At 36.0% G+C, this 58,579-nt stretch overlaps 7 protein-coding genes across 8 annotated transcripts in view; 2 read left to right on the top strand and 5 right to left on the bottom strand.

The window, feature by feature from the left end:
- Positions 1-11,684: 11,684 nt before the first annotated feature.
- LOC140183407 (serine/threonine-protein phosphatase 7 long form homolog) lies at positions 11,685-12,929 on the top strand. The gene is made up of 3 exons (XM_072231822.1): positions 11,685-12,055; positions 12,140-12,227; positions 12,312-12,929. The coding sequence occupies exons 1-3, from the start codon at positions 11,685-11,687 to the stop codon at positions 12,927-12,929; spliced, it is 1,077 nt and encodes a 358-aa protein (XP_072087923.1).
- Positions 12,930-14,019: 1,090 nt separating this feature from the next.
- On the bottom strand, positions 14,020-15,180 carry LOC112776106 (uncharacterized). Its single transcript, XM_025820098.1, has one exon. The coding sequence runs from the start codon at positions 15,178-15,180 to the stop codon at positions 14,020-14,022; it is 1,161 nt and encodes a 386-aa protein (XP_025675883.1).
- Positions 15,181-18,112: 2,932 nt separating this feature from the next.
- Positions 18,113-22,238, bottom strand: LOC112790238 (uncharacterized). Of its 2 annotated transcripts, none has more exons than XM_025832541.3 (3): positions 21,911-22,238; positions 19,236-19,530; positions 18,113-19,060 (listed from the first exon to the last, which is right to left on the bottom strand). In XM_025832541.3, the coding sequence occupies exons 1-3, from the start codon at positions 22,128-22,130 to the stop codon at positions 18,460-18,462; spliced, it is 1,116 nt and encodes a 371-aa protein (XP_025688326.1). In that variant the 5' UTR covers positions 22,131-22,238; the 3' UTR covers positions 18,113-18,459. The 2 variants fall into 2 exon arrangements, with proteins under 2 accessions (XP_025688326.1, XP_072088889.1); XM_072232788.1 differs by lacking the exon at positions 21,911-22,238 and adding an exon at positions 20,708-21,067.
- A 1,856-nt stretch (positions 22,239-24,094) lies between these two features.
- LOC112776096 (protein FAR1-RELATED SEQUENCE 5-like) lies at positions 24,095-26,084 on the top strand. The gene is made up of 7 exons (XM_025820085.1): positions 24,095-24,124; positions 24,287-24,351; positions 24,651-24,702; positions 24,780-24,905; positions 24,975-25,220; positions 25,305-25,477; positions 25,535-26,084. Exons 1-7 carry the CDS (start codon positions 24,095-24,097, stop codon positions 26,082-26,084), a joined length of 1,242 nt encoding a protein of 413 aa, XP_025675870.1.
- A 10,140-nt stretch (positions 26,085-36,224) lies between these two features.
- LOC140183406 (uncharacterized) lies at positions 36,225-36,734 on the bottom strand. Its single transcript, XM_072231821.1, has one exon. The coding sequence runs from the start codon at positions 36,732-36,734 to the stop codon at positions 36,225-36,227; it is 510 nt and encodes a 169-aa protein (XP_072087922.1).
- Positions 36,735-36,755: 21 nt separating this feature from the next.
- On the bottom strand, positions 36,756-38,073 carry LOC140183405 (uncharacterized). Its single transcript, XM_072231820.1, has 2 exons — positions 37,740-38,073; positions 36,756-37,513 (listed from the first exon to the last, which is right to left on the bottom strand). The coding sequence occupies exons 1-2, from the start codon at positions 38,071-38,073 to the stop codon at positions 36,756-36,758; spliced, it is 1,092 nt and encodes a 363-aa protein (XP_072087921.1).
- Positions 38,074-58,494: 20,421 nt separating this feature from the next.
- Positions 58,495-58,579, bottom strand: part of LOC112790237 (protein NRT1/ PTR FAMILY 1.2-like) — a 2,130-nt gene continuing 2,045 nt past the window's right edge. The window contains exon 4 of the mRNA XM_029297008.2: positions 58,495-58,579. This exon is cut by the window's right edge and continues 907 nt beyond it. The gene's annotated coding sequence lies outside the window, so the exon portion shown is untranslated.

Genomic DNA, 58,579 nt, shown 5'->3' with positions numbered 1-58,579 from the left:
TGATAGGTTTAGGTTGAATTCTTGTGGTGTATGTAATACTTAAAAAGATAGTAACAATTTTACCATTGTTGTGGTGGAGACTGGATGTAGGTTGCATTGCACAAGGCAACTGAACTAGGATACATGGTTGAGTCATCTTTTTCTTCTTTCTTGCTTTGATTTATTTTTCATGATTTATGAGACAAAATAAAATTGTCTTCTGCATAATCCATCTCGCAATCTAAACAGAAGCACATTTTTAAATTCTGGTTTGAGGTATTATTATTCAAGATTAAAAGAAGGGCATAGATTCAACCCTCCTTCTCTAGACCATCAAGAACCTTCAATTGGTATCAAGAGCTAGGTCTCAAGAATCAAGCTTCATAGCTTGGAGAAAATGTCCAATGGCTAACAACTTGGGTGCAAACGTTATGGCTTACACTATAACAGAGGGTTAGTCAAATAACAGACCATCTTTCTTTAACAGGAAGAACTATACCTACTGAAAAAAGGATGCAAATCTTTGTTCAATCCATTGACTACAATATATGGAAGATCATTGTGAATGGTCCTCAAGGTCCTACCAAGACTAGTGCTGAAGGGGTGGTGACTCCAAAGAAAGAAGTTGAATGGAATGATGAAGACAAGAAGAAGGTGGAGTTAAATGCAAAAGCCATTAACTTGATACACTATGCTATCAGTTTGAGAAATATCAAAAGGTATCTAGATGCAAGACGACAAAAGAGATTTGGGATAAACTCTAAGTCATACACAAAAGTACCAAACAAGTAAACAAAACAATGATCGATATGCTGCGAAAAGAGTATGAAATATTTTCCATGAAGGATGGAGAAACCATTGGTGAGATGTTTGAGAGGTTCTCAATCATTATAAACAGCTTGGATGCTATGGGTATGACCCACACTGAACAAACACTTATGAAAAAAGTTCTTAGAAGCCTATCAAAAGAGTAAGAAACAAAAGTCACTGTTGTGGCTGAAAGCAACAACCTGAGTCCTTTAACCTATGATGAGTTAATAGGAAAACTTCTAGCATATGAAACCACATACACCAGTCAAGACACAAAGAGAAAAAGAGTGACCCTAAAATCAAAATTTGAGTCATTGGATGATGATTCCAATGATAGTTTTTCGGATGATGAAATTGTCTTTTTTTTTTTTTTGCTAGAAGATTAAGAAGGCTAATGAGAAGTAAAGGTAAGTATAAGGGATCAAGTTCAAAGGAGCAAAAGAGGGATCTAAGTAAAGTTATCTGTCATCACTGTAAGGAGGCAGGACACTTCAAGTTCAACTGTCCTAAGCTCAAGAAAGAAAAAAGTGCTTATGACTTCATGGGAGGATCTAGAAAACGATTCTGATAAGGATGAAGACTCCGAATATGAAGCACAAGTCTGTCTAATAGCTGTTCATGATCAATTAGATGAGGTAAATTACTTTAATTTGTCCATTGAAAATTTACATGTTATTATTGATAATCTCACTCATTATTCTGAAAAGTTGCTTAAGTTTGTCTAATGGCTGTCACCCGTACAGGCTGCTTTTGAACGAAGTTGAAAACTTGGTAACAAGCCTGCAGAAAGTTGAGTGGTGTCATGCCTTGAGAGAAGCTAATAGTGCTACGGACCTAATGGCTAAAAAAAAGGACAATATTTACCTCCTGGAGTTTATCTGTTTGATCACCTCCAACGGACATAGTACATTCTTTGGAAATGGATTTTTTTGGCACTTTTAGATTAAGAGAAGATTAGCTGATTTTTTTGTGTTTGTTTCCTTGTTTCGGGTCCCTACTTTCACCAATTTTTTTTGTTTTACCCTTTTATTTTATTTTTTTATAATTTTTATTCTGTTATCATGCTTATTAAACAAAAAATAATGTTTATGAGCTTGCAATTAATAAGCATTCATTAATTAATCTATCTATTTTTATTATATAAAAGTTCATACTAACTTTTTTTATGTTGAATTTAAATCATGTTTTCTCTTTTAATAATGTCATGTAGCAATTTTGGTTATTTGGCAAAGAAAAAGTATTGGGGACCAAGAGATAGTTTGCCAACTTTTGACAACAATAATAAATAATTATTTTTTATATTTTTTAAAAAATAAAATTTGAATAATCATCATTTAATCAAAACTTACCCTTTCATTTTCATTTTTACTCTTAGAAACCTAATCTCTCTCGCAAGCCCCCTACGATGCCCTCTCTCCAAAGACAGCAGTCGCTTCATTCGTCGTGCCTCCACCCTAGTCTCCTTGCATCCATTACCACCGCCTCATCCGTGGTTCTGGTTCGTCCAGGAAAGACAGCCAGCATCGCACGTCTGCTTCACCGCCATTGTGCCCTTCAGCCACCCTTCTTCACGTGCAGCCAATCTCCTAGTCGCCGCCTATCCGCCGCGCGTCCTCCATCGCAGCTATAACGCGTCCTGCCTTGCTGTTGCACCATCCAGAGTTCAAATTTGAATCAGGTACAGTCACTCAATGATTCAATCTCCCATTTCAAATTTTTTATTTGTCAAAGTAAGTGTTTGGAGTTTGAATTTTGGAGGATCAAGTATGTTATTCACTAATTTTGGAATTTTTGTTGGTTTTATATGTGAATCCACATGTGTATGGTATTTGAATTTTAGAATTATTTTTACTAGTTGCAGACCCAACTCTTTCACACACTAAGGGGGCTCGTTGCAGTAAATGCAACCATGGAGAAGTTGTGTTTTTTCAGGTTAATTCTAACTCAATGGCATTGAAGAATTGATTTTTTTATTATTTTATTTGATATTAAATGTTTGAGGAAAAGGGAAAAGAGGGTGTTCCAATCCAATGTAAGGGCAACTCCAAATTTCTAATAATTGTCTACCCCATAAGTAGGATTCTGATTTTGCAATTTAGGAATTTTAGTCCGTTGTGTGTGTTCATCGGAGAATAATAAGTAAAGTCATTTTGACTCGTTGAAAGTCATGACTTATTTTGTGGATAAATTAAAATCTTGACTAGTTAGGAAAGATTTCAACTTCTATCATCTACTGAAGAACAAAATTTGTCTAAGGAAAGCTTATGCGTGTTGTTGCTTAAACAGGAACATTTCTAGCTTAAACTTCATTTATGTTTGTAATCTAACTCCCTTAAGTTGTAGATTTTTCGTCTTTTGAGGTTTCAGATGTGTCTTCTTCTATTATTTTGCATGTTTCTTTTTTTTATATATATATTTTGAATGTTTCTATTTTTTTGTTAAAGGTTTTGGATTTTTCTTGTTATTGTACATTTACAGAGTAAAAAACATACAAGAAGAAGAAGACGACATCCGAAAATAGCCTTTGGATGAGTTTCTTATGAGTTGTTGTTTGTGTTTATGTACAATGGAGGGGTTGATGTACTGGGTTTTATGATGTAAAATTAGGTTGATAGAATTTTTTTTATTAGATTGATATTTTTTGCATTGTAGATGGATTTTATGTATTGTACAATTGAGAGTTGATGTTCTATTTAGAGGCCACCAACAACAAATAAACGAAAGAAACAAAGAGTCATAATATAATTTTTGTATATCATTAATTTGTTTTTGGTGCAGGTAGAGATTTCAAATGTGGCATCTTAAAAGTACAATATTTATGTATGTAGTAGATTGCCAAAATTTTAATTATTTATTGAAAAAGTATTTCCTATTCTCGTGTAGAATTATCTAATCAAAAGACACCTCCATGTAGGAATAGCTAGACGACTCTCTACCTGTGTTGTACACATTTTTTATGTGATGGTTTACTTAGTCGGTTTTAGTTATTTATGAAGAATAATTATTTTTTATTATCTACGTTTTTGAAATTCCACAAGTATTAAAATAAAGTGGAAACTAATGGACTGTACTGTTGTTTTTGTGTGTGATACATTGATAATTGTAAAGCATTGAGAATGGGCGAGTCCTTTGCATTTAAAATTGTAACTTGAAATCTAGACAAGTACATGTTATTATATTATGTTATTATAATATTATAAGTTTTTCAGGTTCAAACTTTAAGGTGGATCAACTCTAGTTATACGACTTATAGTTTTGTACACACATTCACAAAAAATACATCCATGTAAAAGACACATGAATAAGAAGATAAATCTACAAAGACACCTCTATTAAAAGACACGTGTATAAAAAAACACTTCCTGAAGACACGTCCACAAAAAGATACTTCCATAAGAAGACACATGCATAAAAAGACACTTCTTAAAGACATATTCACAAAATACACTTTTTGTAGGAGACACATTTATAAAAAGGACACTACACCTAAAGACACATCCACAAAAGACACCTCCTGTAGAAGACACATGCATAAAAAATACTTCCTGAAAACACATCCACAAAAGACACCTCTTATAGATGACACATACATAAAAAGACACACCTCCTGAAAGAAACATTCAACAGAAGACACCTCCATTTTAAAGATACATGCATAAAAAGACATATCATCTGAAGACACATTCAACAAAAGTCACCTTTTAGTCTGTGTGGCCACATGCATGAATAAAAATACCCATTAATAAAATCAATGTCCCAACATAGGATTTAAAACCACCATAGACGGATCTTACATGTAGTGAAAACAAAATTCCACAAGAGTATAAACAAAAACACCAACTAATAATAATATATAAATCCAAAATAAACAATCAATATGTGTAACACAAGGAAACTATTAACATGAAACAAATGTTGTTCAGCAGGAGGGGTATCATAATACTAGTTAAACAATAATGTTCTATGCAACTTTTTTCTTTTCATGTTTCTCTCATTTGTAGTTTTTTTTTGGGTATTCCGTTAGTACGCTGAATCATACTTTTCGTGCTCGGTGCCGTGAACGGAGTCTTTACCTTTTTATGTTTGTTGCTGGAATGATTGTATTGCACAATAGGTTGAGGACGTTTGTCGAGAGCCTTCAGTGCTTGATTAATGGCCGAATTATAAGGATCCATGATAATATCGAGCATTATTTTCTTCCTATATTCCTTCAAGGTGTCCTGCATGTAAATTCATCTGCATTAATGGAGTGAAAAACATTGAGCATTGAATAAAAACAACTAAATTCAGTCGAGAGAAGACACATTCACTCAAGTCACATTCAAGTAAGTTCACCCAAAGACACCTCCATCAAAGACACATTTAATAAAAAGGTCAGACAAGAGAAAAATGCATAAAATCTTTCATCGGGCAACATGAACTGATCCAACAAAAAAAACATGTAACACTTTCAATAAACACAACTTGAACAAAGTCAGATAAATGAATTTACTGACAAATAATCTGAATCATGGAGCAGAGCAGAAAAATTAAATTTAAACTAAAACACTAAAACCCTTCTACTCAGAAAAGTTAATTTCATAAATTATCACCCACATGATCTTATACTTAGAATAAATTCAAACAATACACATAAATAAGTACTAAAAAACATATTCACTAAAGACACAGTCAATCAATTTTACCCGAACTCACCTCCATCATTGACACATCTAACAAAAACTCAGGCAAGAGACACATGCATAAAATCTTTCACTGGCAACATGCACTGATCCAACTGAAAAATCATGTAACACTTTGAATCAACATAAATTCCAACAATCAATTAACACTTTTATCAACTACCATCCACATGATCCTACACTCACACTAAATTCAACCAAAACACAGACATAAGTACTAACCAACGAGTTCAACGGACAATAGCTACACGACGACACCGTAAACGTCCAACGCGGCGAGCGTGGAGGCAGAGCACGTGGAGGGGTCGTCTGGTGGCCAACTAGGGAATGCAACGCGTCTTCACGAAAATGGCGATGTGCAACCTGCGTCAGGACCCACAGTGGTGGCGCCAAACTACACTTTCGAGTACCAGGGGTTGCTCGCCGATAAAATCGCTAGCGACGCAGGCGTCGAGACTAGTGTTGATCACTGACAAAAGCGCAGCCAGCGCTGACCAATGTTGACGCCAGCGACGGAAAACGCAACTGAGGATGGAAGGGACAAGTCGGGAGTCGCAGCCGTCGGGATTGGGGTTGACGCAGTACTGAAACGGTGAAAGATTGTGTTAATTACGATTACTAATGGTAATTGGTGGTAAATTAGGTTTACTTTGGATGATTGAGAATGTGCTTTTTTCTACTACAATGGGCTTTGGAGTCCAGCCCAATAAGATTTGGCAGGAGTTGACTGGACCCCTCTTGGTTACCTAGCAAAATTGTTTAGCAAAACTTGAAAATCAACTAATCAACTTTTTTAATGAATTTGCCCTACAACAGTAAACAATCACAACTAAATAAAATTATAACCGCATAATTAATTAATTTATTACATATTATTATTCAATAGAAATATAAAGTATTAATTAAATGCAATAAACATTCACATTAAAAATGTCATAATAATAATATTGATCATAACAAATTTTAAGTTATAAATATTCAAATTTTATACGATTTGATCTACTTATATGTCATGTATATGACTCTTACCACTATTACTTCATTCTCAATCAATTTTCTCTAACTCTAATTTCTTTGAATTATTTTTGAACTATGAAGCATCTCAAAATTATACAATAGAATACCATCTTTTAGACAATATTGTCAAACACACAGAAAATTGGTTTTTCAAAGTTCCCATGATTTATCTGTGAAAAATATTTACACTAAATAAAAAAGAGCCCATCTGTTTAAAAATTATTATATTAGATGATAAGGTACAAAATAAAAATACTTATTGCATTTTTAAAACGAATTTACAAAAATAAGACACTCTTATTAAATTTAATTTTTATACTTTTTTTATTATTAATACTTTACATATAATTATATTTTAAGATTCTTATAATTCTACTTATTTTAATATGCTATTGGTTGTTGCTTTGGTAATAACTAAAAAAATTAAACGTTAATAATTTTGTTTATTAATTTTTAATTATAATTTATTAATACCGTACAGAACATCTCTTCATATAATTGTGAGAGAAAATATGTTAACAAATTTAAATATTTGTTATAAACACTACATAAAAAACTAAATCCGTCAACTAAAACAATTACAAAAATAAAACAACACATAAAAATATAACTTTGTAAAACTCTAATATAAAAAATTTTTGCATTACAGAATATTTTAATAAAAAATATATTAAATTTAATATTAGTTTACGTATATTTTAGTTAATTTTTAAAGAGTATAAGATTTATTAGAATATACTATATATTATCATTAATTTATTGTGTCACTCTAATTATGTATTAAGTCTAGAACTGCAAGTTATTGTTGGCAAAAGATCTAGTGGCTTCCTTTAAAGAAGGATTGCCTATCTATAATTCTCTATTAAATATTTAAAAAAGTATTTCTATTTTTATTGATAAAAAATTATGAATATTATTTATATTTGTGTATTTTATTCTTTTACCAAATGATGTTGATTGTTGACTCTTCTGTAGGATAATTCATTCAATTTGTTAAAAGTAGGTACATTTTTAATTAATGGTTATGTTTTGTTTTCTATAATTTGTTGTGAGTAGCCTTCATTTATTTATTTCTTTTTTTTTGTGAAACAATTATGTTTTAGATTTCTCCATTTTTATATATTTAATTTCTTATATCTTTATTTATTTATTTATTTAAAAAATAATTATTGAAGGTAGTTTGAACAAGAAAACCTTTCAAATATGGAAGTTTAAAAAAATGATTATTTGCTTTTTAATTAGAAAAATATACTTTACTATTTCAATCATCATAAACTTCAATAATGTTACTAAATATGAACGAAAATATGCATGCAAATTATTATTTAAAGTAAATATGATTAAGTCTGTAATTATTCAAATATATTTTAAAAATAAAAAAAGAGACAATATTTTTCTTTCATTTTTTTTAATTTTTCTTTTCTATTTTACACGAGCTAAAACAAACAATAACTACTTCTCCCTCCCCAAAAATTGCGAAGAGATGACAAACTATCGGAAAGTGACGAAAAACATATGGTTTCTCCATGACAATAAGTAAGTAGTAGATGAACTAATCGGTGAAGTCAAAAAAGTATCACAGCATTGACAAAAGAAAAGGAAAAAAATGACACATAAAAAAATATGAAAAGTACAATGATTTCACCCAAAAAAATCAACTTATCCTCCTCAAGGAGAATACCATATCTCTGATACCATGTTAGAAAGGGGAGAGAAAGCAATAGGAAAAGGTTTGTGAGTATTCAAGTTGTGTAGAATGATAGAATATAGAAGGGTATTTATAGGTGATAAGAGAATCGAAATAATAAAGATGTAATATCATATAATAAACATTTAGATATATTGAATAATGCTAATTGATCTAATTGATTTTAATTATACTCTAATAATTATATTCAATTAATTGATATACATAATATTAAATTATGTGATACTTAAATACATAGTTGTCAGAACCGAACCGGTAATTGAACCGGTCAGGTCACTGGGTCACTGGGTCACTGGTTCAACCGTTGGATTACTGGTTGAACCGGTTGACTCGTTCTTATGTAAATAAAAAATAAAAAATAGTCAAAAGTTTAAAATTAAAATTTAAAATACATATTTTTACTAATATTTTAAAATATCAAGTTATTTTAAAATAATATGGAACATGAACAATAAATATTTTATTATTTTTACTCTATCATAAATATTTGTATTTTGTTTTTATATTAAAATAACTATTATTTTTAATATTTAATAATTTATTAATTAGTTTATATCTTTTATACTATTATATACTACAAGTATTTATTAAAAAATAATATTAATAGATATTATATAATTATAAAAAAATAAGTGAGTTTATAATTATTGTTAAATAAAAATATAATTAATTTAAGAATGAGTGAGTTTATAATTAAAATTAAAATAAATTAAATAAAAGTAAACTATTTGAATATCTATATGTATTATAATTTGCATTAATTTTAATAGAAAACATAGTGGTCTAGTGGTTGTGGAGCCTTTTGGTTTCTTTGAGGGCAGGAGTTTGAACCCTACCTCAAGCATTTTAGAAATATTTTCTTCCAAGCGGTTCGGTCAGACCACCTCACCGGTTTTGACCGGTTCAATTCCTTGTGCGGTTCAAACATTGGACCGGACCGGTATAGGATTCGGTTCACCGGTTTTTCGGTCGAACCGACCGGTCCGGTCCGGTTTTTACAACTATGCTTAAATATCTCTATTTTTATTGATAAAATATTATGAATATTCCTTATATTTGTGTATTTTGTTCTTTTACCAAATGATATTGATTGTTGACTCTTCTGTAGAGTAATTCATTCGATTTGTTAAAAGTAGGTACACTTTTAATTAATGGTTATGTTTTGTTTTTTGTAATTTGCTGTGAGTAGCCTTCATTTATTTATTTATTTATTTAATTTTTGTGAAACAATTGTTTTAGAGTTTTCGATTTTTATATATTTAATTTTTTGTATATTTATTTATTTATTTAAAAAAACGATTATTAAAGGTAGTTTGAACAAGAAAGCCTTCCAAATATGAATGTTTAAAAAATTATTATTTGTTTTTTTAATTAGAAAAATATACTTTACTATTTCAGTCATCATAAACTTCAATAATGTTACTGAATATGAATGAAAGTATGCATGCAAATTATTATTTAAATAAATATGATTAAGTTTGTAATTGTTTAAATATATTTTAAAAATAAAAAAGGAGACAAAATATATTTCTTTCATTTTTTCAATTTTTTTTCTATTTTATACGAGCTAAAACAAACAATAACTACTTTTTCCTCCCTAAAAATTGCGAATTGATGGCAAACTATCAAAAAATGACAAAAAACTTATGGTTTCTTCATGAGAATAAATAAGTAGTGGATGAATTAATTGGTGAAGTCAGAAAAGCATCAAAACATTGACAAAAAAAAAAGAAAAAAATGACAAAAAAAATATGAAAAGTACTGTGATTTCACCGGAAGAAATCAACTTATCCTCCTCAAGGAGAATACCATGGCTCTAATACCATGTTAGAAAGGAAAGAAAATCAATAGGAAAAAAGTTTGTGAGTATTTAAGTTATCTAGAATGATACAATATAGAAGGGTATTTATAGGTGATAAGAAAATCAAAATAATAAAGACATAATATCATATAATAAATATTTTGATATATTGAATTATGCTAATTGATCTAATTGATTCTAATTATACTCTAACAATTATATTCAATTAATTGATATACATAATATTAAGGGCAATGTACTCAAATAAATAAACTGCTTGAAATGTTTACCCAAATACATAAAATGGAATCCTGTTACGTGAATGTGCAAAACAAATTCTATGTAATCCGTGGCAAGTTAACACGGTTTTGGATTTATACGTAAACCGTGGGAGGTTCCCACGGTTTAGGAACAAGGCAAGGCATGCATAAACCGTGGTAGGTTACCACGGTTTATGAAGAAAACGCTATGAATATAAAACCCGGTAACCTACCGCGGTTTATGAACAAGTTTCAATAAGCATAAACCCCTGTAACCTCCCACGGTTTATGCGTTGTAGCCTATAAAAACGTAATCCGCTGAAGGCTTTCACAGATCATTTGTCTCACCTAAAAAATTTTGAAGCTTGTTGTGTTGAGAGGAATTTGGAAAAGCTTTGAAGGTTTGAAGGAGGAATCCGATGGAGCCAATGGAGTCTGAGGATCGCTTGTACCGACTAAATGGCGTTGCTCACGTGGCAGGATACCTCGTTGAAGAGGTAAGTTATTATTATTAACATTATTATTAATATTGTTAGTAATGTTATTTATATAAATGTTGACATTATGAGCGTTATTGTTAGTAAAAATATTTTTTTATGTTTATTTGAATTGTTATTCTGATTAATATTACTTATATAAATATTGATATTGTTATGGTTATTGTTAATAAAAATATAATTGTTTATATAGAAATTGATATTATTATGGTTATGGTTAGTAAGAATATTTTATTTTTTTTATTCTTATTGTTATTTCTACTAATATTATTTATATAAATATTGATATTATTAGGATTATTGTTGGTAAAAATATATTTTATTATGTTTATCCTTATTGTTATTCTGATTAGAGTTATTTATATAAATATTAATATCATTATTGTTATTGTTAGTAAAAATATTATTTGTTGGTTAGAAATTGCTATTACCATGGTTATTGTTAGTAGAATTTAATTTTTTTATTTTTATTGTTATTTTAGTAATTTTTTATAAGTTATGTTTGATGGTATTAGTGATGGATGTATGTTGAAGGTTTTTGTTACCCATATTTTGCAGCCTGCTAGGGTTATTAGCGGTGTCAGAAGACAACAAAATATGCCGTTACACGACCGGATTATACCCTATCTGGAGACAGCGGGCTTGTATCATTTGGCTAGGCTTAACAGTCAGTGGTTCTGGGTTGATGAGCCTCTCCTTAGCGCATTTATTGAGCGGTGGCGTCCTGAGACGCACACCTTCCACATGCCTTTTGGTGAGTGCAGTATTACTTTGCAAGATGTGGCATATCAGCTTGGTTTGTCGATCGATGGTGAGCCCGTTAGTGGGTGCCTGACCGAGTTTGAGAATCTGATGGAACACGATAGACCAGCATGGGTGTGGTTCCGGGAGTTGTTTGGGGAGTTACCTCCACAGAGTAAAGTTAAGTAGATGACAGTGTGCTACACATGGTTCCATGAGAGGTTCCGGGTTCTCCCAGCAGATGCTAGTGATGAGACCGTGCGTGTATACGCTCGTGCTTATATTCTGATGTTGTTGTCCTCTCAGCTGTTTGCGGACAAGAATGCAAACAGGGTCCACCTTCGCTGGTTGCCTTATTTGGCATCGTTGGACGACTTGGGTAGATATAGCTGGGGCTCGGCTGCACTGGCCTGGTTGTATAGATGTCTTTGTCGTGGAACAAACAGAAACGTTGTTAACTTGGCTGGGCCGCTACAGCTTCTACAGTCTTGGATTTTCTGGAGGTTTCCCACTCTTAGGCCGAGTGGCTTTGATAGAATTGGATTTCCTCTTGCTTCTAGGTTTGGTTTTATATTTTCAGTTCTTGAATTGTTCAACATCATGTGTTATTCTTCGTTTTGACATCATTTGAATTAAAATCGTAGGTGGGCCACGTTTATGCCGAGAAACGATGGAGGGGCCCAAAGATTAGCTTCTACACGCCTTTCGTTGGATCGATTGCATGTCCATGATGTGAGTCATTTAGTTATTGCTCTTACTTGCATTGGTTTATGCTAAATGTCATGTTCTAACGACATTCTAACTGTTTCGATACAGTTTGTGTGGGAGCCTTATTCTTCTGTCGAGGTTGCTGCTGTTATTCATCCGGAGATACTAGTTGAGGAGCACCGTAGGCTTTGGACTGCCATCACTAGCCTGATATATTTTGCGGCGATTAAGTGGCATCAGGTCGATAGGGTGCTACCCCAGTTCGGCGATGTTCAGCATCTCCCTCAGCCGGCTCTGAACATAGATTGGCTACATGCAAAGGATGGCAGGGGTGGTGACCGCTGGTTCCCCACGTATTACCGGGAGTGGCATCAGTTTTGGGAGAATCGGCTTCAGTCAGTCATATGGGTTGATCGAGTCCTTGACCCCGGTCCATCATCAGAGTACCTGGATTGGTGGTGCCGTGTGGCACACAGATTCCTATCCCCGGATGTTGCATTCCAGGATCCGAGGCCGATTTTGTTGTCTGAGGAGGCACGTCACAGAGGGTCGTCCCAGGCTCCTCCAAGGGTGCACGTTTACGACAGATCAAATAACAGACGAGTCGATCGGCGTCGCCGAATAGGCACCCGGACCACGGATCGAGAGTGGCGGGAGTTCGCCCACCGTTTGGAGGAGGACCTCCCTGGACCTGAGCATAGTGGATTATCGTGTTCCTCGACGTAGAGGCAGACGTCAGGCTGGGCGGGATGGTCGTGCAGGGGCTCAAGGTCAAGGACCATCCGTTGAGGATGATGGCACTCAGCACGTTGTTGGTGAGGATGTAGTTGGTTCAGCCTCAGCTATGGATCAGCCGACCTTCGATGTGGGTAGTAGCTCTCAGCTCTTTGCGAACGTGGCCCCACATGCATTTGCTGAGTTTACTATGGCGGCTGTCGGGATGGAGATCGATGATCCCGTTACTGAGTCAGAGTTCTACAGGGATATAGCAGACATGCTCAGTGATGACGATGGTACTCATTATAGGCCACAGATGCCTGATGACCCTGCCCAGTTCGCTGATCAGCAGCCACGGATTGACGAGGTTCAGCCTCAGCTGCCTGTTGACCTCAACCAGCCTGCACCATCTCCGTCTGACCCCTGGTTCACGTTAGGAGGGACACCTGCATCTGCGTTTAGCGCTGTTCCCGCACAGCCATCAGCACCAGCGGCAGATCAGAGACCGAGGCAGGTTAGGCGTCCTCCATTGTGTGGCACCGGAGGTCACCTGCTTGGTTAGTTTGACGATGATGATAGTGACACCATTGAGGATTCTGATTAGTTATGTCATATTTTCATGTCCAGTATGAACTATGTCAGTTTATGTACTTAGCATCTTAGTGAGACGTCTATCTTTATGGTTTTGTATAATGTTATTTTTATTTGTACTTGGTAGATAAACCGGTTTAGACTTCTATCATAACCAACTTTTCAGTCAGAATTATCATGCGCATTCTTAATGATACCAAAGTAAATCAATCAAACATCTTAAATAAACGCAATTTATTAATACAAAATTAGCGCATTAAGTTAACATGTTGGCAGTCATAAACTTAACCAACCATACATGGCTAAAAAAAACTAAAACCACATAGACGACATCATAAACGGCATGATCTCTAGGCCGACCCTCCACCAGTCTGTCTTCGCTGGTCACAGTTCCTCCGCGTATGCCCAGGCTGACGGCATAGCCCACAGCGCTTAGGTAGGTTCTCCTGAAACTGATCCATACTACCACGGATCCTGGTTTCCCTTGGACGACCTTCCTTTGCACGCCTCAAATCAGGGTCAGGAATGATAGTTGGCCCAGCATATGGAGGCCACAGTCCTTCAGGGATAGGTGGAAAAAACCCTGCTTGTAAACGTTGAACACCTCACTCATACGATATACCTCGTGAACATATGACGCCCAATTAAGGCGGGAGTATGCGCAACACGCAATGGCATGGCAACAAGGATAATGCAGCGCCTGAAAGTGGCCACAGTCGCATGTGTTATCTTTAAGGGAAACTCTATAGCTACCCAGCGAGAAGCTCCTGGTTGGTGTTGTCTCGGCGACCGTGTACTCGGATTGATGCCTGTCATATAACGTCACCGTGAAGCACCTAGAGTCTCTTATATTCCAATCAATAGCCTTGACCAAGGCCTGACAAAACTCATGCCCAGATCCAACTTGTGCCTCTGCTGTCTGTCCGCGGACCACAAATAGCTGAGCAAGCCTCCCGTAAGTTGACTTAGCCAAAGATGTGACCGGGAAGTTGCGAGTTCCCTTTAACACGGAGTTCACACATTCACTAATGTTGGTTGTCATGTGCCCGAACCGTCGACCACTATCCTCATGTTGGGTCCATTTGTCGTACTCCATCCGGTTGGCCCAGTCACACATTGCTGGATTCTCAGTCCGCATGATGCCAAACCAGTAATAGAACTCTGCTTCAGTCTTTGCGTAGGCAGCATTTACCAGAATCCTCCTTAAGTCCTTACCTTTGAACGTAAGGGCAAAATTGGCCGCCACATGCCGAATACAGTACGCTCGGAAAGCACGGGGAGGGAGCCACCCATTCTCCGGTGCCTCAAGCGCTGCCTTGATCCCATTATGCCTGTCGGAGATAACAAGGATACCCTCCTGAGAAGTTACATGCTCTCGTAGGTTGGACAAGAAGAATGACCACGACTCTGCATTCTCTCCCTCCACAAGGGCAAATGCTATCGGTAGGATGTTCGAGTTCCCATCCTGCGCTATCGCCAACAGCAGCGTCCCTCCATACTTGCCATACAGGTGGGTACCATCAATACTGACAACGGGCTTGCAATGCCAGAATGCCTCAATGCACGGTGAAAATGTCCAGAAAAGTCGGTAAAAGTACACCGTCGACTCGTCAACCTCACCACGAAGCCGAACGGGAGAGGTCTTCAACACCGTGATTGTTCCGGGCATTGTTGACTGGACCCCTAACATCCAACGTGGCAGGCCCGCGTACGACTCTTCCCAATCGCCATATATTTGTGCCACTGCCTTCTGCTTGGCCATCCAAACCTTCCTGTAGCTAGGCCAGAACCCGTAATCAGCTTCTGTAGCTTGTTACAATACCTTTACCGTAACCGCAGCGTCTGCCCTAACCAACGGAAGAATCCTCGCACAGATGACGTGGTAATCCAGCTGACGGTGATCACTCGAAATAGAGGTTGCCAAGCATGTGTGTGACCCGTTGTACCTCCTAACCTCCCAAGTGCCCTTGCGTGCACGCAGGGCTACTCAAATCAACCAACTACAACCCTTCCCGAATTCCTTGCATTTTCCATGATACTTCAGATGATCTGATTCGATGACTCTGTACTCAACACCTCGCCGGATGCTATAGTCCTTCACACTCAGCACAGCTTCATCTTTGTTCTGGAATGATTGCCCGATCTGAAATTCTGTAGAAGAGCCCCGACTGTGTTACCGCCGTCGTCCTGTTGAGCCAGAGCATCCAAGTTTAGTGTGGAGAAGTGTGGAGGGTACTGCTGAGAAGCAGAACTTGAAGGCATATGCTGCGTATGTGGATTTGCACCTGTGTCGTCGTCGCTGTCCCCTACGATATCAACAGGCTCCTGGTCAGAGTCATCGTCACACATTGCATTCTCTACTCGATCGGGTCCACCAAAGCCTTCCATATAAGTTAACAGGCCACCCCCAGTGCCGACATCATGAGGAGGCTCAACGACTGCTGCATTCTCCAAAGTTACAGAACCAACAACCTCTGTTCGGTCTAAATCAGCCGCGAATGAAGGGGATGCTACTGGTGGATGATACGGTCTGACCGTAGGCATCGAACTAGATGCACCTCCGGCGACAGTCGAGCCAGGAACTGGAGCAGATGCCCCAGAACTTTCAACACCGACCTCCAACTTCGCGAACAACTCGTGGATTCTGATCTCCGGAAAACTCCTTACGCAATGGAACAAAACCCTAAGATCTTCATCAGCCTTAACCACAAAGGTATCATACTTAACACCGGTCGAGACAACTGCGATGGGGATCTTGTAGTATAGTTTCTTCACCCACTTGCTACCAAACACGCCAAGCTTTTGCAAGATGTTGTTCTTCAAATCTGATAAGGAGCTTGACGAACTGATGAAAACACTCAGTGGTTCTCTGTCAGTGAACTTCACACCCTCGCTTTTGCTTTTTTTAATTTTGCCATAGCAATGCACTAAGGCTAGAAAACTCTCTCCCTCACTTGCCATTGTGAAAATGATCTCTTATGGAGCTTGAATCACTCACATATATATAGAGTTTCTGTGATTGTAAACCGTGGGAACCTTCAGGGTTTTATGCACATCACTCCTCCTTCATAAACCGTGGTAGGCCACAGAGGTTTATATTCATGTCGTTTTCTTCATAAACCGTGGTAACCTACCACGGTTTATGCATGCCTTGCCTTGTTCCTAAACCGTGGGAACCTCCCACGGTTTACGTATAAATCCAAAACCGTGTTAACTTGCCACGGATTACATAGAATTCGTTTTGCACATTCACGTAGGAGGATTCCATTTTATGTATTTGGGTAAACATTTCAAGCAGTTTATTTATTTGGGTAAATTGCCCTAATATTAAATTGTGATACTTAAATATATAATTAAATCAATTAGTTAATATAATTAATCCATCATAATAAATTGTATTTAATGTGTATTTAATGAGTTAAAAGAAATAAATTAGGAAACACTCTCAAAAGCATGTCACGTCAGCTTTATCATTAGGTGTAAAAAAATCGATTTTTGTATAATAGAATAGATTTTTAGCTGCAAACAGAAAAACGGAGAAAATAATATACATGGTACATGACATGTTTTATTTTGTATTGATACATATTCAACACTAAATTGCTGATATAATAGCTCCAGACCGAATTAGATAACAAACTCTATAGTCCATACCACCTGGCCGAAAGTAGCCGAGGCTCCTGTTTGGGTGGCACCTAGTGCCTACTATGGAATATGGATAAGAGTAGGGGTGACAACATATACCCTATCCACGGGTATCCAATCCGACCCCACCCGATCGGGTAGGGTTGTCAACCCTATCCGACAAGCTCGCGCCCTATATATGTATGTTATATATTTATATAAAAATATGTTTCAAGTGAATGTTAAACCAAAGACTTCTCACTAAATGTAAAAGATCCTTAGCCACTAAAAGATCATTAATTGATAATTTAATTTTTTTCTTTTACATAAAAGTCTGTTCTATTTTAAATTATCATGAAGTTATATAATAATTTTCTATCTTTTTTGTAACCCGCGGGTAGGGTCGGATACCCGCGAATTGAGAACGGATAGGGTTAAGATTAGGATATTCTCAACCCGCGAATAAAGTAGGGTTGAATTTATATAAAAATCTCAACCCACGGGTAGGGTTAGAGTTGGCTTTAAACCCTACCCTACCCTACCCATTGCCACTCCTAGATAAGAGCGAATAGAGTAGGGTTGAATTTATATAAAAATCTCAACCCACGGGTAAGGTTAGAGTTGGCTTTAAACCCTACCCTACCCTACCCATTGCCACACATAGATAAGAGCGCATCTTGCTTCCATCGAATCAAGATCCTCTAAAGTGAAGACGTTAATAAAGTGGTAAAATAAGAAATTAATCATTCTTAAATTAAAATAATGAAACACATTTAATGAAAGGATGAATAACCCATCACTTTACCAACTTCCTCGTTTAAGAGAATCCAAATTCCTTCCATCCATGTTCTCTATAATAAGTCTGGTGTGAAAAAGGTTAAAGAGGCAATAAGCCAATAACGTTTCTCAATTAACTATTGTCCATGAACTTGGACCATTAATAACCATGCATCAAATGAACAAAATAGTCAAACCTCTGCTCGACAAACAAAAATGGTATACTCAACAGTTTCATCTTTCATGTTTGAGATTCCGTGCATCAAAGAAACAGATAGATGTACACTCAACCAAAAAAGAAAAAAAAAAGATGTACACTCCAGAATCAAATAGTTTGTCAATGCGTTGACGATTGTCCTAATGCTGGAGATAACAGGAACTGATTCTCTCGGACACAACAAATGAATCGCCTAACCAATCGGGATCAACTCCTGACGAGAGATTTAAGAGAGTTTACAAAGAGAACTGAATCACTTGTACAGCAGAGATATATTTAATAATAAAAAAGTCTACGCGAAAAACCATTACAGTTCATATGGATCCCAAGCTAATACATTCCTCTAATTTTATCACGTCCCACACCACGCCTATCATCTCTTACACGATCCAAGTACATATCTTGGCGATAGTCTTTTGGCGGTGGGGCACCCCTTATTGGAGAACGGCTTCTCTCTCTCACGTCACGGGCCCACGGACCCCGGTGAGGCAAGAGAGGTGCAGAGGGTGGGGGCGATGGCAATCGCCTATCAAAAACTTTTCTTTCACCAGAGAAATCATCTCTTGCAGGGCGTCTCGGACCAAAGTCCAGTGGGGGGGACCTATCAAACCTGTTTCTCCCCCTGTATGAATCTTCAATGTAATCTATCCGCTCTCTGCGCGCATGAGGAGAATCCGGAAATCTTCCTTCATGCCTTAGTGGTGGCAGATACTCTTTAGGAGCATCCCTGGCAAAACCCCGAGGTGGAGATCTATAGCCATTCATTGCCCTTTCCGGAGAACGGGCAATCGAGGGGCCAGGAAGGCGTCTAGGAGGAGCATGAAGTGGTGGAGGACCAGGATAAGCCCTCCGAGGACTTGCACCACTAGCAAAACGAGGCCTATTACAGCTGTTACAGTGGTCCCGCCTTGCAAAGTTAAGATTGCCACATCTGCAACATCACAAAGCCAGATAAATTTTGAGGGAACGTACTCATGTGAAGAATATAACCAACACGTAACTATCATCTAACTCAAAATACAACATCCAGAACCTCATGACTAAATACAAGATATATAAGCGCATGTGCAAGAAGCAATTCCCACTCAAGCAGAAAACATAGTTACCTGGGATCCGGACAGAACCAATCTCCCTCCCTAGGACGCACATTTGGATTATTTCTACTGACGTTGTCCCCTCTAAGTAATCCAGGATTGAAGCCAGGCCTATCAAAGGCTCTACCGACTGGCCTGCCACCTACTCTCCCTCGGCCATAAGGGGGTGATGGGTCTCGATATCTCCCAGCTTCTCTTGCATTACCATACCCACGATTTCGTGACAAATTATCATAATCAGAACCATAGCGATGATCTGCATCGCTGCGACGAACTGGAGAGGCAGAACCTGCATGAGTTCTATGTCCTGGGAAAAGAAAGACAGCACAGTCTAAAAATAAGGAACCAACATGAAGTAAAGGACAAAGTAACTATGCAATCTATATTAAAATCGTAATATTAGCGATCAGCAACAGCCAGACGGTCTTTGACACTTCATAAGGAAAGTTATCACCACGCAGGGATCTTCCTCATTGTTATGTAAGAAGGTGAAGCGCGCATGAGGTTTACATGATAACCCTTCACTGTTGCTTCCCAAACAGCTGATCCTTGTTAGCAGCGAAGTTAACATGTCAAACGAGCCAGCCAGGATTCGGACTAACAAAAGTATCCATGTCCTTGATACAAGCCAACCCATATCTTTTTCTATCTCAAACGGCTACGTTCATTTACCTCATAGACTACTACATTGTTAAATATAAACTATTTAACCTAAGCATTCTATAGTTTGAAGCTATGCCACTTAATGCAATCTCCTCTATAAAATAAAAACCAAGTTACAAACCCAGCTTCAAATGAAGTTATTTTCTAATTCCTAGAAAACGCAGGCCCGTGAAGGAAACCAATAATTAGATTTCACCCTTCACAATGTAATCTCACATCCACAAGCAGAATACCAAAATGTACACCATAAAGAAATATGCACCAGTGAACACCACCAAAGGACAAATAATCCCAACAGTTTAATCCATTGTGCCAGAGGTCAGATTTAGGCAACAAAGTTCAGAAATTTGCAGAAAACCATACCAAACAATGATCCAGGCAGAAAACCCCACCAAGCCAATTAGCAAGTGAAACAATGACCATAAGCAATCCACCCCCCGTTTTTTGCTATAAACTATAACCTAAATAACTCCAAAACAACAGTAGAATGAAATTGAATAGAGAAGTATGTTGCCACCATGTTAGAAGACATGCATCCATTTTCACCATATCATTGCCCCAAGCCAGCGTATTCTCAATAGGAAAAATCTTAAGGATTAAGCAGAAGATAGAAAAATCCCAATATAATTGAAACGCCCAAATTTGCGTGATGATGAATTATTACTCTGTAAAGAAGCCTTTGAAGTAGTAAACAAATATCTGTCTGTACCATCCCTATATAATCAACCAAATGAGGAAAAAAAACCCCCCTAAAAGCAAAATGATAACCACCGGCCACAATCATCACAAGGGTATTAATATGTAACTGGAATTGCAATTACCATGGGCCCAAAAACAGAACCATGTAACCAGTGATGGTATGAAGTTTATCATTGGTGAACATGTTGTCATGAGGTCAGGAAGGCTTCCACAGAAATAACAGTGCACTCACTCACGGAGAAATCCTTATCAAGGAGCCAAGACCCATCAAAAGACTGGTTACAACTAAAGATGATATCACTAAAACAATTAATAAGAGGTCAGTTTCAGCCCTCTACATGAGTGTCCTGTCACCAAAATTATGTCTCTGTCCTAGATCAAATCTCAGATTCCATTAAACCCCCACAGATAACCCAAACCAAACATATATCCATGGCTCTGCAAAATAAGAACACATGAGACGGATTCTTTGCTGCAAAAAACCCACATGTTCAGCAGAATAGACTCATCCATCATCCAAAAATCTTATAAACCCTTGAATTAAAAAAAATATCAGATCATGATCCAAGGCTTAATTCATAGCATCGTGCCTTCCTCAAGGCCCAAGTTCTTGCAAGCACAACAGAGCTGTAACACACAAATGTAAAATTTATTTACTGGTTGACACTTGACACTCCATAATTGTTAGGAGATCCACATGGTTGACAAACATATTGTATAAACATTAACTCTAATAAAACTCATCACAATATATGGTAGTTTCCATATGATGGGACCCTCACACAAATCAAAGAGAATTTCAACTCACTTAGTCCACGTGAAATCATACTTAAAAAGTTCTGAGTTCCTGGCATGGGAAAGAAATAACCTAATAATACTCTTTAGTTATGAGAACTATATAGGCAGTAAATGAATTCACCTGTGTCATATTTCAACATGAATTTATTTTAGGTTATTGACTAATAACATACCTCCGGGATGCAGGCGAGTATATAACAACAATAGGGTAAATTATTGATGCCAAAATCAAATTAAATTAAATTAAATGCCTATACAGAACAACGAACCCTAATTCATGGTAGCACGAATCCAAATCCATTAGAAAAGGCCTATCGGCAAAATTTCAACAAGAGACAGAAAAAGCGTCAATGCGTACACAAAAAACATGTTAACCGCACGTGCAAACGTAATTTCTCAGAAGATACAAACACATGATATATCGATCTGAATTTGAAAAGAAAACGAAAACCTAAGTCGCAATCAAATTGGATAAGCGATGAAAAAACAAGGAGAGAGAGAGAGAGAGAGAGAGAGAGAAGACAAACCAGGAGGATCGTGTGGGAATCGAGCGGAGCGGGAATGAAGAGGTGGAGGAGGAGGGTCACGGTCACGGTCACGGTCTCGATCGCGGTGACGATGACGGTCGGGTGAAGGAGAGGCGTCGGTGGTGTTGGTGGAGGGACGGACGACGAGGCTGCTTAAGAGAGGCGGCTGCTGGTGGTGCTGATGCGGCGGCGCTTCTTCGTTGTTCTCTCTGGAAGCCATATTGAGTGCAGTGATTGTGATTGTGATTGTGAATTGACGCTCTCACGCCTTCACAACAAATCCTTTTCCTTTTCCTTGGCTTCCTGTGTGTTAGGGTTTGTCTGGGGGAGTTTTTTATTTTATTTTAAATAATTTTTATTAAAAGATTAAAAAAATTAAAAATAATTTTATATTTAGATTTTTTATATAACAAAAATTATTTATTAATTATATTTGAGTATAATAATATAAAAATATTACTTAACTATTTTTTTAAGTAAAAAATATCTTTTTAAAAATATAAATTGTAATTTAAAAAATAATATTTTTTTAGTATTTTTATTTTTATTATCAAAAGTTTATTAAATATGTTAAAATTAATTTGAAATTTTTTTATTTTTTAAAAATAATTTATAAAAATTAATTTTTAAAATATAATTTTTTAAAAGTTATAGTATTTATATTTAGTAAATTAAATTAAAAATAATATTTAATAATAATAATAAATATTGCATTTAGTATAATGACTTTTAAAATTAAAAATATTATAATAGACATTAATACAAGGATTAAATTTTAGATATTAATTAAGGTATAAGAATATATTAGACTTTTTAATTTTGATAAACACAATTTATTACTGAAAAATTCTACCTTAAGTGCTTTCATTTTCATTTTTTAAAAATTGTAAGTACAAGCACGTGAACTTTTTGATGTACTAAAAATAAAAAATGAAGAGTTTGCGCTTTTTAAAAGTTCAAACTCCTCATTTTGTGTTTGGTAAATTAAAAAGATCATGTGCTTGTGTTTGCAACTTTTAAAAGATCGGGATACTTTTGAAAGCACCTAAAATAGAGTTTTTTAAAGTTGGCTTGTGCTTTTCAAAATTTAAAAGTCTAATATAACTTCATATGTTAACCAATTTTCAAATTTAATACTTACATTTATGTCTATTATAGTATTTTTTAATTTTAAAAGCTATTTTGCCAAACGTAATTGATGTTGCTTGTGTTTATTGAAAGCTATTTTTAATTTGATTTACCAAACATAAATACTACAACTTTTAAAAAGTCATCTTTTAAAAGTTAACTTTTATAAGCTACTTTTGAAAAGTAAAAGTTTTACCAAACTAAGCCAATATTGAAAAAGCGAGATCACGCATTTATTATTAGGGTCACGCTAGTGTACAGATCAAAGTTCATACAGATATATAGATTTATTTTCACCTTGTTTCACATGTTGACACGTGTTGACCCCTTGTTGCAGTATGCAGCTGGCGCAGAGGAGGTGGCGTGAGCTCATGGAAGATGTGATGGAGCCAGCTTGGTGGGGTGTAGTCGAACGGGGTTTTGAACATCCCGCGTTCCGTTGGAGGGAGGCTCGCGACATGGGCTTTGTTTGGGGCAAAAAAAGGATGGCAAGCATGCACTTCGCTTTCACAATGTCATAACATCGAAGGAATCCCTAGGTGCAGTGAGGAGGACTGTCGTTGCTGGTGTTATTGCTGCTGCTCCTGTCGGTGGCGCGCGGGATCAGCCGGTGGTCGAAGTGGTCCGAGGCGGTGAAGGTGTTGGCCCACTGCGCCAAGCCCCAGTTTCGTCGTGGTAGGTATGGAGTGGGGGACCAGCGATTCGTCATCTTGGTAAGTAAGGAGCTGCCTGGCCCCTTTCCTCATTCATCCTCCATGCTTGTAATTTGATAATGGGCACATGTATAGGATTATCTAGAACGTGAATGGTGTCTTGTTATTTGTTCTATGATTCTATATGTGAGAAAATATACTCGATATAAAATTAGTTAGGATAAGTAATATTTTGATGTTGGGGTAATTAATTTTGGAATCCAATTGTAAAATTAATTAATTTTTTGGAAATAAAATATGTTCGAGGAAGCAAAGAAAACAAGGAATAAGTACTGTAATTAGGAGATGAACAACTATATAGAATTAAGTTTGGTCTTATGCATGATGATTCTTGGTTTTAAAAATGGCTATTACTCTAGGAACTGACCGGATGGTAGGGAGGATAAGGAAGCTTAAATTTTTTGTCTCATTAGGGACATGCCATAAACGAGATTTACAATTAAGCTTGTATAGGAGGTATAGTAAAACGTTGAAATGTGAGCGATATTGTAATACATGTTATTGATTAAAGTCTTTTAATTCCTGTGATTATTAGGTGGAGATGGTGTTTCACCCTTTCGTTAATAGTTGTGCTCAGAACCCTTTTGTGCCAAAGATGAGGTTTAGATTGTTAGTCTTTCTTTTGAAGTTAGTTAAGAAAAGTTACAATTGATGAGCTTTGGTTAGGGTGGTAACACCTCGATGAACCATGTTTTGCATTGAACCCAGAAACAGCTGAATTAAGTTTAGATAGAGAGTTAATGGTAGCTAATTTGTTGATGGATTAGTTATGCCCTTAATTTTTTTCTGTTCTTGTGAATGTGTCGATGTATTCACCAGTTATTAACGTTGTATTTAATTATACTGAGTTGCTGTTTGTCAATTTGAAATAGTCATTGCTGAATTCTATCTCAAAGTAGATTCAATGCAGTGGTTGTATGCCTTATTGTGGAAGTGAATATTCCCTCCATTGTATATTTGTGGTACAAGTTTTTAGTGTATATCTACTGTGATTATGAGTTGCATTTCTTTGGTTTGTATGGATTCAGGGTAGAACGTTGCACAATGTTGGCCGATGGAGTTTGACATTGAGTGTCAAGACTCCGATGGGGGGCAGTTCGGATGATTATTCCGGACATTATCGTGGTACTAACGACGAATACGATGATGAGGAGGTCTTTGAGCCCTGAGGTGGTCCCGAAGTAGGGGAAAAAGGTGTTGGTGATTGTGTCAATTGTAGGCAGTCTAGCGGTGCGAATGATGAGGTAGGCAGTGCGCCAAGCCGGCAAGTCTTTGCAGATGACTTCTTGGGTAGAGAGTTTGCAACGGAGGAGGATGCTTATGCTGCATACAAGGAGTTTTCCAAATTCAGGGGTTTTGGAGTTCGGAAGGGAGATGTAGCTCGGGTTAATGGGGTTTTGGTCAGAAAAGACTTTTTCTGCCATCGACAAAGGACAAGACATTCTAAGTACTATGACCGTCCTAAGCGAGTAAGGGAGGAGAGGCTCCAGAGCTAGACGGATTCTAAGGCAAAGCTGAAGATTTACTACGATGTGCAACACAGCGTTTGGAAGGTTAGAACCATCATGGACGAACACAACCATGAGCTTGCCCCGGCGATGTTCACGCATCTCCTTCTCAGCCACCGGAAGATGAGTGACGGGGACAAGGCACAGGTGGATAGTTTCAAGCAGTTTGGGATCGCAATAGCAAAAATAATGGCTTACATGGCTGGGCAGTCTGGTGGGTATGGCATGCTTCGATTTACGAAACGTGATTTGTATAATTATGTGCGTTGGTAAAGGGTTGAGCAAATATGTGATGGTGATGTAGCGACAACTATCAGTTACTTGGAGGGCAAGACGAATGCGGACATGATAACGGTTGCACGCTACACACGAACCGAAGATAATCGTTTGGGAAGCCTATTTTGGGTGGACGGTGAGATGATGTCGGATTATCAGGTCTTTGGTGATGTCTTGGCATTCGATTCCACGTATCGTTCTAACAAGTACAGGAAGCCACTGGTGGTTTTCTCTGTATCAAATCACGACAAACAGACATGCATATTCGGGTTCACGCTACTGGAGGATGAAGAGGTTCGAACTTACCGGTGGATGTTGTTGAACCTACTAGATGTTATGGGACAGAAGAAGCCATGTGTAGTGGTGATGGATGGGGACAAGGCGATGCGTGCTGCAATTGCGGAGGTGATGCCGACCGTGACACATAGACTGTGCGGGTGGCACCTGGAGAAGAACTGCGTCCAAATGGTTAAGGACACAGAATTTTGCAAGGTTTTTAAGAAAGCTCTATATGCAAATTTTGAAATCGACGACTTTGAGGAGTATTAGAAGACATCGGTTGAGTTGCTTGGTGGTGCACGAAATTGTGATCATCAACAATGGCGCCAAAAACTTGGTAGCGCTCTTAAACGTGAATCACACTTTGTCACAACTCCGCACAACTAACCAGCAAGTGCACTGGGTCGTCCAAGTAATACCTTACATGAGTAAGGGTCGATCCCACAGAGATTATTGGTATGAAGCAAGCTATGGTCATCTTGTAAATCTCAGTTAGGCGGATAATAAAAGGTTATGGAGTTTTCGAATAATAATAATAAATAAATAGAAAATAAAGATAGAAATACTTATGTAAATCATTGGTGAGAATTTCAGACAAGTGTATGGAGGTGCTTGTCCTTGTTGAATCTCTGCTTTCTTACTGCTTTCATCCAATCCTTCTTAATCCTTTCCATGGCAAGCTGTATGTAGGGCATCACTGTTGTCAATGGCTATATCCCATCCTCTCAGTGAAAATGGTCCAAATGCTCTGTCACAGCACGGCTAATCATCTGTCGGTTCTCGATCATGTTGGAATAGAATCCCTTGATTCTTTTACGTTTGTCATCACGCCCAGCAATCGCGAGTTTGAAGCTCGTCACAGTCATTCAATCCCGGAATCCTACTCGGAATACCACAGACAAGGTTATACGTTTCCGGATTCCCATGAATGCCGCCATCAATTCTAGCTTATACCACGAAGATTCTGATTAAGGAATCCAAGAGATATGCGCCTGGTCTAAGGTAGAACGGAAGTGGTTGTTAGTCACGCGCGTTCATAGGTGAGAATGATGATGAGTGTCACGGATCATCACATTCATCAAGTTGAAGTGCAACGAATATCTTAGAATAAGAATAAGTCGAATTGAATAAAAAATAGAAGTACTTGCATTAAAACTCGAGGTACAGCAGAGCTCCACACCCTTAATCTATGGTGTGTAAAAATTCCACCGTTGAAAATACATAAGTGATGAAGGTCCAGACATGGCCAAGAGGCCAGCCCCCAAAACGTGATCACTGGATCCAAAAATACAATCCAGGATGAAAATATAATAGTAAAAAGTCCTATTTATACTAGACTAGCTACTAGGATTTACAGAAGTAAGTAATTGATGCTGAAATCCACTTCCAGGGCCCACTTGGTGTGTGCTTGGGCTGAGCTTGAACTTTACACGAGCTAAGGCTTCTATTGGAGTTGAACGCCAAGTTGTAACGTATTTTTGGCGTTCAACTCTGGTTCGTGACGTGTTTCTGGCGTTTGACTCCAGAATGCAGCATAGAACTGGCGTTGAGCGCCAGTTTGTGTCATCTAATCTCGAATAAAATATGGACTATTATATATTTTTGAAAAGATCTAGAAGTCTACTTTCCAATGCCGTTGAGAGCGCGCCATTTGGAGTTTTTTAGCTCCAGAAAATCTATTTCGAGTGCAGGGAGGTCAAAATCCAACAGCATCAGCAGTCCTTTGTCAGCCTTTTATCAGAGTTTTGCTCAGGTCCCTCAATTTTAGCCAGAAATTACCTGAAATCACAGAAAAATACACAAACTCATAGTAAATTCCAGAAATGTGAATTTAGCATAAAAACTAAAGAAAACATCCCTAAAAGTAGCTAGATCTTACTAAAAATTACCTAAAAATAATGCCAAAAAGCATATAAATTATCCGCTCATCACAACACCAAACTTAAATTGTTGCTTGTCCCCAAGCAACTGAAAATCAAATAGGATAAAAAGAAGAGAACATACTATAAATTTTAGAATATCAATGAATATTAGTTCTAATTAGATGAGCAGGACTTGTAGCTTTTTGCTTCTGAACAGTTTTGGCATCTCACTTTATCCTTTGAAGTTTAGAATGATTGGCTTCTATAGGAACTTAGAATTTCAGATAGTGTTATTATTTCTCCTAGTTAATTTTTTGATTCTTGAACACAGCTACTTTTATGAGTCTTGGCCGTGGCCCTAAGCACTTTGTTTTCTAGTATTACCACCAGATACATAAATGTCACAGACATATGACTGGGTGAACCTTTTCAGATTGTGACTCAGCTTTGCTAAAGTCCCCAGTTAGAGGTGTCCAGAGTTCTTAAGCACACTCTTTTTGCTTTGGATCACGACTTTAACCACTTAGTCTTAAGCTTTTCACTTGGACCTGCATGCCACAAGCACATGGTTAGAGACAGCTTGAATTAGCCGCTTAGGCCTGGATTTTATTTCCTTGGGCCCTCCTATCCATTGATGCTCAAAGCCTTGGATCCTTTTTACCCTTGCCTTTTGGTTTTAAGGGCTATTGGCTTTTTCTGTTTGCTTTTCTTTTCCTTTCTATTTTTTTTCGCCACTCTTCTTTTTTTTTTTCAAGCTTTTGCTTTTTCACTGCTTTTTCTTGCTTCAAGAATCAATCTCATGATTTTTCAGATTGTCAATAACATTTCTCTTTGTTCATCATTCTTTCAAGAGCCAACAATTTTAACATTCATACACAACAAGATAAAAAATATGCACTGTTCAAGCATTCATTCAGAAAATAAAAAGTATTGTCACCACATCAATATAATTAAACTAAATTCAAGGATAATTTCAAAACTCATGTACTTCTTGTTCTTTTGAATTAGAAACATTTTTCATTTAAGAGAGGTGAAGGATTCATGGAATTATTCATAGCCTTAAGACATAATTACTAAATACTAATGATCATGTAATAAAGACACAAACATAGATAAACATATAACATAAAAAAAAGAAAAGCAGAAAAAAATTTAAGAACAAGGAATGAGTCCACCTTAGTGAGGGTGGCGCCTTCTTGAAGGACCATTGATGTCCTTGAGCTCTTCTATGTCTCTTCCTTATCTTTGTTGCTCCTCCCTAGTGATTTTGGTGCTCTTAATAATTATGTGGAGGAAAATGTATCTCCTGAGGTATCTCAGGGATTTCTTGATGAGGGAATTCCTCATGTTCTCTTGATGTGCAGTCAAATGCTCTTCTACTGAGCTATGGACCCTTGAGATGAATCTCTCCATCTCCCATGACTTGGAGGTGGAAGCTTTTTGTCTTCCCTTTTCTCTTTTTTTTTTCTTTTTTTTCTTTTGAGGTTTCTCTGGCCTTAGGTGTAGTATAATCACCAAGCATCCTCCTTGCATTGTTATTATTTTCGGCTGCCATCTCCTCTTCTTTTTCGAAAATTTCTGTAAAGTTTTCTCTGAATTATTGAATTTTAGTTTCTCTTGACTTCCTCTTCAGAGTCCTTTCAGGTTCAGGATCTGCTTCAATAAGAATGTTCTTGTCCTTGCTCCTGCTCATATGAAAAAAAAGGGAACAGAAAATAATAATAGGGATCCTCTTTGTCCAGATATAGAGGTTCCTTTATGTGAGTAGAAAAGAAGACGAATAGGAAGGAGAAGAGGAAAATTCGAACTCAGAGAGAGGGGGGTTCGAATTTTAGGATGAAGAGAAGTGTTAGTAAATAAATAAAATAAATAGAAAGAGGTGAGAGGGATATAAATTTGAAAAATAAATTTTGAAAAAGGGATAGTAATTTTCAAAAATTAAAATGAAATAAAATTAAAATTAAAATTTGAAATAATTAGTTAATTAGAAGAATTTTGAAAAAGAGGAAGGTAATTTTTGAAAATTAGAGAGAGAAAATTAGTTAGGTGGTTTTGAAAAAGATAAAAGATAAAACAAACAAATAAATCAATTAGTTAGTTGAAAAAGATTTGAAAATTAATTTTGAAAAGATAAGAAGTTAGAAAAGATTTTTGAAATTAAAGTTTGAAAAAGATATGATATGAAAAGATATGATTAAAAAGATATGATTTTAAAAAGATATGATTTTGAAAAGATAAGATTGAAAAGATATTTTTGAAAATATATGATTTTAAAATATATAGTTTTAAAAAGATATGATTGAAATTAGTTTTGAAAAAGATTTGAATTTTAAAATCACAATTAATGACTTGACTCACAAGAAATCACAAGATATGATTCTAGAACTTAAAATTTGAATCTTTCTTAACAAGAAAGTAACAAACTTGAAATTTTTGAATCAAAACATTAATTGTTGATGATATTTTCGAAAATATGATGTAAAGATAAGAAAAAGATTTTGAAAATATTTTGAAAAAGATTTTTGAAATTTTCGAATATGATAAAAGAATGGAAAAGATATGATTTTTGAAAAAGATTTTAAAAAGATAAGATTTAAAAAGATAAGATATTTATTTATTTATTTATTTATTTATTTTTGAATTTTTTTATGATGAGAGAGAAAAACACTAAAAATACTCAATGCATGAAAATTTTGGATCAAAACACATGATGCATGCAAGAACACTATGAATGTCAAGATGAACACCAAGAACACTTTGAAGATCATGATGAACATCAAGAACATATTTTTGAAAAATTTTCAATGTAAAGAAAACATGCAAGACACCAAACTTAGAAATCTTTCATGTTTAGACACTATGAATGCAAAAATGCACATGAAAAACACCATACAACACAAAACAAGAAAATATGAAGATCAAACAAGAAAGTTCATCAAGAACAACTTGAAGATCATGATGAATACAATGCATGAATGCAATTTTTGAAAAATGCATGATGAATATACAATTGACACTAAACTTAAAACTTGACACAAGACTCTAACAAGAAACACAAAATATTTTTTATTTTTATGATTTTCTAATTTTTTTGTATTTTATTTTTATATTTTTTCAAAAATATATAGGAAAAATAAAATAAGAAATTCTAAATTTTTAATATGAATTCTAGGAATTATGCAATGTTTGTCTAAAGCTCCAGTCCAGGAATTAGACATGGCTTAATAGCCAGCCAAGCTTTATGTGAAAGTTCCGGTCCAAAACACTATGGCCAATAGCCAGCCAAGCTTTAGCATACAGCTAATATTCCAATTAACTTGCCTCTATGAAGATGGTTTTGAAGCCTCAGTCCAAAAGAATTTAGACTTGGCTTTACAGCCAGCCAGACTTCAACATGCTTCATGAAACTCTAGAATTCATTCTTAAAAATTCTGAAGAACAGGATAAGTAATATATATATATATATATATATATATATATATATATATATATATATATATATATATATATATATATATATATATATATATATATATATTTCAAAAATTAAGAACAATAAAACAAAATAAAATAAAATAAAATAACCCAATCTGAGCAACAAGATGAGCCGTCAGTTGTCCATACTCGAACAATCCCGGCAACGGCGCCAAAAACTTGGTGCACGAAATTGTGATCATCAACAATGGTGCCAAAAACTTGGTAGCGCTCTCAAATGTCAATCACACTTTGTCACAACTCCACACAACTAACCAGCAAGTGCACTGGGTCGTCCAAGTAATACCTTACGTAAGTAAGGGTCGATCCCATGGAGATTGTTGGTATGAAGCAAGCTATGGTCATCTTGTAAATCTCAGTAAGGCGGATAATAAAAGGTTATGGAGTTTTCGAATAATAATAATAAATAAACAGAAAATAAAGATGGAAATACTTATGTAAATCATTGGTGAGAATTTCAGATAAGTGTATGGAGGTGCTTGTCCCTGTTGAATCTCTGCTTTCTTACTGCTTTCATCCAATCCTTCTTAATCCTTTCCATGGCAAGCTGTATGTAGGGCATCACCGTTGTTAATGGCTACATCCCATCCTCTCAGTAAAAATGGTCCAAATGCTCTGTCACAGCACGGCTAATCATCTGTCGGTTCTCGATCATGTTGGAATAGAATCCCTTGATTCTTTTGCGTTTGTCATCACGCCCAGCAATCGCGAGTTTGAAGCTCGTCACAGTCATTCAATCCCGGAATCCTACTCGGAATACCATAGACAAGGTTATACTTTCCGGATTCCCATGAATGCCGCCATCAATTCTAGCTTATACCACGAAGATTCTGATTAAGGAATCCAAGAGATATGCGCCCGGTCTAAGGTAGAACGGAAGTGGTTGTCAGTTACGCGCGTTCATAGGTGAGAATGATGATGAGTGTCACAGATCATCACATTCATCAAGTTGAAGTGCAACGAATATCTTAGATCAAGAATAAGTCGAATTGAATAAAAAATAGAAGTACTTGCATTAAAACTCAAGTTACAGCAGAGCTCCACACCCTTAATCTATGGTGTGTAGAAACTCAACCGTTGAAAATACATAAGTGATGAAGATCCAGGCATGGCCGAGAGGCCAGCCCCCAAAACGTGATCACTGGATCCAAAAATACAATCCAGGATGAAAATATAATAGTAAAAAGTCCTATTTATACTAGACTAGCTACTAGGGTTTACAGAAGTAAGTAATTGATGCAGAAATCCACTTCCAGGACCCACTTGGTGTGTGCTTGGGCTGAGCTTGAACTTTACATGAGCTAAGGCTTCTATTGGAGTAGAACGCCAAGTTGTAACGTATTTTTGGCGTTCAACTCTGGTTCGTGACGTGTTTCTGGCGTTTGACTCTAGAATGCAACGTAGAACTGGCGTTGAGCGCTAGTTTGCGTCATCTAATCTCGAATAAAGTATAGACTATTATATATTGCTAAAAATTTCTGGATGTCTACTTTCCAACGCAATTGAGAGTGTGCCATTTGGAGTTCTGTAGCTCCAGAAAATCCATTTCGAGTGCAGGGAGGTCAGAATCCAACAGTATCAGCAGTCCTTTGTCAGCCTTTTATCAGAGTTTTGCTCAGGTCCCTCAATTTTAGCCAGAAATTACCTAAATCACAGAAAAATATACAAACTCATAGCAAAGTCCAAAAATGTGAATTTAGCATAAAAACTAAAGAAAACATCCCTAAAAGTAGCTAGATCTTACTAAAAATTACCTAAAAACAATGCCAAAAAGCGTATAAATTATCTGCTCATCACTTGCCCTACTTGATAATAGCTGGGTTCAAAGCACATACGAAACTAGAGAAAGCTGGGCAACGGCTTTGACCGATGCTAACCGGCTTTGACCAGTTCTGTTTCTTAAGCTGTTCCAATACTGGATCGGACCAGTTGGGAGTCCGGTCCACCAGTTTTTGCAGTCGAACAGGCCGGTCCAGCAAAAGCCAAATCGTCTCTTTTCTCTCGGCTCTCATTCTCTTCGGTCACGTCATTCAACAACGAAGAAAGAATGAAATGAAAGGTGCAAAAGCTATGGTGGTTTATAGAACAAAAGGTGTATTCCCGCATCCATGCAAGAAGAAAGGGCTAATACCAAAAGGCTAGTCACACTACGGTCAGAGCACATCAAAAACTATTTTCCCTCATTTGTGCTGCACCAAGGATCTAAGAAGAAATCTACCAAGTCTCAAGCACAAATCAAGCAACGATGGAGAAATCAAAGTCAAATTCGGATAGTAGAAGATCCACTGTCCAAATCCAAACTTTGGGCCAAAGTAAAACTCTACGGGCTAGATTGAAGAAACTTGAAGAAAAACGATGAGAGAGAATGGGTAAGAAACATGCAACAGAGTCGGATCTCTCTCTCCCCATTGACGAAGCCATTGCAACCCTGATGCAGGAGAAGAAGACAATATGGGTTTTGAACTTGCTTCAACCTTGGAAGCTCCACTCTTCTATAATAAAGGTGAACGGCCAACGATTGAAGGCAAGAGAGTAAGAACAAAACACAAAATTTAGTTCTCATCGCTGCCTTACCTGTTTGAGTTCTTCTCCTTGATGGTTCTCATTTAGTATTTCTTTTTCTCATTTTGGTCTGTCTGAGTCTCATCAGAAAAGGCAAACATGGTGAGGTTTCTGAGAAACAGCCAATGAGAAGTAAAGGGCAGTGAGTTACACTTGGAGAAAAAGGCGTAAGATGTTTCAGATTTTCTTTGCACATCTTTCTGTTTTGCTTCATGATACTGTGGGGATTTTCTTACAAGTTGAGTTAATACTTGGCTGTTGAAAGCTACAATGAGTCCTAGTCAAATTCAGATTTGGTCAGAATTTGGATTTGTCCCAGATAGGATTGGGTAGATCCTATTCAAAACATTGGTATATGTAATTCAGCGAAAACGTTTGTCAATTTCCATCAACATTGTGATGGAGACTGGATGTAGGCTACATTGCATTTAGTAGCTGAACCAGGATATATCTGGGTGTTATTTATACTGCTATACTCCATTTCTGTTTCTGTTGCTCAAGAGACAAATAGAAAATATCTCTCAACGCAACATGAGACAAAAGTAAAAAGTATCTCCTAACTTCCTTTGAAAAGTTAACAAGTAAGATTTAGAAGAAAGGGAGGCTAACATACAACCCCCGCTTCTCTTAAGCACTGATAGCCATCAAAGTTTAATTTTAATACAGTGACAGTGTAGAATATTTTGTATAATTTTTCAATTGCATTCTTACATTTACATGACTATTCATACTATTAATAAAAAATATAACTTAGAGCATCTTCAATTATTATCTTCATCCTCTTGTAGATCAATAACATCATATAAATTTGTAAAAAAATGGCTCTGTAAAAAAAGCCTATTCCGCCAGGGAACCCGCCCTGCCCAGCCGAAGTCTGTCAAAACTCATGGACTAGTCGGGTTAGGAAGATTTTTTAAGTTTGGTGGTGTTAAATTTCAACTCATACCGTCTTTTTTTTAGTGGGTTAAGTAGGCCAGCTCAACGAATTTCGGCTCATTTGCCACCACTAACCACAAAATCCACAATTATATACTTATATATTATCATATGAAATATATTTATTGTCTTAAAATATTTTAATTTTCAAACACAAACCTCACATCTGATTCAATTTAGTAATAAACCTAAGGACTATAATAAATGTTATTTTTTTCAACCAAAATATTTGTTTTAATACAATGATTAATATTTTATCTTCTTTTATGGAATATAGGACTTTTACTCTAAATTTAATTATAGCTATTCATTTATCTTTTAAATTATTTTATAGTTTATTATAGTAATTAATTAATATAAAAAAAGAATCATTCCTTTTTTATAGTATATAAAAAATTTCTCTATTTTCTATTATCTTATAACATAATATTTAAATATTTTTTGAAAAATTTATTATAGAGAACTGTTAGGGAGATTTTAATTATTAAAAGAATCGTTAATAAAAAATATTAAAAATATAATTTTTTCTAATATTTAGAGAAAATGACTAATTTTTTTTAAAGAGACAAATATATTTTTAGGTGATTTTTTTCTTTATTTCGTTCTTATAAAATCATACCATTTTTTTTTCCCACGACATCCCTTAATTCAACAGGTCAAGGACTAATAACCATACCTTTTTTTATTTTACCCAAAATTATACATAACTGGAATGTATTAAAACATCATTAACAGGCCCACCCCTGTTTGTTGTGGCCCATTGATTTAAATCCAAATGGCCGTTCACTACTTGTTAAAATGGAGCCCAAACATCAAAACCCATTGCACCTTCTCAGTGTGCTCACCTCAGCAGTGCATGCATCAATTTTAAGCTGTTAGACAACCTACAGCAAGCTCTGCAAGCTGTTCCTGCGCACAGCGTAGTTTCACGTGTCATTGTTACATTCAAGAAGAGCAGACATCTTTATCTCTATATCTACTAGTTTTAAGACCCGTGCCAAGCACGGAGACATAAAAGCAACGGCTTCTAAGCATAAATAATGGAATCCCGTTGTGGCAATATTCAACAATAGCATATTCGCAAGCAGTAACTACAGTCTTAAGGAGACGGAATGCAAACAACACCTTGAAAAGATGACCAAAGAGCCAAACAACAAATGTACCATTCAAGGCAGAATGGAATGTAGTGAGTTGACAAAAACCTCTCTATAGACAACATTCATAGTATGATTTGAGACTGTGCCATTAGAGCCAACAAATAATACCTTCAGACCAGAATAACTATTGACCCGAGAGAGTGCAACATAAAGCTGACCATGAGTGAAAACAGGTCTTGGAAGATACACGTCAATAGTTGACAGTGTTCGTCCCTAGGAGTTTTTAAGGTCATTGCAAAGCAAAGCGTAATCGAAAACTGTCTCTGGGTAAATCTAATCGGTAATGTTTCATTATTAGGGACCATATTCATCCTGGGAATAAAGACAACTTCACCAATATTACGACTTGCTAATATGACGCACTCAATGACATGATCACCAAGTCGCCTAACTTGCATTCACGTACCATTGCATCGTCCATTAGATTGGTCAATATTGTGAAGAAGCATGATAGGAACACCAATTTTATGAACTAACCTGTGTTGAGGAATTCCAGAACAATTCAACGCATTCAACGACTTTATGCTCATTGTGTATAATTCAGATTCTAAGTGACCATCTTCATTAAGCAGTGTGTCAGAGCTCAAGTAAACCCTTTCATTGCCAGGGATCAAAGACATCACATGATTATTAACTTTAGTAACAATATCAAGTGTTGGTGCCAATATACTCATGTCCTTAAAATAATCCACACTAGAAGTATGAAGTAAAATGTCAGGATAAACAAACAACACTAAATCGTGGAGACCCGGAGACTCAATATCCAATAGCAAGTTGTCTGGTATTCTAATCACCGATTCGCCATCAATACTGTCTCCAAATAACCCATCACCTATTTGAAGCAGCCAGTCAGCAAATTCCTCTAACTGTACATTGTGGATATCTTGCGGATCACGACCCCGCCTCATGTTTTCGGTCAATTGCAACACCTAGCAAGATTGCCACAGGTACAAAGCATTAATACATGCATGAACAATCTCCTCCCGGGAACCACGAGGAATCACAGGCAATATCTGACGGAAATCACTTCCCAAAACAACAACTTTTTCACCAAACAGAGTATTGGGATTATATCCATGATCAAAATGAAGAACATCCTTAAAGCACTTGTCGAGTGCTTCAAAGCAAAATTTGTTTAACATAGGTGCCTCGTCCCATATAATTAATTTTGCAGATGAAATAAGATGTGCGAGAAGTGTTCCTTGCCTTATATTACAAATGGAATCTTGGTTAACATTGAGTGGAACCTTAAAGCGTGAATGAGAAGTTCGCCTATTTGGCAAAAATAGCGCTACAATGCCATTGGATGCCACATTTAAAACAATATAATCTTTCGACCTTATTGAAGCAAAAATTGCATTCCATAGAAAAGTCTTCCGAGTTCCACCAGATCCATAAACAAAGAAAAAACCACATATGTCACGACTGACTGCATTGAATATTGTGTCATACGCGACACATTGGTCTCGATTCAAGCGGGAAACTAAATTGACAGAAATACTTGCCAACTCGGTCTTATTGAAATTGAGCTCATGAAAGAAGAATGTGTCTGGAGGTTCAATGGAATCCACCAAATTTGGAAACGGCATGTCAGTAAATTCTACGAGTGTCCTACCATTCGGCTGCAACAATTTTTTAATTTTGGTGAGAGTGGTGGACTTGATCTCATCAACGAAACGCTCGAAACCTAAACCCATAATAGAGGAGGTTAATATCACAAACTACTTCGCCATAGTGCTAAAGAATAAATCCATAAAACATAGCAGTATAATGAAAAACGAAAAGGGCAATTTTTAAATAGCTAGATGTGAATTTGGTGAAATAGCAAAATAATTGTGCAAAAAAAAAAAGCGAACTTCACCTAAATTTATGTCTCCTATCAAACATCGTGTTATCTGCACAATGTTGCCAACATTGTTCCCATACCATGTCGGGGCAGACCATGTTATTTGACATCAAAAGCATTGCAAACAACCTCCTGATATAATTCGGTGAAGCCCACGAACTAGCTTCATTAATTGCATCAATAAATTCCCTGTCATCTTGTAACAGCCCGAGAGCATAACAGGCTTCTTTGAATGTGTCGTACACAACGCCACCAACAGAACGAATATCAGCAAAACTTTGGCACCTTTTTTGATAGTTCAATAACAAACGAAGATAGTACTCCTCTCCATGCGAGTGAGGAATATGTGTGAGACGACCAATCACATGACGTTGCTTCCGTGGCTTCCATATATGCCCCATGCTTATCCCAAACAAAATAAGACGGCATCTCCGCGTAGGTAAGGGTACGGGCAGCATCAAAATCCTTGTTAGCCTTCAACTATCCAATAAACATACTATCCTTTGAAACTGCAATCTTGATTACATTTTTAATATACTGATGATCTTCGTACAAAATATTCTGTTCATTCGGCAAGTGGAATGGAAGACATATGACGTTAGGCTCTTTGAACTGAATCTCAAACCCGAATAGCCTCCAAAATGCCTCGCAGGCATATATATATATATATATATATATATATATATATATATATATATATATATATATATATATGTATGTATATATCGGTAATCATAGTAATTTTGGATTTCATCCACAGTGACAATCGAATCATCTGAGTCATGTGATTAGAAAAACAAAGCTCTGACACGGTCATTACCTTTGTGCACGTACTTAAACAAATACTTTATAGCTGACGTCTGGCAAGTATACTTAACATTTATGTGAAAACCATACTTAAGAAGCAACGTCACATTATAGGGAACAATGAACTGATTGTCAACGTCAACATTTTTCTTTCTCGTTGTATGACCATTATCCGAACGTTTATACTTTGGGAAACCTGCACTGTCTATGGCTGTTTTCTCATGGAAGGCCATCGGATAGAACTTGGAACACTTTCCGTTAACCATACATGGGCTGCTCGTATTTAAAACCCCATAGGGTCCATGAACCATGAACTTCTGGACTAATTTGTGTAGCTTTGGTTGCATGTGTTCGTCAGGTATCTCAGCTGAGATATGATGGTCAATATCATGGAGGATCTAGGCTTCTCATTTGGCTAAATAAACAACAAAATGTGACAGTGGGGAAGACCACACTTCTAGAATTCAACTATGTAGACAACTAAATAATCAAAGGAAGGGAAAAAAAGAATACGCTATGTTAGGAGACAAATAACATATGGTAAAAAAAGACTAATCTGCTAGTGTGAACTTGAAAGAGACTAAATGAAGAATGCTTACTTGCTTTTGGCTTTCAAAATATAGACCCATTCTTTAAGTCTTTTAGTAATTGTCTAAATTTATATTAAACACTCTAGATATGATATATGGCCTATCACTTGGCTTTAATGAATATTTGGCAACACATTCTTTAACCTCATTCCACTCTGGGTTACATATGATAGTAATAAAAAAGCTAGGATAACCGACATGCGTGCATATAGCAAGTGCATCTTTGCAATTATTATACATGTATCGGGGACCACCGACAAAGGACGACGGCAAGATACCTCGTTTTCCAGTTCTGGCAGCTTGTGTTTCCCTATGAATTAGGCACTCATGAAGTCCCTGCAGTTGATGGGCGCAATACTTGTTCTGGTGGTGCCTGTGATATTGAAGTCTTTCAGCCTCTACCATAGTGTAACTATTCACCAAAAACTGTTGAAACAAACGTCTTGATTTTAGTAGTACTTGCGACTCATGTGCCCTCATTCAAAGTTAGAAAGAAAAAAATTCCCTTATGCTAATGGTTTTTCGCTTATGTATATTTTGCTTAGATCTTTCTTCGGATATTAAAATGTCGTTCCTAAAACCATCTTCTCCGTATGGAAATAGCAAGGGATATTGTAGAGCAAGATACTGAGGATGATTACATGTCTGAATGATAACATCTCTCGCAAGATTTTCTGTATCAAAATCACCTACAATAAGAGCTGCAACTTTAGATGCTGATGGTAGATTATATTTTCTTCCATCCGTATTCCTCTTCTTAATAAGACGAAGATGTAGCAGAGTGGTTGAATCTTTAGCGAACCTTTACCAAGCATACCGAAAAGACTTAGCAAGAGAGTTATGAGAATCAAGCATGTCGCTAAGGTTGGCCACAATTGTCTGATCAATGGAATTATAATGATAGGAGTGGCTACACAAAAAAAAGACAAAAGGATAAATCAAGGTAACAACCCAAGAAAGCATACGATACGTAGTTAAAATATAAAGGGTTGAGAAATTCGGGGGAATGACCAATAAAACCAACTCACCCATTTGCATCAATCCTGTTTTGAACTTCATTTTTTGTATCATAAAAATAGAGTTGTGCAAACTTTGGCTTGCTAGACTGTTGTGGCATCAAACTCCCAATGGAATGATAATTTTGGCCACTCATAACAAACATCGGAGGAGTGTGTACTGAATCTTTCCAGCCATGGATGTGAACGAAAATATACCATTGAAGGCCTTGATATATTTTTGATAATGCACAGCTCGTTCATCAACACCATCCAACAACAACACCAATAGCTCGTGCATCAAAGACTTGAACTTGGACACTATTGGCCTTAGGAAAATAAGGATTTGTCGGTTGGGATAAAGGGGAATGGGCAACATGCCTGCGTATTTGATCAGCACCAGTTAGCAATTGTCGGAGAAGAATTAGAGACATAAAAAAAGTGGAGTTAGTGTGTGAAACAATCCGCTGCAAGACCACTACACAACCGTGGTTGCGGTTAAGACTGGGGAAACAGCCTCCATGCTCATGATGAGCAACACCGAACCAACTAACAGGAAAATTTGTTGTAGTGCGACCTAATTGGTCACGTCAAAGGTTCGAGGAAAAGATATTATTCAGCCATAACTTACGTCCTATGTGTTATGGCACGCTTCGGATTGCCCCTGATCTTAGAAACGTTGCATGGAGACGACCCTGCAAGGGAAACAGGGTGTTACACGCAGTGGGAGAAGTTAACTTGGTGTTGTCGAACAGGAAAAAAATAACACCAAAACTAATTAAACAACTGGAATGATCACATCAACTAAGAGAGATAAGCGGTAATCCACGCATGTGGGGGAAGACCCTAACGTTCGATCGAAAGTCAATGGACCAAAGAAAGAATTTACAAATAGAACCATGTTCAAATAATGAAGTAAAGCTAACCTTGCACCGCAACGACCGTGGCAGGTAATTGGTTCGGCACACCCATAGTGCTGTGGGGCAGCACATATATCTGTATGTTAGATCATCTGCAACAACATACATCAAAGTTGAACGTTAATAATGCATACATAAACAAATCAGTAGACCAACGACCTCACATGAATGCAAAACTGCCAACATAAGCTAACTTGTTTCATCGTATGAAAAGCATGGATCATGCACAAAAAGAAAGATAGTAGAGCAAAATGAGGGTGAACACTGAGCGGATTCACCCAAAGATAACCAATAACAAACCATTCTCGGGGCTGGCTGGGCACAAAAACCCATTCACTCGACGCCTCTTATTGCTTAGCAAATTCATCCATCATTGCCGTGCAAACTTAGCATGGTGGTCCATGGAACCAAGCCAGCAAAAGGAAAGAAGAAACCTTGGCAAAAAGGCTAGTCGTGGGGAAGATTTTTGAGACAGCTATGCAAAATCAGTTCAGTTAATGCCAAAATTCAATAGCACTTGGCCGGCCAGGAGCAACAACACGCAATGCTAAACGTCAGCAAAGAATGGCAAGATAGGGAACGACCGAAAGCGCTGTCTCAGAGAAAAGGTCAAACTTGGACAATAAAACCCACCCGTCGTTAGCAATTTGGTTTATCTTTGACTATGAAGTAATAGAAACCACTTCACAAAGGGAAAGGATCAAATCGCCATTCTGTAACCTCGAAGAAATTGAAAATACAATGAGGCCAAGACATAATCGACCGATGACCTTGAAATAACGAAAAAATAGGATGAAGTTGGCTCATAATGGCAAATTGTAATAGCAAAATAATTGTCATTTTGTCTAATTGTAATAACAAAATGAAGATTGGTAGATGAATACAGGAGTCCGTGTAACCAAAAGTTCAGTTTGACTATTGTATGTTAATATTTGAATGCAAAAAAGCTTGATGGTGTCACCCAAAGGACATATCCATCACAGCAGATTAAATTTACGCTATTGTATTCAGGTTAAAGCATTTACGATCTATGCTTACAGAGCAAAGAGGAGTTGGCAAAGGTTATTATGGAATGTGTGGTATGAAGAACGTGATGCTTATTCAAATTTAATCGTGTGAATAATCTGACAGTATGGTTGAATGGGTGTGCGTTTAGCTGATATATATTCTTATGCATCTGCAATGATAAGCCATGTTATAGGTGCATCTGATAATTTTAGTCGTTGGCAACTCTGGGAGCATGGTTTGCGGGTTGGATATTCGTTGTGATTCAACAGCACCTAGGTTCAAGCGGCTGAACAATGACAGGAAGTTAAAAGCTTAGGATTGCATGATTGTTTGTATTACGTGGTTATGAAGACATGTTCTTAAAGCACATCTTGCACTGTAGAGGCTTTTGCATATTGGAAGTAGTTACAGCAACTCCAAACACTTTTAATCATTAGCTTTTGAAGCAAAATAGAAGAAAACTATACAGTAAATCACGCAAACTGTAATTACTCATAGACCAAATAGTGTAAGAGATCCCTTTTTCGGATAGAGATTATATGCAACTAATGTGTAAGAAGCCTTGGGAAACACATTGCAAGCGACTGTTTGTTGATGGATCTACCATAATGCACAACACACATATGTAAATGTCGGATCGCGTGAGATGTAAATGAAATGGCTATTCCTTGGCAGTGTGATTATGAAACTACAGAACATTAAACAATGTCAATAGTAATTAACAAATAATTAACAAAGAGAGAACGTGAATGAGCACCCTGCTTCATACAAAGGTCCATTAGTCACCTAACCGAACGGCTTCCCAGCATAAATAATGTAGAAAAAAATTAACAGAGCATCTAATAGCAGAAACACCAACTGACAAACAACCCAGGGTATAGGAAAGCAAGGTAATTAAACAAATCCCGTTGTGTAATTTGATATTTAACATCATACTTTTATTTGGTTGCATGAAATAATAGAACAAAAAAAAAATAATTGAGATATTAACCATATCAGTTATATTTTGATTGCCATATGTAGAAGTGACATAACATAAAAAGGAGAAGATAATTTCACATTGACACATAAAATGACCATGATATTAACATACGTCATTTCAATCCCATACACGCCAACAGCCCCATCAAGATCCACCAATATATTTTAATATTTGACCATTCAAAATCACTAACAATTATGAACATCAGGAGTTACAACGTGAATCAGAAGTTGAGATGAACCTCCCTGTTGTGTAAGTGAAAAAATAATTGACAGTTTCTAATGTAACACCAGGAAGACTAATGAATAAACTTGAAATTATAAACTTGACTAACACCGGATGATTAGAGACATTGAAAACAAAGTAGATATGGCCCGTACCCCCCAAAACACAAAGAAAGAATTAGGGTCACGTTGTATAAAACCCCAACAGAATCACGAAGAAGTCACCAACATCGCTGGAATAAGGCGAACTGAGAAAGATTGTGTAAAGGAAAATATATGGTAGAAAATGGCAAACAATACACTTAGAGGCACAAAATCAACCTTCACACGAGCAGGAGGAAGCAGCCAAGCATTCAGATAATTTTTGAAACCCAACACAGAGAAAACCGAACAAAAAAGAGCGGGAAAAAACAGAATCACATGCAAGAAAGCAGACGCCAATGGTGTCGTAAGGTGTTGATAACTCCATCGATGAACAAACCTAAACAAATGGATGATGTGTTCGATCACGCCAAAAAACACAAAGTTATCTAAACTTCTATTATACCAGAACAATATAGTCGAATATAGTGATCATGTTAATCAGTGTGCCGCAATTAATTGATGTCAAATGGTTTTGCATCGACTGGTCTAGAAAAAAGTTCACGAAAACCATGAAGCATTACAGTAATCTGGTCAGGGTAACATAAGGCACAAAATAACTGGCACATATTTAAAGCGAAAGGTCCATATCAATGGCAAAAAATGAAAAATGTGCAGCTCTTTATTTAACGCCAATTAATTTGACTGTCTTTATTTTTATTAGAGCTCTATCATGAACCAAGGGACGAGGGGCTCAGATATCCTCAGCTCCAGGATCGTTGGCATTCTCTGTCATGTACTTCTCAAATGCAAGGAGTAGATTCTTGGATGCAGTGTAGGGAGCACGAGAGGAACCTCTATCATCGGTTCTAATACAGATCTATTTTACAAGTGTATGGGTGACCATGGGTTCAGAGTCCACGGCGCAAATAGTTGTGGCTTTCGAGATCAGAGGGATGATGGAACCAGTAACCCCGCCGATGTCGCCAGTGCCAACCGCTTCATCATTGCGATCGACCGGCGTAATGGCCACCTCCTGCAACGCAGCCTGTGGCACACAAAAGTCAACTTGAAAACCGCTTATGTACACAAAAGTGTCAAACAATTGAATTAGAAAAGCAATCAGAAACGAGATCATCTATTAATGAAAGTAATGTACCAAATTAATATTATTTTTGAAGCAAGGGACGCGATAATTTTAGGATCAGAACATATCCTGGACACGGTGATCATGCACAGCTAAAATTTATTCAGGCTATCAAGCCTAGCAATTAGCTTGAAAAGAAGTGTCTTTCCAATTAGTGCATTAAGCTCCCCTGGGAAATGATCCCTTCCATAACCCTTTTTGTGCAACAAAGAAAAGGTCAGTCTTCAAGAGCAGAGTTCACAAGGTTTAAGTTAAAGGAAACAAACTACAAATCATGAACCTTAGCAAGCATATCACAACGAATGTCAGCGGTAGAGACACCTAAAAAATTTGAATCAGAATTCTTATAGAGCACAAAGGTTGCTGTATGAGAGTCATCGACAACTCGAACCTGAATGCAAAACCTTCAGGCACAAGTAAAGTCACAATGAAACAGAAGGTCATGTTTGGTGACGATACACACGTGCTCAGCAGATTCAGTCACAATTACAGACTTAAAACGGATCCCTTCGTAAATACGAACGTGGATTGTAGGACCGTATCAATAAAAAAAACATGGTGCCACTTTTTAACTATAAGGAGAGAACACACGAACAAAAATACCACATACGAATGTTGACCGACCTTCCTACAAAAGTTGATGCATAAACGTCGCATTTGGCACAATAAAATTGGACAGTAAGTGACTCCAGACCCTGTGGGCATTGCCTGCAAGCCTTGTACCACCATGCATGATTCCTGTCAATGTCGATAGCAGTCCCACAGGTCGTATAGATTAATTTCTACAGAAAAGAATGGATATGAAAAAAAAAGAAACCAAATGGAGTTAGTAAAATTAGGTGAAAATTTTCTTCAAATGATCATGTATCCCATGTAAAGAGGGAACACATAGATTGAACTGAATCATGAAGGAATCCACCAACAACATATGAAAAGGTTGTAGGGATATTGTTTTAAAACAGGAAGCACCGAATGAACACACCTCGACAGTTTGCTTTATTTGACAGATTGATGCATACGGGGTAAGGCTGAGAAAATCTTCAGTAGAAGAATGCCTTATCACCTGGCCTATAACATCAACGTCGCTGCTATGCTTGCCACCAAGTCCAATCAGCCTTGTGGAAAAAAAAGAAGTCATCATATCACAAATCAGATTTAAATGCGTTAACTCGTTTGTTTAGGAACCGGACTTTTGACGAAATTTCTTAACCACTTCTAGGTCAGCATTCACCGTAATCTTTGTTGTGAAGTTTGTGTTGATGACAGTCATAACACCTGAAACAAAATTATATCTGATTCGATAAATAGTTGATTACATAGAAGAATTGGCATATAATGACAACAACGATAATTAACTGAATCATTAATTGACAGTTTTGTTTCGATTAATATTCACAAACACAAGCGTATGATTAAAATTTGCCATCGGAAAAGGTGATATGACACCCAGTTTTGTTAATCAAACATATTGCTTCTTGAACCAACCAACTTTAAATTTACCATTGTAGAACTTTATCTTTGCAAATTGAAGCACGATTATATATTCGGTGGCCTTGTTAGCAGCAAGAAGAGCGACAAAGTCAGATGCATAATTCTCCCACAACGTGCATGATAACTTTTCGCTGCCACTTTTGGGTCCACAAGTATTTTGACGGCAATTCACATAAAACAGTGAAAATCAATATACAACACAATCAGTGGTAAGTATGAATTATGGTATTTAAGTGTACTCCAAACTTTTGTTCCTAATAAAATGAAAAAACTGACCTCAGATCATCGAGCTCAATTTTCATGTAGTGTGATTTCTTTGCCTTTTTTTCAAAAGGTATTAAGTCACTCTTTGCGGACAGGAGACCAATGAAATCTAAGCAAGATAAACATAAGATAACGTTGCATTAACTAACACTTGGAAGAGGTAAAGAAAAAAATTAGATGACTCATCACATATCACATAATCACATATAATAGAAATGATATTCTAGGCAGATAACATGAATGTGGGTGACACACTGAGGACATCAATGTGCATACCGATAAGAAATAAGTCATCTCTGACCGAAGATAGGATATCCTTCATGGGCAAAAAATTAAAAGACTCGATTGGAATATCTGTGTCCTCGACACTTAAAACCAAGGTGTCCCTCTTAAATATGATCCTGATATTATGCTTAGTAGGCTAATTTCACTTGAAACCAAGGTGTCCCTCTACTTTGATCCTCATATTATGCTTAGTAGGCTTGAACCGATCCTTAAGTCAATTGTGAAATTAGCCAGAACATACACCTTGCCCTCTTCAAGGATCGGTTCAAATAGACGGTAATGAAAGGATCGTATGAAACAATAGATTCGAGATCCCTGACAACGATTGAAAAAAATATAAAGGTAAGGATGATATCAATAGAGCGACTAAGAGCTAAAGGCAACAACATAAAAGAAATAAAAAAATCTAAAAACTAACATCTTTGTCGAGGACAACTAACTCCATTAACGGATGGGAGTAATTCTTTTCATATGAGGGAACCTTCTACATCTTTAAAATCCTGACTTTAAGACACCAATTTTTATTGGGAATAGGTAAAAGGTCTTTAACAGAATCAAAAGTCTGATCCATATGTTCGATTTCGGTCATGGAGCAACTTGAATTGAAAATATAATATGGGAACCTTCTAAACCCTGTCAGGTTTTAGAAACATAAAGACCGTTTTAATGATGCTGTTTGGTATATGCGTATGCAATCCCCCACATTTTTCGTACAACAGCAATACCAGCAAGTGCACTGGGTCGTCCAACTAATACCTGAGCGAGTCAGGGTCGATCCCACGAAGATTGTGGCTTGAAGCAAGCTATGATTGTCTTGCAGGTCTTATTCAGGTGGAATCAAAAGGTTGTTGATTGTATGTTGAATGATTAAATGTCATAAATGTTGAAAGGGATAAAACCAATTGGATTAAATAATAGGAATAGAGTTGAGAATTGGAGTTGCTTTGTCTTTCTGAATTAACTCTAGTACTACTGTCTTCTTTGCTTGTGAATGATCTTCTTCTATGGCAGGCTGTAAGTGATCAAAGCCATTACTGTTGGTCATTGATCTCCTCTGCTACAGATTGAATGCCATTGGCCGTGGTCATCCAATCTGATGAAGGGTGAAGCACTTAGCAAGTTGTTCTCCTGGCGATCCTACTCAAAATGCCATAGACAATGTCGAATCTTTCGGATTAGAGAATGCTGCTTCTTTGGATTCTAGCCTATACCACTGAGACCCTAATCTCCCCAGAAATTGGCTGAACTGGTGTCTCGGAAAGTCCCCAACAAAGTCGTGGATTAACCGTCTGAGAGATGTATAAACATAGTTATTGGTTCATGCGTTTCCTTCTGAGTATTCATACGAACCCAAGTAGACGCGGGTGTTTGTCAGGCACGTATGTCTTAATATGATGAACAGAACTAATTGGTTAGATCATCCTATTCACCACGATGAAAATTGGGATATACATCTTAGAGATAGATCAAACACGGATCGGGTGTTTGTCATTTCCTACCATATATTATCCACTGGGATTCATGATTTAATTATGGTTGGAAATTAAGAAAGAGAAAAAAAAGAGGAAGAGAGTATCTGTCAACTGTAAACGCCCTTTGAGAATTCATGTTTTTTAAATTTTAATATAGAGCTAGATTAGAGTGGTATGAGGCTATTAGAAATTTGCATTTCCTACACACAAATGCATTTTTGATTTTTTGCAATTGTTGTTTGAGTTTATCTCTTTTTTTATTGTTATTTTACAACTCTATACTTCGTCAATTTTATGTCTTTGTTGGTTGGATAGATATTTTTAGTAGTAGAATAAGTCACATGATTTTTTGAATTTGATAGGTTGAAAAAAATTTAGAGGCACATTAGGAAGTATTTTTGGAATACTACTCTTTATTTTACAAATGGTATATTAAAAGTAGATTATATTTTGGCTTTACCTTAGGTAAAGCAAAAAGCAACATCCGAAAGCAAAAAGTAACATCCTCTACAATGCTTTCTTTAAACTAAGTTAGGATTCAAATTAAAATGTAGTGGTTAAGAGATTTGAAGGATAGTTCAAGTTGAAAAAAAACTTTGTTTTTTTTTTCTGTATTTCTTTTTTTCATCTTGAAAAATAAGTTTGATGATATATTTCAGACATTTAGTCTTTCTCTCTTTTTTTAATCAACAAAGAAATAAAATCAAAAGTCAAAGTAGTAGTTTTTTAAATCTTTAAGTTCTTCATCTTTTTATGCACTGGGTCTTTTAAATTTTATAGACTTTAATTAGCATTGAAAAATGATAACTTATATTTTTGTAAAATAATTTTTTTATCTAAGAAATAAATTATTTTAACATAATAAATCAAAGAATTTTTACATAAATGATATTGGTTATGGTTCTTATTTATGTTTTATCTTTTAAAATGTGTTGTTTATATGTTTAAATTGTATCTGTTATTGCATAATTTATGAAGTTGAATATGATACAATATACTGTGAGGCAGAATTTCTTTAGCCCATTCTAAGTGCTTATCAAATAGTATGTTGATATTCAAATGAGTTTTGAAAAATAAAAATAGAAAGAATGAGTATAAATTTGGTCTTAATTTAAAAAATTATAAATTATGATGGATTAAGAAATGATATTTATGTATTTTGAATAGTGATAAAATAAATAAATTTTTTATCTTTAAATAAAAAATCGAACAACAAAAATATCTTTATTAATGTAAAAAATGACAATCTAAAAGAACTGAAAAAAATATATTCGTGCGATACACGGGACTTCTGCTAGTATAGAGAAATTTAATGTTTCTTAGAAAAGTAGCACGAGGAGAGTAATTTGTGGGACTGACTTTGAAGATGCGTATTTTGCAGCTGTATTTGGTGGATTTGCGAAATAATGATGATCTGCGTGCCAAAATTAAAGAGTTTATGTGTAGAAAATTAGAGATCGAAAAGTGCAAACGAACTTTATCCTAAGAGAAGGGAATAATAATATTAATTTTTTAGTTAGGAGAAGTGTTTTTTGTAATGAGAACTGTTGAGTGGATTCAACGTAAAAAAGTGATTTATAAAAGTTTATTCATATTGAATCTCATGAAACAGAACATTCCTGTTTGAAATTTCTTTTTCTTTGATCACAAAAAAAAGTCCTGGCTTAAATGTTGTTTATAGAAACTTTTTCTTTGATCAACGCCAAAATATTTTTAATACTCCTACATTAAATAAATAGTGTTGATTTAATAAGATAAATCAACAAATAATTATCTCAAAATATTAGAAAAATGTTTATTTCCATTAATAGGTGGTGATTGAAGAAGAATCTAATTGAAAACGTCTGCAAGAAACATTATTTTTCTTTAAATATTTTCATATGATATTTGAGCATTTAGTGGGTAATTTATTAACAAAAGCATTGAGTAAATAGTTAAATTATTTCTAAAAAACATTTAATTTTTAAATTAGTTTTTGAAAATTTTTTTAATTAAATTTATTTTTTAAAAATTTTAAATTAGTCATATTAGTCTTTCTGTTACTTCTATTATTAACGGTGTCAGAATTTATTAATGTGGTACATTAAGTAACATCACAACACATATCTAGTATATTAACATGATTAATTTATGAAATTAGATCAAATTAATTCCGAAAAATTTTAATACCTCAAGTTCTTCTCTCAATTAGGTTTTGATTTGATCTAATTTGATGAATTTATTATCTTAATAGTCAATTAAAACTTCTAAGTATGTGTTGTGGTGTCACTTAACGTGTCACATTAGTAAATTTTAACACCATCAATAAAAAAGTGACGGAAAGACTACCGAATATTTTATTTAAATAAATTAAAAAATATTTTATTTACTAAAATAAATAATATTAAAAATAATTACGAAAATATGTAGCATGTAAACGAGATAAGATAATGTGAGTGACATGTGTATATCTCGTTTACAGTGTAAATGACATACGTGTAAACTTATCTCCTTTATACTATAAACGAGATAAGTATCGGTGAGGCCTATATATACATGTCGTTGACAGCAAAGTTCTGGGCCTTATTTCTAATCTTTCCACCACTTTACACTTTCTGTGCAGATACACGTGATCCGGACATCAATCGACTGAACGCTCATGGCACGTCGCTAGGGCAGTCAACTTTACGGTTAGTTTTATTATCTTCATGTTTATATTATCGCATATATGTATAGCCATGGTTAAGATACTTGCCAAAAATTAGAATACAATTTATGGTTCAGGTGGCTAAATATATCATTAGCAATAAGTCATTGATAGGGTATGATTTTAGGAATGTGGTTCTAATTTTTTTGTAATTAAGTTTTTAAGTACATAATTATTAATTTATATATTAAATGTTGGGATAGATATTTGAAACCCTTGAAGTTAATTTATTAATTACGTGTTTCTTAATTTATTAATTTAGTTATTAACTAATAACTATCCAAGTAAAAGTTATTTTTTAAGTGAACAATTATGTTATTTTATATTTATCTAAATTGAATTATTAAGTAAAAATTTGTTAATTAGATTATTAATTACTTTAGTAAATATTTTTATTTTAATTAACATATTGAGAAAATGTTTATTAATTAACTTAATAATTATTAATGTAAAAGTTTTTATTTAAATAAATTCAGTTAGTACGTGTTTGTAAATTTCTGTTAAATAAATGTATATATAGTTAACTCAGTTTGTTATCTCAATGCACGCATATAATATTTTTTTAATTGTGATAATTTATTTGTTGTCAGAGGTCTCGCCCACTTCTTCCTCGGCGAGTAGGCCACACGCTTCCACCACTGGACGCCATCGTCCCGTATTTGAGGGAGGTTGGCTTCGGCGACACGGTGCCTTTTAGGGATTTCGTCTTTGACAACTCCTTGATCATGACATTCATAGAGCGCTGGCATCCGAAGACCCATATGTTCTACCTACCACGGGTTGAGTGCACCATCACCTTGTAGGACGTTGTGTACCACCTCAGGCCACGCACGCACGGAGAGCCAGTGGGAGGGTTCTTCCGTGATTTCTACAAATGGTATGGCATCGAGACATGGGAGTTGGTGGAGCAACTACTTGGTGCCAGACCTCCAGTGATTCAGTAGTACGGGCACAGAGGAAGGAGTCTTTTTCGTTGAAGGTGACATGGCTTCGGGACCGAGTCCGACATATGCCTGGCATCATTCATCCAGAGACACTCCGATAGTATACGAGGTGTTACATCATGTTATTGATTGGGGGTTATCTGATGACGGATAAGTCGAACAACCTGGTCTATCTCCGATAGCTGCCACTACTTGCTAACTTTCAAACGTGTCGTGGTCTGTATTGGGGTTTGGCAGTGCTTGCATGGACCTACCGTTTGCTGTGCTCTGCAGCACACCCAAGCACGAAAGACATAGCCAGCTGTACTCCGCTGTTGATGTCTTGGATATACCAGAGATTTTTGTAGTGGTGTCCATCTAACCAACAAGTTTTTATGTATCCTATGGCAGCAAGGTAACCATCCTTTATAGTTTGCTTGTGTTCCAAAATTGTAACTCATTATGATGTTTTGTGAATTGAATTCGTGTTATTCTTACAATTGTTGACAGGTTGATAGGGTTGACAGAGTAGAGCAGGGACCAGCACGAGTAGAAGGTCTTCCGATGGCATCTGTCACTAGATTAGTTACTGATGAATGAGGTTAGCACTAAGATTTAATTCTCTTGTAGTTCCATGAATTATTTATCCTTTAATTTAGCTTGTATCACTGATGATTATTTCACAACTATCGTTATAGTCTGTAGGCTATGTGCCCGTCATGGTTTATCGATGAGGCAGAGTGGGGGACACGAATGTTTGTTATCCCACTCGTCTGCTTCAACATTGTCGAGGATGGTGGAGGAGATATGGTTTAAGGATGCATTCCTGATTCATACCACCGACCAGTCCTCCATGCATCACCTGGCGGAGTAGTTTCGCACTGCCAGGGAGCAAAGCATTAGATAGGTTCATCACTCCTTTACTCCCGCGTGCACCTCAGCCTGAATTCCATACACATCACTGGACCCTAGCACGTCATATGGAGCAAGGGTGCGATTGGGTGTCCAGTATGCGACTCCCACTCTTGCCCACATCATCCCGCCCACAGCTCACAGCACTGTATCCTCCACCGCCTCAACCTTAGATGCATCAGTATGCCCCCGTTCCTTACTCAGGGGGATTACTATGTCCCACTTCCACCTCCGCCTCCACCATAGCCACAGGATCCCTCTGCACAGGCATAACCTCATGTAGACCCACGGCTCAGCAAACCTCAACGCCAAGCACAGCCTCCACGATGTGGCACCGGGCATCAATTGCACTACCAAGACCACCAGCACTAATGATATTATATTATTTATTATGTCGTTTATCATGTTATTAACCTTGTGTTACATAGTATTTTATGTACTGAACATTTCATGATGTATGCAACTTCACCGATATTGTGTATGAATGTTTTGTATCAGTGATGTTTCAATACTACAGTCCAGAATACATTATCTAAACATAGAACATAACGATAAAACACACCGTAAAATAGTTAATAGAGAACACAATCTTCAACTATTACATAAACGATTCACACAAATTAGAATATGACATTCATAGTATTTAATACAACGAAAATAACACTAAACAACTCTGTAACTGCCAGCACAGTAAATGGAAATAGCCATCTAAGCTTCGTCCATGTGTTGGTTAGGACAACCTCTACTAGTATGCTCGACTTGCCTGCATAAACCATACCTCTTCTCCTGGTGCTCGCCCTCATCCATGTCATTCCGTAACCTAGTGGACACAGGTTTTCCGGTAGCCCTCCTGCACATGAGTGGGTTAGGACGAAGCTCAGTCCCATACCACTTTAGTCAAAATGCCTCGTCTGGTATTGATGGAAACTCCATCTCGTATACTTTGAACACAACTTCCTGCATATACACTGGATGAAAATATAGAGCCCACTCGATGCTTGCGGCAGTGATGAGCGGATATTTTATACGCTTTTTGGCATCATTTTCATCTAGTTTTCATGATTTTTTGTTTAAGTTTTATTATGTTTTCATAGATTTTAGTGTTAAATTCACATTTTTGGATTCTACTTTGAGTTTTTGTGTTTTATGGTGAGTTCAGGTATTTTCTGGCTGAAATTGAGGAGTTTGAGCAAAAGTCTGACTCAGAAAAAGCACTGCAGATGCTGTCAGGATCTAACCTCCATGCACTCGAAGGAGCTTTTCTAGAGCTACAAAAGTCCAAATGGCGCGCTCTCAATGGCTGTGGAAAGATAATATCCAGGGCTTTTCAGAAATATATAATAGTTCATACTTTGCTTTGAAAATGAAATCCCAAAATCCATCCCTATTCTTGGCGTCCAGCGTCCACAGGGGAGCAGCTGGCATCCAACATGCAAAAGGGAGTCCCTAGCCAGCGTTCAATGCCCCTAAGGAGTCCTAGCTCATGAAGACACTCAAAGCTCAGCCCAAATACTCACAGATTGGGTCCGAAAAGTGGATTTTTGCACCCTAAGACTAGTCTATCATATTTCTGTAATTCTTAGTCATTAGATTAGTATATATAGACAAGAGTTCACCCTTGTTAGGAGCTCTTGGACACCACGTTTTTCATTACTATTTTCTGTATAGTATGAGTCACTAACCTCCTAAGGTTAAGGTTAGGAGCTCTGTTGAGTTTCATGGAATAATAATATTATTGTTCTATTTCAATATGTCTGATTTTATTCTCTTATGCAACCTCGTTCTTCATCTTATGAATTGAGGGTGACCTGTGACAATCAGCCTTGTTCTACCTGGCTTCCGTGTGAGTCCTGACCCAGATAGCGTTGAACCAAAGCTAGAGATTGCATTGTGGATTCCAATAGAGTACCTGTGCAACTTTGGACACGTGACATGAAATTCCGTTGACCGTGGGTAAGTGAGGTCTCTATGGTGTTAAGGCTAGAGTCAGAGAAGCAGCACTTTTTGATCCGGAAGCTCTGCCTTATCTATGGCACCTTGAGTAGGATCGTGAAGAGGAGTGGATTGCTTAAAGCTTCATCTTCTGCTACAGTGAAAAACCTAGAGGTGGCTTGATGAGAGGACATGAGTCACTTCAACATGGTGGATTGCTGTAGTAGAGAAGGTTAACTTGATGAGAGGACATGAGTTAATCACTTACGGTTGCCATTGAAGAAATCAGAAAGTTATTGAAGTAGACAGTAAGAACAGTTAATCCAGAAAGACAAAGCATATCCAAAGCCTCAACCGGTCTCATACCATTGATTTCACACCTATCTAGTAACGTTTTATTTATTTATCTATTTTATGTATTTTTCATGACAAAATATATTTTCTATCCGCCTAACTAAGATCTGTAAGATAACCACTGCTTGTTTAAATCAACAATCTCTGTGGGATCGACCCTCGCTCACCTGTGGTATTACTTGGACGACCCGGTATACTTGCCGGTCTATCTGTGCGAAACGTGCGGAGTCAATTTCATGCACCAGGCGGCACAAGCGGCAAGTGCATGATGGCATGTGAAGTGGAAAGATTGAAAAAAAGGCCACATTCACACATTCCCGCCGTGAGCCAAACATAGAATAAACCTTGCGACCAACCCTCGAACGGCTCTAACTCCTCAACGACAAATACTGAAGCCCATCTGTCATAATGAGTAACACACATCTTCGGGATGCCATCTCTATTCTTCTCAACGGCATCCATCAGCAGTTAGGAAAAATGATTTCCAGCCGCCAGTTGTGTCTGTGCCTGCCTGTCCTTCGTGACGAATAACTTTTGCAGCCTCTTGTAAGTGCATTGCACGATGGAAAAAAATGGTAAGTACCATGTACCCTTCAGCATTGCATTGATGCACTTCGAGAGATTTGTTGTCATGTGACCAAATCGGTGATCACCGTCGCAGTGTTGTAGCCATATTTCTTTGTTAAACCTACCGCCTAGTCCGCCATCTCTCGCGACAAACCTCTCAAGGCATCTATGTACCATCGTACCCAGCCTTGCTTGGACTATAAGTAGTGTTTATGAGGTATCGCTTGCCTTCGGCGGAATTGAAACGAGACATAAAGTTTTCGCCCATGTGTCTAACACAATAAGCATGGAACACCCTGGGAGGATGCTATCATCGTCCCTCAGTGCAGCCTTGATCGCCTGAGATTTATCAAAAATAATCAACAGGCCTTCCTGTGGGGTGACATGTCGTCTCATATTAGTCAGGAAAAATGACCATGACTCTGTACTCTCAGACTCCACAATTGCAAAAGCAATAGGAAGGATATTGCTATTGCCGCCTTGTGCCACTACAATAAGCAACACATCACCGTATTTTCCATACAAATAAGTGCCACTAGTGCACATACAAGATAATTTAAAGAATACAATAAAACGCATAGTTTAAAATTTGGTAATATTAATTATAAAATTTATTAATTATAGACATTATATGTATGAAATTATGAATATTAGTTGTGTCTTATGTAATAAAGAAGGTGAATAGGTCCATCACTTGTTTCTTGGCTATGATTTTGCTTGGCAGGTGTGGAGTGCGTGGATAGCTGGGTTTGACCGCCAGTGGTCTGTTCCGAATTCGATGAAGAAACATTTTCTTAGTTGGACAGAAGAGCCACGTAGAAAAGAGGATCGAAAGCAGTGATTGATGTGCTTTTGTGTGATCATTTGAAATATTTGGTTAGAAAGGAATATGAGGATACTTTAGAATAACAGCAAAGGGGTAGAAGAAATTATCAACATGACCTAGCTTAGCTATAATGAGTGGAGAGGTATGAATTCCTTATGTTGTTAATGGCCATACCGAAGATGACATGGAGATTTTTTCATCTATGGTTGTGCTAATTTCTTTAGTTGTTTGTATGGTTTGTTGTCTGATTCTGGTTGCTCCACTTTAGTGTGTTGAGCTCTTTGTTTGCAAAAAAAAATTATGAATATTATGAGTACAAAATTCTGGAAGTTATTAATATAAAATTGTGGATGTTATGAGTAAATTTATCAATTAGATAAATTAATTTAATATTTTGACATTTTTTCAAATACAATTAGGATAAAATTTAAAAACATCTGTGTTAACTTGTTAGTTACTTATGCAATAACTAAAAAATGATACGTGTATGGATGTAATATCTAATAAACATGAATTTAATTTTTAGATATTAGTTATATGTATATGAACTTATAAATGTTATGTGTATGAATTTAGTTAGTACAGTATAAGTATGACTGCATATAAAAATTACATAAAAAAAATCAGTTTATTACCGTATCTCATCAAAGCTAGTGTGGTTTTTCATATTTTTGGAAATTAGTTGATTGGCAACAATCTCGTCAGGTGAGTCCGTCTGTTATTCAAATTATTCTTAAACTCCTTCCAACATAGGTACCGTGTTAAGATCTAATTCAAATGTCATACTATTTGCAATGATAACGGTGACTTTTTATAAATTTCCTTGGCCTATCCTAATTATGCTTGTAATTGAATTAGAGTTGTGATTTTTGGCCTGAAGGAATAAATGGCCTTCATAATCCTTCTAACAATGAAAAACCTAATAAACAAAACTTCCATGTTTGCAACTCCTACAATGATAATAAATAAATTAAAAGAAATAAAAAGCAATTACAATTAAAATTATTTAATGTGTATTATTATTTCCATTTTTTATTTTTATTGGTTTTTATTATATTCTTAAATATAACATTAAAATTATAAAAGAGAATATTAAGTAGTGATTACAAAAATGCTTAGTGTTTGTTTGGATTAGAGTTGGCCAAACTGGAGTTTGAATGAAAGTGATTTTGTAAAATTGATTTTGATAAAATGAAATCGTTTGGATAATATTAGTTAAAATCACTTTTAGATAGATAATTAGTTAATTACTAAAAAAATATAATATTAAATTATAATATTATTTTTTAGTATATTTAATCCTTTTTTAAACTTCTTTTAGTATATTTTTTATATAATATTTTTTATAAAATTTTATTTTAGTTTGTTATAATTTTTTTAATAAAAATTAATATTTATTTATTAAATTAAAAATAACATATAAAATAATATATTTTAGTGCTTTTTATGAATACTCTCGATAATCTTATTTTGTTTACTGTTTTGGATTCTAATTTTTTACTAATTATATTTTTATTATTATTTATAATTAATTTTTTATTTAATTTATCATTTTCAATAGGAATAATAATACATATTATAACAAATTAGAATAATAAACAATGAACAAGAATTATAATAATAAATTTTACAATGTCAAACAAAAAAATATTCTATAATTTTATTAGTATTCTCAGTATTCTTTTATTTAGTATTATTTTGGACTGTAAAATTTTATTACTTATGATTCCATTGTTATGTATGATTAGGTTTTTATTTACTTTATCATTTTTAATAAGATCAATAATTCATATTATAATAGAATTAAAATATCAAATTTAATAAAAAAAACCAAAATATAAAAAAATACTAAAAATTGAAAAAAATTTAAAATATTTGAATGACTTGAAACAAATATGAAAATTCTTTTGGAAAAAAATCAGTAATGATCATCAAAGTGAACTCACGTTGAAGTGAACGCAGAAGCAACAATTTTTTGCTTCAGAAAACACATTTTTAAGCTGCAAAATCACTTTTGCGTTTAGAGGAAAAAGATTGCCAAACATAAAAAAACAGCGTTCAAAGAACTTCAACACACTTTTATCCTCTCAAAGGAGTTTGCCAAACACACCCACTTAATAGTTAAAAAAATAATATTATAATTAATATCATTAATAAGTGAGATTGATAAAAATATGATACATGAATTAATAGGAGAGTAAGATAAAAAAATTAAAATGTTATTAAGTTATATAAATGAAATAAATTATAAAAAATTTTGACTATTTATGACTAAAATTTTTTTGTTACCAAACATTTTCCTTTTAACTATTTACTCCAAAAACAGAACTAAGAAAAACAAAAAACGACTAATATCTTTTCATTGAAAAATTGTTATAACCGACTCAGCATTCTACCGTGCCAGGTCTTTTGAGAAAAATTTCAGCAACATTACAATGATT

This window comes from Arachis hypogaea, chromosome 3, assembly GCF_003086295.3.
Source record: "Arachis hypogaea cultivar Tifrunner chromosome 3, arahy.Tifrunner.gnm2.J5K5, whole genome shotgun sequence".
In the NCBI taxonomy this organism is placed as follows: Eukaryota; Viridiplantae; Streptophyta; class Magnoliopsida; order Fabales; family Fabaceae; genus Arachis; species Arachis hypogaea.
This window is presented reverse-complemented; position numbering and strand designations above follow the sequence as displayed.

Excerpts from the sequence above, each read along its gene's own strand:
- LOC140183407 (XM_072231822.1), top strand. The coding sequence starts at position 11,685 with ATGACAGTGTGCTACACATGGTTCCATGAGAGGTTCCGGGTTCTCCCA. Across the intron at positions 12,056-12,139 it reads GGATTTCCTCTTGCTTCTAG|GTGGGCCACGTTTATGCCGA; the intron begins GTTTGGTTTTAT and ends TTAAAATCGTAG. Across the intron at positions 12,228-12,311 it reads ATCGATTGCATGTCCATGAT|TTTGTGTGGGAGCCTTATTC; the intron begins GTGAGTCATTTA and ends GTTTCGATACAG.
- LOC112776106 (XM_025820098.1), bottom strand. The coding sequence starts at position 15,180 with ATGCCCGGAACAATCACGGTGTTGAAGACCTCTCCCGTTCGGCTTCGT.
- LOC112790238 (XM_025832541.3), bottom strand. The coding sequence starts at position 22,130 with ATGGCTTCCAGAGAGAACAACGAAGAAGCGCCGCCGCATCAGCACCAC. Across the intron at positions 19,531-21,910 it reads ATTCCCACACGATCCTCCTG|GACATAGAACTCATGCAGGT; the intron begins GTTTGTCTTCTC and ends TTCTTTTCCCAG. Across the intron at positions 19,061-19,235 it reads TGGTTCTGTCCGGATCCCAG|ATGTGGCAATCTTAACTTTG; the intron begins GTAACTATGTTT and ends GTGATGTTGCAG.
- LOC112776096 (XM_025820085.1), top strand. The coding sequence starts at position 24,095 with ATGGCTATTACTCTAGGAACTGACCGGATG. Across the intron at positions 24,352-24,650 it reads CCTTTTGTGCCAAAGATGAG|ATTCAATGCAGTGGTTGTAT; the intron begins GTTTAGATTGTT and ends ATCTCAAAGTAG. Across the intron at positions 25,478-25,534 it reads ATGGCTGGGCAGTCTGGTGG|GGTTGAGCAAATATGTGATG; the intron begins GTATGGCATGCT and ends GCGTTGGTAAAG.
- LOC140183406 (XM_072231821.1), bottom strand. The coding sequence starts at position 36,734 with ATGAGGCGGGGTCGTGATCCGCAAGATATCCACAATGTACAGTTAGAG.
- LOC140183405 (XM_072231820.1), bottom strand. The coding sequence starts at position 38,073 with ATGGGGCATATATGGAAGCCACGGAAGCAACGTCATGTGATTGGTCGT. Across the intron at positions 37,514-37,739 it reads CGACATGGTATGGGAACAAT|GTTTCGAGCGTTTCGTTGAT; the intron begins GTTGGCAACATT and ends TTATGGGTTTAG.